Source organism: Zingiber officinale, chromosome 4B (genome assembly GCF_018446385.1).
Source record: "Zingiber officinale cultivar Zhangliang chromosome 4B, Zo_v1.1, whole genome shotgun sequence".
Lineage (NCBI taxonomy): Eukaryota > Viridiplantae > Streptophyta > Magnoliopsida > Zingiberales > Zingiberaceae > Zingiber > Zingiber officinale.
In genome coordinates, this window is record NC_055993.1 from 74,888,371 (window position 1) to 74,960,459 (window position 72,089).

The window sequence follows — 72,089 nt, forward strand, 5'->3', positions numbered from 1 at the left end:
ATCCAACAAACTGTCCTAGAATACTCCCAGGCACATGTTATGAAACTTTTGTGCATAATTAGACATTTGCAAGACATGGAGTTCACTCTTTAAACTTAATAATGTCTACATATAAATTGGAAAAGTGATAAGTTGATATCCTTTTTATTTTGTTAGTAGAACTGAACTAATTACCTATATCACTTACTCATTTATTTGTCAATGGGTATGCATCAAGATTTTCTATGCATGATTTTTTTTCCATTTTTTTTTTTACAAAATGGGGACACGAGGTCAAGGATCCCTCGAAAAGGGTCCAAATTGTACAAGGACATTATGATTTTAGAAGTATAAATATTCTTGCATATAATATATGGTATATAATGTGTATAATGTTATATAATAAATGCACACAGTATTGTGTTTACATTGGACAATGCATGTGATATAATGTTTAAGGGGCATTTTAAGAAGGCCTAAAAAAATTTGAGAGTTTTTTGAAATGTCATAGCTTAGAGGGCATTATGGAAATTCTTAAAAAGTTTGGGGGCTTTTTGAAATGTTCCCGGATATAACCACAATGGTAATGCCTCTTTCATTACACTGGCACAAGCCTTCCCTCTTCTCCATCACCTTGATGTGAGCCTTCTTCCTCTCCTATCCCCTTGAAGCCAGCAACCACTGAATCTCTTTAATTTTCATGCCTCAGCAACTTAAGCAGGATGCTTCCTTGCATGGTCATCTAACTCCCCTCCCAAAGACTCCATTGACTGCTTTCCTCCTTGCGTGCCATGAGTAGCATGTGAAGCCTAGGTAAGCTTCCTCCTGAGTGTCTTCTTTCTCTTCTCTCACAGACTTGTTTGATTGCTCAGACACTTTTTGAACTTGCCTATGTTGTGTCATGTCGACACTGGTACGGGAGGTGTATTCGTAGTGTTTGTGTAACAGAGTTAGTGAGTGGAAAAAGAAAAATGGATATTAGAATTCCTAGTAAGACTGGAAGTTTCATAAAAGAATGTCAATGTGCACTCCTTATAACAGACTACATTTCTCTATGGTCTTACTCTTTGTTAAATTTGATGGTTTGGGTGGTTGCAATCAACTTAAACTCTACTCCAAAAGCCTGAGTTGGGTTGATCATCTGTCAGGTGGGTGCATTAAACTTGAGCAAATAATCATAACATTGGAAGAAACAATTTTATTTGTTATAAAGTTCTCATACAAAATTGTTAAGCAATAAATCAAAGTTATATAATAACAAAGAGGAAAAGAATGAAGAATATTTACTCTGTTTTCAAATACTTTCCCATCTTCCTTGCAGTTACATCCTCAGTTTCAGAATTTTACATAACGTTCAGTTAGCAATATTGTAGCCAATGAGTCAATGTAATTAGGAAGTTAAGTTAAACACTTTGAGCAAATTAGTTTGTTCGAATAACTTCTCTTGATGCCTTAACTGGCAATAGGAAGATAACTCCATTTATGTTTTACAAGGTTCTGAAAGTAAACCTGGCTCTGGCACTTGATTTTAGCTCTTTTCCAGATTATTTGTAGAATTTCCTGATGCCCACCTCTTTGTAAATTCTGCAGTATACATTAGTAATTTAGTGTTGTATGTTCAGGAAAAAAACCCGCCCTCATAGACTGGTGTTTTGTTTTCACTTTAGTTGTAAAAATGTCATTATGATACTTTTTGTTATCATTGTTATAGAAACCCTTTTTTGTTTATTAAACAGCATCCCATCTAAATAATATCCTTCTGAAACAATTTTGTTTTGCTTCTTGTTTAGATCAAGAACGGCTGGACTATGACACGAAAAAACTGCAGAGCTATGTGAAGGAAAAATCTCTTCTGATTTCAGAAAGAGGAGCTCTTGCTGATAGGATAAGCCCTGACATCGTTAACTCTTTGATTACATTAACAGATACCCGTAAATGAGCGAGTATTTCAACTTCTCTATGAGACATGCTTATTGTGCGTTAATCATATCTAGTAATTATCACTGCAATGAAACCCAGATGTTCTAACAGTTTTTTTGTTGGTTCTTTGACTCAAACTTTGGATTCCTAGCATTTTAGCGAGCACCTCTTTCACCTGATGGTGATGGGTGTTCCTTTTTTTGCTTCAGTTTTTCACTTGAGTTGGTGGCCTTTCACTTACTCGACGTTGATTTGATCAGCTTGCTCAGTTCTCTTGGACCCACAATAAGTGTCGACTTAGTTTGATACTAGCTTGTGTTCTTTTGTTTCAAGTAAATGCTTGATTTTCAGGCTCGAAGGTGCCTGCCTACCTTAGAGATTAGGAATTTTGTTCATGCGGATGAGCTTATTCTAATTGCACTTGAGCCTACCTTGAATCTAAAAGATTATTAATTCAAAATGGCTCACTAAAGATGTCTTTGTCAATGTACCAGCATTTGGGTGTTTATACTAAAACTTTATCATGCTTTATGGGTGTATCGAATCTTCTTATTTCTTTTATGTTAATCTTGTATTCACATGCTCTATGGTCAGCAAAAAAGATTGTCCGATATTTTACATGAGTTTTGGAATTGTAATTATTTGGTGGTGGTGGTGTTCATGCAATGCAAAGCTACATAGCACAAAACTCCAACTGCTATCTTTAAACTTGACCGTGCATCAAAGCTACTTAACAGTGCGAGGGATTTCATGTGCTCCAAAGGGAGACCATATGGTCGATTTGTTTAATAGTTGTATTTGTATCTAATAATTTTGATCAAAAATTATTATATAAAAATATAAATTTCTATCAAAATTACTATATAATCGTAGCAGTGTTGTTAAAACAATTCAATGGATTTAATCATTTTGGCACATAATTATTTTTAATTATTTGGTTATTTTAAAAGTATCGTGAAACTCTAATAATCTTGTATAATGTATGAAAATTCAAATTTAAAATTTTATTAGAAAATAATTATGTATTACTTTTGGCCAAATTTGTTAAATGATTTGAATAGTTTGACACTTTGAAAGCATAGGTCAAAAATCTATTAAAGTGCATATATAATTCATATTTAAAAATTGGATATAAAATACACATATAATATTTTTGGCTGAAAAATGTTAGATAATTAAAGATTTAAAATTTGAGTAGGAAATGATTATATGTTAGTTTTGCAAAAATTATTATATAATTTTTTTGATCAAAATTATTATATCTTTCATTTACATTTTCTTTCTGTCATAAACCATTTAATTTACTCATATTTTAATATATATTAATTTATAACTCATATACTATTTTTTAAAATTTTATAAAAATTTTTATATAATTTTATATTTTTAAATAAATGAATCTATGAGTGTGTGGGCTGTCCGAAAATGATTTGAACATCTAAAGGTGTGTTTGATTTGGATGTTTTCTATTTTTATTTTTTAAAAAATACATATTTTTTAAAAAATAGAAAATAAATTTTAGACATTCTCTATTTCTTAAAAAAAGATACTATTTATTTTTTTAATAAACAGATATGAAAAATACAAATCAAATATTATTTTTTAAAAATGTATATTTTCAAAAAATGAAAAGAAAAAAAAATTGTACAAATCAAACGTATCCTAAATTTTTTAGTGTGAAGCACATGAAGACGCAGGAGAATCATATAACATAACACATATATTATAATAAATTTTATATAATTTTATATTTTTAAATATATGAATATATGAGTGTGTGGGATGTTCGAAAATAATTTAAACATCTAATGGTATATTAACGGTTGAAAATTAAATTAATTGATTTTTTTCAATAATGATATATTTTTCAGAGGTGTAGTAGGTAACAATGAGTTGATCATGTCGCTTGATATGATTGTATCCAGGATATGACAAAAAAATTTCAGCACCTAACATAGTAACATGGGCGTATCGCGTCTAAGTTTAAAATCTAAACTGAATCAAATTATCAAAAATAATCAATATTTGTCTTTAAAAAATTAAAATTTTTAAATAATTACCGATTCATTCGATTAATTCAATTTAACTTAATTTACGTGTCTGTTTTATTGGCATGCCACCACACAGTTAATTTGCCCCTTTATGTTTTGAAAATTACAGTAGGGCCTATTTATAACATATACATTCATGGCCGCTAGCCAGTCATGGGGCTGTGTTTTGACCAGAACATAAACCGTAGCAGCTGCTGCCGTCGCTTGTTTCGCTCTCGAGCCCCCATCCGCCGCTTCCCCCTTTTAAACCCTCGTCCCTGTGGTTTACAGGGAGGCGAAACCACCCAAGTGCCCGCCGAATGGGATCACGATCAACCGGAGGGAGAGCGGCGGAGGACGAGGTGCCGAACACGGAGCTCTACGCCCGCCTCCAAGTCTCGCCGTCGGCGTCCGCTGAGGAAATCCGTAAAGCGTTCCTTTACTGGTCGGGGGTGGCTCACCCCGACAAGCACCTCGATCCCCAGGTTGGTTGATCTCTTTACGATGCTGACTCCTCGTTGGGATTCTCACTTGTTGATGGTTGCGTTGTCGATCCAAGCACAGGCCTATTCCTTTTTTCGCTTTTGTTTTCGTTTTGTATCCCCTATGATGAATCATGCCCAGGAGGTACGAGTGTGAACACGGATAAATTGGTTGGTTCTCGTCTTGTCTTTGTAGCAATATGCGATTAAGAGGAAGATTTGTGAAGGTTTGATCTAAAAAAATGAACCGAGAATGACTAACATTTCACCAATTGCTGCGTCTACCGTACTTATGGCTTCTGTCAATGACCTATTTCACTTTTCGGTACAAGCTATCAAACAAGACTAGTGTTGAAATTCGTGGTTGAAGAGGACCTGTGAATGATAAAAAAATAGTATATTTGTGGGCTGAACTTTGAACTGCGGTGCTGTAGATACCGAAAGTTGAATGTTTAAAATGGCTTACTGTTCTGAGCCTCTCGATATCTTTCTCCTGCCATGTCTGCTATCATAAGGAAATTTTTGGGCTACCCTGTAGGTCCTATGGTTTTGCTGCATAAAAGTGGTGTAAAGTGAGGATAAATTCATGCATTGTTCAATTGTTGGTAAAAAATGTTAGTTCAATGCAATCTAACTTGGATAACATTAAGGAAATAGGCTTCAATTATAAACTGAGTTGGCAGAAGTACAAGAAATTGGATAATATTAGTTGTGAGAAATTAGTAGACTATGCATAGAGCTTTTTCTTTGTAATTTTTTTGATAAAAATGTTCTCTTTTATCTGTGTGCATGTATGTTTTTATGTCAAATTATGAAACTTAGCATCACCCTCCAAGGTTTGCCCAACGCATATCCATGTAAGAAGATTAGAGATTCCATCAAACAATAGTCAAGACGATCACAAGACACTGGCAATATTATTAAGGTTATAGTATGTATATCTGATCTCTAATAGTTGGGATTCATGTTATTTTTTTTTTTTGTAATGGTTTAATAGTTTTTGTTCATAGATAAAAACATAAACATCAAGGTGGAACAATGTCTGCTACCTAGGTAGATTCTTTTCTTTCAAGAAATCAACTGTGAAACTAACTTGAAAGCTCCTCTATGTAAAATACTCTGAAGTGTCTTTTCTTTTTTTCGCCCTTACCATCACCAACCACAATATTCTACATATGAGATAAGCCATATTTTTCTCCTTTTAATCTCAAATGGAGGTGTCAATTTTTAGACTGTCATACCATCCTCCAAATTGTTCAAGCGGCTCTGTATTGGATTTATTGATTTTAAAGGTTTCTTCTAGTTGAAGGATGTTGCTACGGAAAATTTCCGTCAAATTGTTGAAGCATATGACATCTTGAACGATCCAGACAAAAGACAAATCTATGATATTTATGGTATGGAAGGCCTAAGTTCAGGCTTGGAACTTGGGCCCCACCTGAATAAAGTAGATGAACTAAAGGAAGAATTGGAAAAACTAAAGCGTCACAAGGAACATGAAAAGGCACTCGCTCACTCTGGAGCTTCAGTTATGCTTCTTGGGAGATTATCCTTACCTGATTACCTGGAGGGTGGTCGCATTATTAATCGGTAATCTTTATTATTATTGTTTTTTAATGTTTTTGTACGCTCTTCTGCATTCAATTGATCTTTTTGTTGTTTGTAGTTACATGCTTATGAATTTAAGATTTTCCTGCTATAGTTGCAGAATATCATTCATGATATGAGGAAACCTTTTAACTGCTTCTATAGTATTTAAGTTGTTGTAGATATGCATGCTTGCATGTTGTACACACGTATTTTAGAAAACAGCTTCAGTTGTAAATATACATGCTTGCATGTTGTATATGTGAATATTAGAAAACTTCCACCATCTAAACACAATGGTAATTGAATGACTTGGTCCTGCTTCTTATTGATTTTATGAATAAATTGGCTCCCTAAATATTCTCACATTTCATTTCTCATCCACCAAATCATTTCTAGTCTCTAGCTTATGAATTAGTATTATTGTTTTTTGTTTTAGCAAAACTGTCTTTGCTAGAGTCTGCAACATTTGAAATAATTCCTGCTGTACGTAATCAATGGTGTTGTCTGGCTTTTAATCTTTCCTCTGTAACTTACAGAATGGAAATGGCTAGTGACTTTCAATCACAAATATCCAAGCGAAACATTGTTTCTGTTAATGGACGATTTATTGTTTCTGGTGAAAGTGGTCAAGGTTCAGCAACTGTTGTGTTTAGGCACTATGTTTCTCCTGCTACCGAAGTCGATTTTAGGGCAACAGCTGGTCTACGGTCACTCATTGGTTTCCAAGCATCTCGGTAATCTATTTTATATTTGTTGATCTTTTAGTTTCTTATGATTCTTCTTATCTTGTTTCTAATGGTTTGTATTTGTAATATCATTATTTTTTTCAGTCAACTTTCAAATCATTCAACAGCATCTTCAGGGTTTATGGTTTCTTTAGGAGATGGATCAGTCAATCTTTCTAATACCTGGGGTCGTCAACTATCAGAAACGAGCTCAGGAAATGTATGTCTGTGATATAATACTTTTAATTTCCTCACCATTTTATGATTAGATACTTCACTCTTCTTTCGGTTGAAAAAGTTGCTGTATGATTGTGGGGTTTGGATGGGTGGTATTAGCACAGGGATCTTGATTTTAACCTTTTGTTTACTTGAAAAGAGAGGATAGAAGAGAAAATGAGAAAATGACAACTTTCATTCATTCTGTCTTCTCCAAGATAGGCAGGGTTAACCCAGTCTTTTTATTGTTTTTTCTCCCTCTATACCCTCTTCTACCCACTTTTGGAATGAACCAAAAATAGGGAAAAGAGATTCAATTTTTTTTTCCTCCCTTACTTTTTGTTTTCCCATTGAAGATAAGAAATGACTACTTTCCCTCCTTTATTTGGGCACCTTTCCTCAGGTAGGCATAACTTAGATGACAAATGATGAGCAACAAAACTAACAAAATCTGCAATGTAGAAAAATGCATAGCGAAAGCTACTTTGATTATCAAAGATAAGCCATGAATGCACTAGTGCACAAAATGCTAATCTATTTCTTTCTTTGTTAAGTTCCCTTCGTCCTTGCTATCTTGCTGAACTTATCCGCATCTATCTCCTAGAGTAGAAGTTGATGATTAATGGGTCTCATGACATAGAGAGGCCTCTCCTCTCAAGTTCTCCTATATAGTTATATTGATTCAATTGATAATCTATTGAGTCGTCTTTTCTCATTGGCTGCTGCACTTCATCATCTATGGTGTCAAATGTCTCGATAACCCTGACATCTTTGCCTCTCTTATCATCTTCAATGTTGCCAATGCCATTGGCCATCCAAACATTGATTGGTGCAAGGTCCACCGCATGGAGACCATCTGAATCAGTGATCATTCCACGAGCTCCGACATTAAGCAACGTCTTGTTGCAAGTCGAGTGTAGTTTTTGATGCAAGATCTAGAGCGGAAAGATCCCCTTGCATCCTACAACTCAACCAATCACCTTCAACAAACATAATCCCCCACAAGCATCCTCCTCTTTGTGCTAGCTTGGCCTCCTAGCCACTTACATCAGCAAGCCACCACACTTTGAGGTTCTCTCTCCCCCCACATGGCTCGATTATTAACTTTCATTCCCCTCCACTATCATTGAAAGCAAGGAGAGATCCGATGGTGAGCTCGTTCCCTCTCAAATCTCTCTTATACTCTTTCCCAATTGATTCTTGACACACCTTTTGCAGCCGTGCATACTCATTTGACCACATGTAGAACTACTTGTTAGTAGACTCACCTAAGCGCCACCAACAAGATGGAACTCCTATTGTTCTTTCCCTTCCCTTCCACAGCCCCATGAGGCTCACTTGAATATACAATTTTCTTTTGTTTTTTGGGTTAAATTACTTTAGCTACCTGCGAATGAAATGCCGCTCCGTGCCGCTCGGCATTAACGGTTTTTACCGTTATGTCGAGGAGGCGAAACCAGCACGTTACGCACGCTCGTCTCGAGCAGCATGGATGCATCGCCGCATGTCGCCGGTGCCGCTGAAGGCGTCGTGGGGCGCCTGATGTCGTCGGAGACCTCGCAACGGGACGTTTCTGGTAGAGCCGAAAGTGTCGCCGGACGCCTCCGGCGTCGTCGGAGGCGTCCGCGGGGTATCGGAGTCGTCGTAGGCGCACAGGTGTTGCTGGTCGCGGGGTGTCGAGGGTATTTAGGGTTTAAGTTTACTATACAAAATTAATATTACAATTTAAATAAATCAAACAATTCTTACTAAAGTGTGATATTTGAAAGAGGCTTTCATTAACCGTAATTAAATTATTTCAATAAAATATTAAAAATATATTTAAAATAAAAAAATTAATAAATTTTATTAAATAATATTCTGAAATTATTTTTAATGTTTTAAATTTTATTTAAAAATTCTAATTTTTTTTTAAAAAAATTCAAAATTTTTTATAAAAATTCTAATAAATCAAATTTATATTCTGATATTTTTTAAAAATTATTTTCTATATTTTCTATATTTTTTTTTACTATTTTAATGTTTAATTGATATTCTATTTTAAATACATATTATTTAAATTATTAAATAAATAAATAGTTAATTTATATAATTATTATATATAAAATAGTATTTTATATTAATTTATATAATTATGATTATTTAATCTGAATATTAGAGAATTATAAAAGTTACCTAAGCAAAATATTACAAGAACCAATGCTTCTATCTGATTCATGTCACTTCTTTTAGTATTAGTAAGGTAATATAGTATGATATATCAATTTTAATTCAAGTTATTGATAGACCAATTTTCTTTAAAAATACTATATTTAATTATTTTTTTAACAATATTAAGTTGTTTAATAATTGAGAACTTATATAAAATCAATATACAACTTATTTTTAAATTATATACAATCAATATATTTATCTAATAATTACTATATATAAATAAAAAAAATACCGAAACGTTATCGGCACGACACGATACGATATCGAAACCGTATCATTCCTGTCTAGGACCGAAATCTCGGCACGGGTCAAGATTTTAAACCTTGTTAGCTACTACAATGACCTGCATCTTATCATTTGATCCCATTGTAAAAAAAGTGCTAAATAAACAACTTTCTAATTATCTTGTTAGGTAAATTCTCTTGTGGCCTGTTAGGCCGATTCTCTCCTAATCATCGAGATATGATTTCTGAATTTGGATGAGCAATTTCTTCTTCTAGCATCACAACAACCTTTTGATTTTGTAGTTATTCTTTTCTTTCTTTTGAACTCTTTTTTTTTTTTTTTTAAATTATGACATGTGGGGACTCTTGTTCAATTTTATTGAAGCAATTGGTAGTCGTGTATGACTCGACATAACACCAATACCAGGTGGAAGAGAGAATGATTCTACTTGCAACTTGACCGTTGGAACCACTGACATAATTCAAACTAGAGACAGGAGCATGGTTCTGTCCATAATGTTGGAGCCATGTGAAAGTGAGCACAACTCTACTCATAATCTGGCCACCAAAATTTCTACAATATAAAGTCAAAACCAAGTGGAGGGAGCACACACAAGTCAACTAATAAAACCACAACGATAACAGCTACTTGCCTCTGTTTGCCATCTTATTGATAACGTACTCCATCAACAATCTCCGGAGCTTTACTGATGGAGATCAAGGGATCATTTTGGTTGAATGCTCCAATAACTACACTTTTTTTTTTCCCATTCGTGTTTAAAATAATATGTCCACATAGTTAAGTAGTTACAGGCACCAAGCTCAGTTTATCCTTAACATTTAAAGCACATAAGGAGGCTCTTGGGCCTGCTATCTCCTGTAATCAATGACATTGAAAACCAAAATTTCTGTTTGATAACTCAGGACATGAATTGATTGTTCTTTTTATTTGCACATTGAATTGTGCAATCTATTATTTTTTTTCAGATACAACTTGTTTTGGGAACAAAATCAGCCATTAGCGTTGGATGGCAAAAGAAAGAGAAAAAAGTTACAGCTGCTGGTGCAATAAAGGTGCATCATTCTTACTTTATCTCCTTTTGTTTCTTTCTCGTGAAACCTGTTACAACTTCCTACCATTATTGCACTTTTTTACTTCCATATATATATATACATGCCAATTTCCCCCCTACATAAATCAAGTACTCAGGTGTTCAGTGTATGCACTATTTTAGTTCTCTAACTTTTGCTATGAGCATTAGGATCATGAACATTTAATGATTATGTACCATTTTTGCATTCTTCACTTTGTGTGCTACATTAGCTGTTATTTTGTTCTCTGGTGACCTAATTAAACGGGAGACTCATCTGATTGAGTTGTAGATGAAGATTAGACCAAATTTGATGACCTGAGTTTTATTGGATTTGTATGGTTGATATGTAAAATTTAACTAATTTTTTTTGACAAACTAATGAACTGGCTACAAACTGTTTGACAATAATCCATATTGCAGTTGCAACCCGACCATGTAATGTAGACACGCTCAGCTATGAATTATGTTGATGACTGGCTGTCAAACCAAGGTTATCTAATCTGAGATCCTACTTAGAAATGGCGAAAGATTCATTTGATCTGGTCAGATGGTTGGGGTAGAGGATTGTAAGATAATGAATTTATATTATTTGGAGATTTAGAATTATTCATAAATTAACTTTGAATATATACTATTATCATTGTGCATTTCTTAATTTACATAATTTTAACATTATAAAGTATGATCCATGTAGCAAAAAATAGTGTAATATGACAATTGAAAGTTAGCTAACTTGCAGTATTTTCTGAATAAGTATGATGCTACTAAAGTGTTTTATTTATCTAACCTATAAACTGTGGACTTTTTCTGCTAGTTGGAAGTTAAAAAAACTTCTCATACAATCCAATTTTTTTGGATGATATAATGAATAGACTTTTTATTGCATGACAAAATTGTAAAATGCCTTTGTTAACGTAAAGCTATACTACCAAGTCATGAGTGTGCAATCAAAATCCTATCTTGGAATGATAAGGGAACACAGAATCAATTGTAGGTTTGTGAGATTGACGCGCCATCAAGATCCTTGAGATTTGGAATGTTTAGGTCAGTTTAGGCTATAGGGTTGTAAGATCCTAAGATCCGGATTGCAAACACTATTACCATATGTTCTACTGTCAATGCACTATCACTGTTGACTGTTAATCTGATGAGGAAACACTGTTCACCACCATCTGATAACCCAAATTCACAGTGGGAGCAGTAATTGCTTGGATAATGAGCCACAAACAAGAACAAGATTGGTAGTGAAGAGCAGGACACGCACCATGAAGAGATAACAGTGCACTCTGCTGTGAGCAATAGCAGCAGATTGTGGAAGATGATGTGGTTACTTATACAAGCCATCTAAGAATAGACCTCGAGATGAGCAAAGGCTGACAATGCAGTCATTGTAATTGACTCAGCAACAAAGGGATTGTAAATTATTGCAAAACAGATGATTTCTTTCCTATGGTTACTATCCACTTAATTATTGACTTGCTGTGTCTGACAAAGGAAGAACTTTGTGACAATCTAGTGATGGAACAATAGGAGTAACAACCAAGATGATCAAATCAACAAAATGAGAGAAATTTTGGTTGTCTAAGGCGTTTTCAGGTATTAACTCATCATCTTTTGCAAATATAAGAGTGATTGTAGCCATCAAAGAGAAATCACAAATTCACAATGACACTGAATATACCATGTAATATTTGTTCAATTGTAATTATAGCCACGTAATACATAAATATGATATTCAAACTCATGCAGCTGCAAGAGATGATTTCCTATATTTAGTATTTAGAAGAGTCGTAGTCATCATCACTTCATTGCCATTAAGGTGTGTTACTCTCAACCTATATGGATCTCGTCCCTCCATTGAACTAATGTCCCTTATAGATCTAATTAAGATTGTAAGTGCCATTTTGTAGTTCTTGAAACACACAACGCAAAAATCATTTAGAAAGGAAATTAGCATAAAGACAACTTCAGCTCTACTAATATCTTTCTCTTAGCTAGTTTGCCTCTGCTTCATCTTTGCAATAAGGTTTCAGTGTTGAACCAAGTTGAGAATGGCAAGAATACTTGCAGTGGTAAATACTGTTGGTTGTTAACAGTGAAATCTTTGTTAGGTCAGACATTGAAAGTTTGGCCTAGAAGATTTTTAAACTTGAATCAAATTACATTTTATATAATCTTCTTTCTCTACTATAGCTTGAACTCTAATATATTTAACTAAAATCAGTGTCTTGTTACAATTAATAGGGAAAAATTATGGTTTATTTTTGCTGGTAGTCCCCTCTATCTAATTTTATTATTTATCAATGAACACTTTTTAGACCTTGTATTTCATGATATTTACAGTTAGATTCCTAGTGTTTTGCCCACATTGGTCCCACAAACCTTATTTTGCATGTCATTGGATCACTCGTGATGGATTGCTACTAGGCCAACCTCCTAGCTCACCCTTTGCATATTGATGTACTTGATGGTGAAGACTGTTTGCCTCACTTGTGACTATCTAACCATACAAGAAATAGGATTATAAATTCATGTCCATAGGTTTAAGATAAATTTTGATATTGGCCATTTAGGCCTAATGGAGTGATCAACCTTTTTCATCTAGGCTTGAGATTGGCGTCGATAGTGGTTTTTAAAACTAAATGTTAAAACATATTATTGGTAAAACCATATATCTATCAAATAAAACATTTACACGGCAAAAATAATTTGGTAAAATTAAGAATTGTTCACAAAGATACAGAAGCTCATTTGAGGCAGCAATGTCAAAGTGAAGAAGGAAGCACAATTCAAGCAGGCTAAAACACAAGCAACACCCTCAGTAGAGATGGTTCCATCCAAAGCAATATTTATCTGCTTTTCCTCCCTTTTGTTCTTTTTGTTTTTTGGATATTTTTGTTCTTGAAATTATTTGTTTGCCTGAAGTGATCTGTCTAAATTTTCTACAGTTGGGAATAGGTCTTTCTGAGGCTTCAGCCCAATATACACGACATTTGTCGGAGAAGTCACATTGCCTTGTTGCTGGTTACCTTGGAAGGTGACTATGCTTTGATCTATCTATGGACTCTTTAAGATAAAAATATGCAAATTTGTGTGCATTTTATATAATTTGGTTTGTGTCATTTTAGATTCAGTTTATTTAGATTGATTTATTTCTGGTGCTGGCAGGGCACATACAATGCATGATATTATTTTAGATTGTATTGAACTAGGTGTATGCACACACTTGTACTTTATTCATTTTTTTTATCTTACTACTTGTTTTTGTAGTATTATCATTATTCATGGTACATATTTACACACCTTCTGTGCTCATAGACACGAGTCATAATTAACTATTATGACTTTAATTGGTTCTAGGAAAATTATTTCATTCATATAATTCATAAGATTTAATCAAATTTTAACATTGCAATAGATTTGTATTATTCTTTTCGAAATATTATTTCTTGATGCTCTAGGGTTTAGTTGAGTCAATATAGGCTTAATCTACTGAACACTGAACAGTTTCGCATGTGCATTATGCTTTGTTGATCTACTTGTTTATTTATGCATTGCACGAGAACAAAATGAAATTTAATTTATATATAAGAGAAACTGTCCTTTTTGTTTTCAAAATTTATATTGTGGAGGCGAACAAACTGTTCTTAATATGGTGCATAGCATCTCATGGATCATACTTAATATTTTGCTTGTGAGTTGGAGGTTTAATATCAAATAGAATTCAGGACCAATTTGATTGTTCTGGCTGAACTGGTAGATTTTTCCCTTGAGTCCGTAGAAATGTCACCATCCATTTTTTTTTTTGACTAATTGCTCTTTTAAACACTACTAACTCTATTGTTTTCCTTTCATATAGTAGGGAATTATAGAAATATGTAAAAGTTCTTGGATTTGAAAACTGCCTGTTTTGTAAACGTTAATTCAGTTTGACTTTTAAAACAGTACTCTTGATTTTGAAATTGGGGGTGGCAGAAGGCTATCTAACTCCAGTACTGTACGAGCTATCTACAACGTTGGAATTGAGGTGATTGTCTTTATGTATTCAAGTTATTTCTTTTCAGGTCATGTTTTTCTGCAATTGCTGTTTCTCCTGCAAAGTAGTAGAATCAATAACCATTATTGGCAGGAAGGTGACTTGAAAATGCCTAAACCATCTGTGTGGTGAAAGTTAATATAAATAGGGACTTCTAGTTTTCTTTTGTAAATAATCTCAATTAGCCCAACTTATGTTAAGCACTGATTATGTTTTGCAATCAACACTTGTCGCTCATTATATAATCCATCTACCGTTTACAAGATCTGCAACAACTAGAAAATAAGAGTAGTTATGAGGTACAGTTTATTCCAGTTCATTTTTGTCCAGAACTAGAACTAAATTTGCATAAGGGTAGATTACAAATTACCAAGAAACATTAGCTCCAGTTAGGTCCAATTAAGGGCTAGTCTAGGATTGTCTCTGGTCCAAGTGATGTTGAGATACATTGTTTGTGATATCTACCCCAAGTATTGCCAAAAGAATCCATTAACTAACAAGGCTATAGTTTTGTCTCTCCAAGGACTTTCAAAGTCACAGGCATGTGAGTAAATCTACATTAAGAAATCTCTAATGATTCTCTCCATAGCATTGAGAACTTCTTGTCTTCTCCTGAGGGTGATGCTTCACGCCCCCATGGGTTTGGCGCAGTTGGTAGTTGCATGGGTGTTTACTGCAATAGGTCTTGGGTCAATTCCCAGCTGATACAAAAATGCCTCGCTGGGTGCCTGACCTCCTATGTAAAGGGCCGCTTCACTAGGGCAAATGCCTCCTATGATCTACCCAATTCCAGAGTGTGTGAGGCCATCTTGGAGGGGCCGCTAAGGTGACGACTTCACCTTTTGCAGAGGGCGATGCTTCACAATGTAAGTGTATTTTTGGAGATTTTAGTCATCAAGCGTGCTTGATAGTTGATATTTTTTGAAACTTGATGAAACTTAGTCCCGTGTTCAAGGTGTAGGATGAACTCATTTAGCAGTAAGTGTAAAACACCAATGTATCAAGCCTGGAACTTTTCATTGTAACTGGAGTACCATTGTCTGGTCTTATTGACTTTCTGCCTAAAGAATGGAATCAACACCTGAGATGCATATATCTTTATACTTGATGCATCACATTCAACCTCAAAATCTATGAGGTTGGGTTGCCTTGGGACATGAACCTTAAACATTCTTTCCTTGCTCTTAGAAAGTTGATCTAGTCAGTTGAATTCCTTTTCTTATGAGAACCATAAGTGTAGCATAGAAAGGTTAGGTGTGGGTTGTTGCATATTTTTTAAGAAGTTATAGATCAACAGAAGAGTGCTGCAAGAAATATGGGTGGCTTTTTCTGTATTAGATAGAGCTTGGGTCTTTGTGGGGATGTGTTGATGGTACAATACCAAATAGAAAACAATGCCTTCAAATATAATGCATTCTTTCACGTAGGAAGATGATGGGTGGATTTGCAGTTGGCAGTGAGGTTGGTTTTTTTGTACCACTTGACATGGTACAAGCAAGGCTGTGACGCATGGCCTAGTGATCTCACTAGTCTTAGGTGAATCTTCAAAATAAAATTATAATATTGATTGAATGAATGGAACAATGAGAGGGAGCCTCTTCTCTACGAATTATTACAATAACTCAGTCTTCTGATACTTGGTGTAAAGTAGACAAGGCTTATGAAAAACACAAAAAGCGATAATAAAATGTTTTTTTTAGATCAGATTGTGAATCATTTTTTTTACTGGATTGTTTTTTTTTTCTAAATTAACTTTTTAATGTTTTGATTGCATCAGTAAGTTTGCTAGAAAAAGTAAAAGATAATAAAAATAATCTGGGTAGGGATATATTTAAAATTAGACAGTTTACTAATTTATTTACCTAGATCTCTAGCATGGAATCCTCACACCCTTTTCTCACAAGTAACTTTTAACTGTTTGTTTTTCTTATTGCATAACATAGCCTCTATTTGTTAAATTCAGCTAATCTATGTGTTTTCAGAGTTGAACTCTTCACTTTTAATCTTTAGAAATCCCTTAATATTTATTAATCACATAATCTAATATTTATTAATTAAATAATCTACTATTGTTGATAGTGCTATTATTTGTTTTTAAAAATAATTTATAAAATAATTTACTAATTTTAATAGATTTTAAATTATACGGGAATGCTGGATATATTTCTATACATTATATAATTAATTTTAATTTTTTAGACGCATGACAGTAACAGTAGTAATACAATATTTTAAGAAATCATATGTAAATCTTGTCATTTATTTTGAAACAATTTTCAAAATTCATAATGTTTCGTTATAGCATACAACAACAACAACAACAACCAAGCCCTTTTTCACTAGGTGGGGTCGGCTGCATGAATCCTTTTACGCCATTGAGCTCTATCTTCTATTATATCATCATCTATATTTAAATAAATTTTATCTTGTTTTATTGTTGCTAACCAAGTCTTTTTTGGTCTTCCTCTCCCTCGTTTGATATGCATGTTTATCATAGTTTCACATCGCCTAACTGGAACATTTATTGGTCGTCTAAGTACATGTCCGTACTATCTTAAACGTGTCTCTTGGAGTTTTTTCTTAATAGATGCAACTCCGACTTTTTCTCTAATGCTCTCATTTTTTATTTTGTCCATCCTCGTATGTCCACACATCCACCTTAACATCCTCATCTCTGCAACTCTCATCTTCTACTCATGTGCTTGAGTCATAGCCCAACATTCAACTCCATATAACATAGCAGATCTAACTGCGGTTTTATAGAACTTACCTTTAAATTTAAGAGGTACTTTACGGTCACATAAAACACTCGACGCTCCCCTCTATTTTACCCATCCTGCTTGTATTCTATGTAAGACATCTCTCTCAATCCCTCCATCGTTTTGTAAAAATGATCCTAAATATTTAAACCTCTCGATTTCGGGCAACTCGCCCTCTTCTATCTTAACAATTGTTTCATGACCTCTAATATTGCTAAATTTAAATTCCATATATTCTGTCTTTAATTTACTAAGCTTAAAATCTTTCCCTTCTAGTGTTTTCCTCTAAGATTCTAGTTTAGCATTTACTCCTTCACGTGTTTTATCTACCAAAATAATATCATCTGCAAATAATATGCACCACGGTACTGTGTCTTGAATGTGCGTAGTGAGTTCGCCCATAATTAGTGTAAAAAGATTGGGACTTAGAGCTGACCCTTGATGTAACCTTATCTTTAGGGGAAATGATTCAGTTACTCCGCCTGAAGTCTTTACTCTGGTCGTTACATTCTCATACATATCCTTAATTAGTTCAATATATGTTACGCTAACACCTCTCTTTCTAAAATTCTCCATATAATTTCTCTTGGGACTTTATCATAAACTTTTTCTAAGTCAATGAATACCATGTGTAGATCTTGTTTTTGCTCCCGATATTTTTCAATTAATTGTAAGATGTATAACTTCTATTGTCGACCTTCCAGGCATGAACCCAAATTGATTTTCTGTCACTGTAGTCTCTTTCCTTAATCTTTTTTCTATTACTTTTTCCCAAAGTTTCATAGTATGACTCATTAGTTTAATACCCCTATAGTTTGCATAATTTTGTACGTCTCCCTTATTCTTATATAAGGGAATTAGAGTACTTATCCTCCATTGATCAAACATTTTTTTTCGTTTTCAATATCATGTTAAATAATTTTGTAAGTCATTCAATACCTTGTTTCTCTAAACACTTCCATACCTCTATCGGAATATCATCTGGTCCAACGACTTTTCCATTGTGCATCTCATTTAAAGTTTGTTTTATTTCTGAAGTTTGAATTCTACGATAAAAATTAAAATTTCTATGCTCATTTGACCTATTTAAATTACCTAAGTTAAGTTGGTCACCTAAACCTTCATTAAAAAGTTGATGAAAATACCTCTTCCACCGCTCTTTTATTTCTCCATCGTTTACTAATACCCTATTACATTCATCTTTAATACATTTTATTTGGCTAAAATATCTTGTTTTCCTTTCTCTCACTATAGCTATTCTATAAATGTCTCTTTCCCCTTCTTTTGTATTCACTTTTTGAAATAATCATTCAAAAGTTTCATTTTTTGCTTCACTCACTACTTTCTTAGCTTCTTTCTTGGCTATTGTATATTTTTTTAAGTTTTCCTCGTTCTTACAAATATATAATTCCTTATAAGCTATTCGTTTTTCCTTCACTTTCTTTTGTATTTTCTCATTCCATCATCAAAAAAAAATGTGGAACCGCCACATTAGCGGCCCCCCTAGAGTCGGTCCTACGGATATGGAGGGAGGTAAATGCAGGTACACAGCTGAAAGCGCATAGCCGGGACGCTAACCCCAGGCAATGACACCCCGAGGATTGAACCCTGGACCTTTCGGCCACGAAACTATGCGCCCCCAGCTGTGCTACACCCTGGGGACTTCTCATTTCACCATCAAGATTCTTTACTTAGTGGTGCATGTCCCTTTGACTCACTAAGTACACTCTTAGCTATTATTTTCAACTTTGATACCATCTTATCCCATGTTGTATTAGAGTCATCGTATATTTCACCTAATGTTTGTACTTCTACCTTATCTCATGTTTCGTTATAGCATAATTCATATTAAATAATAATTACATATATATATAAAATTGTATTTGAGACTGTTAGAATTGAGATCATGCATGCATATCATCATCATCAATTTGTGTTTTCTCAATTATTTGGGGTCAGCGGCATACATCTTATTTGGCTGTAGAGGTTTATGATTGGGGCTCTATTTTTATTATATCATACATAAACATTGACTCTCCCTTTTCAAACTTTTCCATCTTAAAAAGTTATTTTCCCGATACAATTCTCGCTAACTCAATAAGATTGATATTATTTTTTTTTGGCCTGTGCAATTTCAATACTGATCAATAAGGGAAGCATGATTACAATGCTGTTATCAATAAGGGAGTCAAATTAATTTTATTACATAAATTACACTTTTCTTTAGTCTATCTCTCTTGCATCTTCCCTTCTAATTGATTGAATCTATTGATCGCTTTTGAACATGAACATGTTCATATATCTTTTATTTTTCACCATTTTATTAGCTATTATATTGAAGCTACACTTATCTTTTGGTAGTACTGTTTTCAATGTTATTCAATCCACTAATCTACATGTTCATCTTAGCATTATCATTTTTTCTATATTATTTTTTTTGTGGCTTACAACCCAATACTATGTCCATAACATGTGTGAACTAGTACTGGTCCATAAGGGTTGAAACCATAGACACTGTTTCATAAGAAGAAAAAATGTAGAAGACTATAGATTTTGATACCGGAAGTGTGTGTCTATGCGACTGTCCAATGATTTTGGTTCATTTTTCTGTCCAATAAAAATACCTGTTTAGACCATCTCTTTTGATTTACTTAGAAGCTCATCAAACATAATTTATACAGATTATTCCTGTTCTCTATCTTTATTGCTAACTTTACCGAATAATGATTGCGCTGCAGGGAGTTAGTTGGAGGTTTGAGTTACACAGGAGGAGGAATGAAAAGATTGTGATCCCAGTAAGTTTAGCCTTATCTTTGTTAACTCCACAACTTTCCGTACATAATAATTTTGTGTTCCCTTGAAGCCATTCTTAGACCTAATGAAATATGGTCTATTATAAATACACTTCTCGCCAACTTAGCAACAAAAAATGCTATTAATACAGATACACCATAATGCTAAGTATGTAAACATTGTGGGGCATAACCTTTTCATCTTTGGGTAAGATTGCTTCAATTTGATTTTTATCATCTTGGTAGTCATATTTAGTGGTCTCTTCATCAGTTGGATATGAAGAATTGGATATCAAGAATCTCCACATTGACCTCATGGAATAAGTATACATGAAATAACCCTTGGGTTTGTTGTTAGGTCTGCTATGCAAATTAAATAATTTGTGTGATCGAAAGTGCTCCTTTACCATATAGTTTTGTGAATTCCCTTCTTTCCTTCTGTTCAAGATGATAAGAAGTTCTTCAGATCACTCATTTTTTTGTCTTGCCTTTATTTGTGAAGCAATGTTTTTTGTTGTATATGGTAATGATTAGATGAATCTGGCTCATTAGTTTCTTGATGCTCTATAATATAATCATTGGAGGGTACCATTGAAAATTCTATGATACCTAGAGAATGATCTAGGGAAAGATTTCTATATCGTGGTGGTCTCCTTTAGATTGTAGTGTATAATGATCTGACTGGGCAACTTCTCCCAGTCGATTGTGGTGTATAATCATCCAACTGGCCAATTTCTCCCATAGCCAGACAGTCCACATCAGGCTATTGAGAGATAATCTAATTTCCTAGATGAGCAATAAGCATACTTTAGTAACCAGATGTGTGCAGAGGTATGACATTATGACCATATCTACAAGTGTGCCTATCTAGATGAAACAACTGGTTATGGGGTTTTGATGCTCACGAGGAGCAGATCAAACTGCGCTAAGTCGTCATGCACATAACTTGTAAATAACATTCTATGAGAGGAAAAAACTTGCAAAAATGAATTATTCAGAGAGGTGTAATTCAATGCAGTTTGCATGTCATTTTGTGACCTTCAATGATCAACTAGAAAATTTGCTAACTAAATCATAAGTCCTAGGATAGGATTCAGTGTATATATATATATAACAATCCAAGTTTTCATATAGGAAGGTTAGGGAGGTCAGGGACTTGTAAATACTAGAGATCTACTTATAGTTACTTATAATGCATGATGTAGAATTTAATTTTAGACTAATTAATCATAGTTTGATGATTACTTGTAAGGAAAGAAACCCCTAACTATTTCCCTATTATTTGTAACTAATCTAAATTGTATTCCCCCCATTTGTGTCTCTTGTTCTTATACATACAATCTTGCTTGCTTTTGTTATTCATAAGAAGAATATTTGCCTCTTTGGTGTAGTCTGCTGCTTGAAAATTCACACATTTGGCTGATATTAAAGACATTATTACAATTATCTTGTAATGTGTATTGAGGGAAGAAGACTGGTTTGCAGAAAAAAAGTGTAATAAAAATATAAAGCAAGCTTTTTAAAGAGATCAAACTTTTTTTTATATATCTTTAGATCAAGGTTCAAAATCTCAATCCATACCAAAGTTTCGATCATTGATTGAAACGATACTATTCTGGTAGTATTGTGTTGATGTTTCGATGCAGGGTGCCAATAATGGATTAGAGTTGAAGCATAGGAAGGAAATCTTGTCTATGACAAGCATGGTTATAAATCTTATACCATGTCGGGCGAAATGGCTGTTGAAACATATCATTCCGCTAAATTGTTGAAATTCGACACCACTCAACACATACAATGTCTCCTATATTTGTTTCATCTCCTTCCTCCTTTAATTTCCAATTTATCATCAATACCAATGATCGGAGAGTTGGCACGATACTGAAATGATATTTTTCTAGTCAAATACCAAAACTATAGCATGACTTGAAATTTTGAACCTTAGTCAATTGTTTTGGTTGGCACGGTACAAGATTTTAAACCATACTTTATACATATATCCACACTTATTTGGATTGCCTAGATGGGCATCCAAATGCGCGCGATATTAATTGCCTAATACCCATTTGCCCAGACTTATGATTAATTCAAGTGGTAAGCGTGTGAGCGTGCGCACACACACAAAGTATTAATTGCCTAATACCCATTTGCCCAGACTTATGACTAATTCAAGTGGTAAGTGCGTGAGAATTTTATTTCTTGTTTTTTATGAGCATTGTTCTTTTTTTTGCAAATTTGATCTGTAGTATGGTGTTATATTTGTTTGATGTGACTCTTTTAGTAAACTGTGCCAAGCATCAAATTTAAGGTTTTTTATTTAATAGTATTAATAATGAGCTTTTTGTTTATAGTCCCCATGCCTCATTAATTTTAAAAATTAATCACTATTTTTATTTATGCAGGTTTTACTTACTCGCGAGTTAAATCTCTTAGTGACAACTGGAGCATTGCTGATTCCTTCATCAATTTATTTTCTTCTCAAGGTTCTCTGTTGTCTCATGTTTTCTCATTGCTTGCATTCTGCAATTTAGATTTTTTTTAAAAGATGAAATATTAATGTCCTCTTGGTAGAAAAGGTTGATAGAACAACATGTTTATGTTTTTGACTTTGTGCATTTTAGTTGTTGATGCATCTTTTAATCAACGAATTGCTTGAAGACATGGTTGTTTCTTGTTAGTGTCATGCTGATGCTATGCTCAATATCCAGTTCTATTAGTTGTCATGCTGAAGTACCATGTTATATACCATGCTTGACCACTTACTGCTATTGAACTATCATAAATTTCACACTATTTGGAAACTGATCCTTTCTCAGTATTCTCGGTGGTCATAAGAACTGAAAATCCAAAAGAGAGTTTATGGAGCAACAGTTGAACAGTTTAGTGTCCTGTTGTGGTATTATTAGCAAGTTGTGAGGTTTTGACCACTTAACTGATCTACCATCAAAGGTTAAACTTAATGTTGTGCAGGTGAAATGCAGCTAAAACCATGACAACATGGGTGCTAATCAATAAACAAGATCCTAAGTTTTATAAAATCTAGTAACCTAGACCTAATAAACTTATGATTGTAGAAATGAGTTTAGTTTTGCTTGGTTTTGGCTCTAGTGCGATCCAAATCAAACCTACATTGAGTCAATTTTTCATGTAACTCTAATTATGTATTTTAAAGATCTATTTATACCTTAATTGAAGCTAGTTAAGTCCAATTCTAACTCTAATTCTACCCAATGAGATGCAAAGTTCTATTGGCTTGGTTCGACATACGTCCAGTATTGGACGCAAAACCAAGATTATATGTTAAAATATTACCAAAATCAGCACTAAAGCTACAGCTCTAGTCCTTGTTTTGGTGTTATTGTGGTTTACCATCTTATGAAGTTACCAGCAAATTGACATGCTTAGGATGCCAGAAGTTAATTTTGTGTCAGATTTTTAGAAATTGTTAAATCATATGAAATTTATATATAAAATATTTCTGTTTGGTAGGAATCCCTTCTTGAAATTCTTTAAAAGTTTGGTTTTTCTTGATCTAAAGATATGTATTTTGGCAACTTTTAGCAAACATCTAAATTGTTTTGATTTTTTGTATTTGAGTTTTAAGATTCTATTTGTCAATCACTGTTCTTTTACTTTTTTATAGCTCTAATAGGGATTGCTTGCTTGAATGCCAAGTTTATCTGGCTGAGAAAATTTGATTATAGTATGCACTATAGTTGGTTTGGAAGTCCAAATGGATTGCTTACATGATCCATTAGTGTGCTCAGCCAATAAATTGAAGTATATAATGGTTATATTAAATTTCTTAAGGAAATCTTGAGAATTTTCTTTCTAGTTTGGTATCATTGCCTTCTCCTAAGATTTCTTAGGAAGCACAGGAATGATTGCCTACATTTTCTTGTATAATCAATATGTGAGATTGCCTAGGTTGTCAATCTTCTTTCTCTAATTCTTCGATGCTGTACCATAAATCCGAAACCCAACCCTTCTTCCCTAACCAATTTTGAAAATATGAAGAATCTACCAATGTCTAATTGCAGTACATGGACAAGTAGAAATCTCTCTCTCTCTTTTTTTTTTTTAAATACAGATCAACTTCTAGAAAGTCAAATCCATTGCCGAACTTGCTGAACAAATATAAGGAATTAGTACTTGTTTAACTGCCTTGGAGTTTGGAAACCGTCATCCTGCAGAGAAATTTGACTGCTTTGGAGTAAGAAATTTACTGCAAAATGAGGAGTCATCTGGTGTTGTGTCCATAAAGGGTTGTGGTTGATATATAACTTTTTCCATGCTCTAATTAATCGCCAATGCAGGAAAGAAGTGCTTGTTAGTGATAATGCCCTATAGACAATTGGATTGTAAGGAAATCACTGTATCTGGTCTCATTATTTCATGTAAGTTCATAAAGGGTTGTGGTTGATGTATAACTTTTTCCATGCTCTAATTAATCGCCAATGCAAGAAAGAAGTGCTTGTAGTGATAATGCCCTATAGACAATTGGATTGTAAGGAAATCATTGAATATGGTCTCATTATTTCATGTAATTTGTAGATTGTGATAAAAAGTTCTAATAGTAGTATTGCTTAAGTGATGGAAGATGATCCTAAGGTATTAGAGTGATATGATTGAATATCCCTAGTCATAATAATTTGAAGATAGTGTTGGTGCAATCGTCCTCCGATCAAGGTTGACTAGTTTTACTAAGCTCGAGTTGACTCGAACTTGAATTTCGATGTTTGACAATATGTGAAAGAGAAATCAGGTCAAAGGAGGACCAGATACTTGACTGAGAAAGTTCTAACTAGAGGTTAGGCAAGATAATGAGAAGTCTTAACTGGATGTCAGGGAAAGCAACGAGAAGTCCTAGCGGGGCTAGGTGGTGGAAGACTTAGTTGGGAACTAGGTAATGAAAGTCCTAGCGGGGCTAGACGATTGAATACCTAGTTGGGAACTAGGCAATGGAAGTCCTAGCAGGGCTAGATAATGGAAAAGTCCAAATGGGTCAAAGGCTGATCGGACACTTGGTGATTGAAAGTCCAATGGGGAGTTGACATGAGATGGAAAGTCCAAGCGGGTCACAGGTTGACTAGTCACTTGGTGAAGAAGTCTTGGCTGGTCAAGGTTGTTCGGATGTTAGACAACGAGAAGTTTCATCGAGTCATGGATGACCGAATGTTGGGCAAAGGAGTCCTAAATTCAGATTTCGGATGTTAGGGTTGCGAATCGATTAGGGTAATCGATTGAGAGCTTTTCACGAAACACTTCAGAATCGATTGGGATTGAGGCAATCAATTAGCAAAGGTTTTCGCGAAGGAGAGAAGGGTGTTGAATTGATTTCAATTTGACATGGGCCAATCGATTAGGGTAATTTATTGAAGGTTTTCACGAGAGCACAAGAAGTGCTGGAATCGACAATCGATTCAAGCAAGTCATTGTCGATTGTATTTTGTATTTGCGTTCTTGTTTTCTTGTTGTATTCTTGTGCTCAAGTTTGTACGAGATTTCTTTGCCTCTGGAAAGTTTTCGAGAAGGAGACATTCATAGTGGAGCTGTGAGTGTGAGGAGTGGACCCTTGGATTAGTCACCTTAAAGATGTGGATACTAAGGAAAATCAAAGGTGTTAGTGATTGAGAGTCTTGCTTCAAGTTTTCCACTGCTATTCAAGTTCAAAGAATCGAAGTGAGTTATTGACAACCCTTGGCTCATATCGGTCCCAACATATAGGAGATCAACATTAGTATTATGGAAAGAGTAATACATACTATGTTTATTCTATATAATAGCAATATGTAATCTTGTTTTCATAGGCATTTCAATGTCTTAACAATCATGTAGGTGGTGTGTTGGGAAAAATCCACTAGATGTAACTCACCGTGAGAACTCAATTTGGTAGGTTATCTAGTGTCTATAGGGTTTCTCATGCATGACGGGTGGAATTTGTTTTTAGACACAAAATTATACTTTAATGCTTGTAAATTGGACCCTTGAATTGTATATGTATTTTTTATTTTATATATTGCTAGCTTTATGGAGATGCATGAGTAGTCAACATATGACTTATAACTCTTGGTAAAAGAAGAGCCAATATCATTGGCCGATTTAGTCGGATTCACTTTGAAAATCTATGCATAGTGGAAGTGAATTAAAAAAGGTTCGCAAGTTGACTTTCTTTGTGTGGATCACAGTCATATGAATAACTTTTGGACGTGTCCTAGTAGGATGGATACTAATCCAAATCATAGTAGGACGTTGTGAGATAATAAGAGCTTAAATTGCACAACTATTGTTGCCGAAAGATGTTTGGAACTCAACACTTCTAGAATATTGAAGTCTTTATGCCTTATCAAAGACCAAATAAGACTTGTGTACCTAAATTGATAAATAAGTTTTGGACATTACCAATATTTCTCGGAGCCTATGGGGTTTACATGCACAATGTTTGAGCTTTCGGCATGTAATGCTTGTACTATTTAGAGAACCAAGATAACTAAGAGCTAATTATCCTAATTGATTAATTGAAAAAATTATATTGGAGTAAATTAAGAGTTCCTTTATTGAATTAAACAAAGGAGTTTAATTGTAAAGTTAAAAGTTAATTTGTGCAATTAAGAATGAGAGGATCAATTTGAGATTTTTTTAAGTGGTAATTAAATTTCAATTTTGATAATAGTAAATTTTAAAAGTTTGATTGAAATTCAAAACAGATTCTACAAGAGTTATAGAAATCATTTTGAAGGGAAAATAATTTTAGAAATTACTTTTTAAGGTTTATAAATAACGATTTCCGGTTTTAAAAGTATTTCACGATCAATTAGCAGACTTTTAATACAACAACCAAGCTTTATCCTACTATATGAAGTTGATAATTAATAGACTTTTAATACTAAATAAAATTAAGTTCAAAAATTTTAGGAATTAAAGTTAATTAGGCAACGGTTATGATTAAACAACCTAAACACGGTGGTGGAGAAAGCAAAAAAAAGAAGTGCTATTAGCTTCCACTGCATCAAGATACTTCTTCCATTGTGACAACCTAACCGTGCCAACTTACCTAACACCACAAACTTTTCAATTTGTGATGGTAAAGAAATTTGCCTAAAAAGAAATTATTGTGATGATCCTCAAGTTGCTGTAGGAAACATCCAAATTTTGATGGAAAAATTGATACTATAATATGGATTGGTTTTCTGCCATTAAAGAATGTTTTAACTTGTGTTGTCTCATGCTTTTTTTGTCGGTTTAATTTGGTACTTTATGCTTGATGCTTTGTGAGTTTAATTTAAAAGTTGAATATTGTAAGAATTTCAATGGTCAGTAGTTTGTACCTCCCAATATTTGGTGGAATAGCATAGAGGGTCCAGGTTGGAATTAGGGAGACTTTGCACTTTGCAAGTGGTCTAAGCAAAATTTTGAGGGGTACATGCCTTCAAGATTGTTTGGACGAATTCTTAATAGGTTGTTAATCTTAACTAAGAGAATATGACTACCAAAGTATACAGAAAAGTTTGATTTGTCTAAGATTTGATGCTAAGTTCATATGATGTCCTTTTCTTTGCTTTGAATTTGTAGAAATTAATTTTACTAATTAAGGGCCTCTTTTCTTTATCTCACACCTAGTTATTTTTTCAAAGGTTCTTGAGCTCATTCATCTGTGTTTGTGGCAAAATAACTTGATGATTTTCTCTTGATTTTGTGCTAAAATCTTCACAACATATTCAATGATTTTGATCTGGTATCTCTATAAATTATGCAGAAATTTGTTCTGAAACCTTACTATCGCAGACGGGAGCAGAAGAAGGCAATTAAAGAAAAGGAGGAATCCTTAGATCAGGTTAGATGATCAACATATGCTGAACTGGCTTATTGGTTACCTTTCTCAGTTCTAGCTCAAAAGTTTCATCAAGTACTTTGACCTAGAGAAGAATATACCTAACCACAGTGAAACTTAGAGATACTCATTATGCTTAACTTCCATGCATTTATTATCATAGAAATTAATGCTATCGTATCCACATTCAACAAACACCTTAGTATATTTGGCCACTTGTTGCTGTGCTCTTCAGCTTCATACATGGGAAATGAACTCAAGCAGTTACTTTCATGGAACGGACTAAAAGAATAAAAAAGAATAATATTTGATATTTCTAAGAAGATTTACACAAAAGAAGTCCTAGAAATTGAAGCGTTTGGCATTTGACATATCATTTATTTGATATTTAGCCTTGTTGAACCTAAAATTGTAGTGGTTTGATATCTTATCAGTCTGTTAACAGAAAGTGGTCTATGGAACTGCTAGTTTACTGAATATTTACTGATATATTATCAATTTGTTAACAAAACTTAGTCTAATTAAACTGCTATTTTCAGTGAACCGAATTATAATACCTTCAGAAACTGAACATTGTTTGCTTGAATCTCCTTTGTAATAATTTCTATTATTTCTAGGCTTTGTAACAACCATAGTTGTCAAAAGCGCAAAGCGCAAAAAAGCGCTCAAGGGTCTTGGGGCTTAAAGCGCAAAGCGCAAGGCGAAGTGCGGACTTTACGGAAAAAAACGTAATAAACAAAAGGGCTATTATATCTATTAAAAACTTTCAAAATGTCTTTGAAAATCCAAATAACCATAAACAAAATATTCTTTGATGAAGTTGTAGATTACTGAAAATTAAAAGTCGTTGAAAATATGATACATGAAATATCAAATATCAAAATAATCATCTTATTCATCTTCATTGTCCAAATCTATGTCATCGGTTCCATCGCTTGATTTGTATCCATCAGTATCTTCTTCTTCAGTCTCATCATCAAGATTAATTTCTTCTTCATTTACAAGACTAGTTTGAGATGAAGATTGCTTTTTTTTTACTAATGCAGATGATGATGTCCTTTTTGAAGAAGACACATTTCGAGATTGAAAGCCATATGCACTTTCACCAACCCCAGATGCTTGTGCTACATCACTCCAACGCAAATCTTCACCTTCAAAGACAAAATCATTATCATTGTCTTTATCACTGTCATCCAATTTTCCCAACAACCATTCATTACTATCATCTATCTCTAACAAAGTAATAGAATCAATCTTATCTCACATGTCATATCTTCTCCTCAAAGCTCTATTGTACTTGATATATACCAAATCATTCAATCGTTGTTGAGACAACCTATTTCTTTTCTTAGAATGTATCTACAAAAAAAAAAAATTAAAATGTAAAAGGTTAAGTTCATAATAAAATTTTTAATATGTATTAAAAAAATCCAACTTACATGTTCAAAAACACTCCAATTACGTTCACAGCCTGAAGAAGAACATGTGAGGTTTAAAATCTTCATTGCAAATGTTTTTAATTCAGGCGTTGATGCACCATAAGAAGACCACCAATCAGCTTGAAAAACAAAAACATATAAATTATAAGATTAACTTTATTACCATTCAATATTGATATTGCATAGTATATTATTTATAAATTTACCTGGTGATTTTAAAGTTCTTTTTCGGATAGCCATTGGCAAACCAAAAAGTCCTGCTTTCTTGTATTTTTCCAATTGATTCGTGATCTTATCTTGTAAATCCTCACCTCTCACCAATCTAGATATGCACTTGTACAACCCCTCCATCACTTCTGTATCATTTTCTATGTCAGGGTTTGAGTAAAAACACTCTGGATTCAAGAAATATCCGGCTGCATGCAAAGGTCGATGGAGTTGAATGTTCCATCTTTTGTCAATGAATACAAAAATGCTACGATATTTCTCTTCATTATTGTTAAATGACGCAGTGATAGCTTCTTTGGCCTGTCCATTGACTCATAAATATAACCCATAGGAGACCTTTTTTTACCATCTACTAGCCGTAATACTTTCACCAATGGGCCACCAACCTTTAATGCAAAAATCATATTTTTCCAAAAAGAAGGCATTAATATCATTTCTGCTACACGTTTCCTACAACCTCCTTAGAAAATCGACTATTTGCCCACTTTTCAGATGTAAACATCTTTCTCAGATTTGCTTGTTGTACATGAAACCGCTTTAAAGTCAAAAAAAGCGATTGCGAAACGTGTCTTTGCGGTTCTTACCATGTCTCTCTATCCAGTAAACTCTCTTATCATGCTCAATACCTGTGGTCTGTTGTAAATATAACCATTAACCATCAACGCTCGTTCATGCAATTTTCTGAGATGAGGAATTTTGAATATATCCTCGAGCAACAAATCTAAACAATGAGCTGCACAGGGAGTCCAGTACAAGTGTGGAAATCGGGTGTCCAAAAGACGACCTGAAAAAACAAATAAATTTAGTAAAAACAAATTAAAAATATAATTCAATTATAATTGAAAGTAACAAAAATTTAAAATATTACTTGCACTGGCATTGTAGCTTGCATTATCTGTTACAATCTGAACCACATTTTTTTTCTCCAATGCGATACACAAATTTAGAAAGTAACTCAAACATCTTGTCTGCTGTGTGAGAATAGCCTGAATCATCAACTGATTCGACAAATACACTTCCTTTGGGACCATTCACCAAAAAAATTTATAAGAGTCCTACCCTTTTTATCAGTCCATCCATCTGCCATGATTGTGCACCCAAACTTAGCATGATCTTCTTCATGGGATTTAAGAAGCGAGTTCGTATTTGCCAACTCCTTTAAATACTTAACCCTCACTTCATGATATGATGGAGGTTTATCTCCGATCCAAATTGTCCAATAGCTTCAATACAAGGCTCAAAAGAATCATATTTAACAACATTGAAGGGAATTTCAGCATCATACATCCATCTTGCAAATTTCTCAACTTCTTTTTATTTTCATCAAATTATCCTTTATTTTTTACACGTCTTTGTTTGACAATTTCATCGACATCTTTCATAAAATAAAGGTTAATAGGTCTAATTTGTTTACACTTTTTACCTTGGACCGTAGGATGGTTGCTTGAATCGGATATTGGTCGTTTCTCTTTCACTTTAGTTTGATGATCATCTTCTTCATGTTCTTCCAAATCTTCCAAATTAGCAACATCATCAGAATGAGGAATTTCATCCATTTGATTCTTCAAATTACTCTTTTTTTGCATGAACTCTTTAATTTCTTCTTTAACATGCTCGGGACATTTCGGACAAGCTTTTACATTTCTATTGCCCCCAACTAAATGTAGCTTGTGTCGATAAATTCCACCATTTATTATTTTATCACAGAAAATACAACGGACAACATTTGGATTTTTAGGATCCGAACATGTTGCATAATTCCAAGCAAAATATCCTTTCTTGATGGAGTTGTTGTATTTGACATGGAAGATTCAATACTGTTGAAAATGAAATCAATAATAATCAATCAATAAATAAAATAAAAAATAGGAAAAAAATTAATTATAGAATATAAATCTGATTTATATAAATTTAAAAAAATTATTAGATTTTTAAATTTTAAATTTATTTTTTATATATTTAAAATTCTAAATCTAATTAATACAATTTATCAAATTTCTTTATTTTAAATATATTTTTTATGTATTTAAATTTTAAATCTGATTTACTGATTTATTTGAATTAATAATTTTTTTTATTTTAAATAAATTTTGTATATATTTAAATCTGATTTATATAAATTAATTAGATTTTTATATTTAAATATATTTTAATATATTTAAATCTAATTAGTAAAATCTATCAGATTTTTATATTTTAATTTTTATATATATTTTTTTATGTATTTAAATTTTAAAACTGATTTACTGATTTATTTCAATTAATATTCTTTTTTAAATTTTAAATATATTTTTTATATATTTAAATCTGATTTATATAAATTAATTAGTTTTTTTATATTTTAAATATATTTTTTATAAATTTTAAATCTGATTTATATTAATTAATAAACTTTATTAGATTTTTATATTTTAAATATATTTTTGATAATTTTTAAATCTGATTTATATTAAGTAATAAAAATTATTAGATTTTTTAAATATAAATATAATTTTATTTATTTTATTGGGATAATTTAATTAGGCTTTATAAAACCTATTCGAAATATCCCATTTAAGTGAGGAATTTTTTAATTTAATTAAATGCTTAAAAAAAAGCTACTATAGGGCTCACGTGCGATCGCGATGTCGCGGCGGCACCGGAAAGCGTCACAGGACGTTGCAGGCGCCGCCGGAGGCGTCCGGTGACGCCGGTAGTGTCGTCGGAGGAGTCCGGCGATGCTTCCGGCGTCGCCGGAGGCATTGCGGGGCGCTGCCGCTGGTGTCGCTGGAATCTTCCCGTGACGCGTCCCACGGTGCTGGAAGCTTCGCCGGATGCCTCCGGTGGCGCCGGAAGTGTCGCCGAACGTCGGAGAAGCGTCTCGTGACTGTGCGACAACAGGATTTCCTCGAAGACGTTAGAAAATAGAAGAGACGAAACACTTACTTGGAAGAGGCGATCGCGATGTGAGGAAGACGAAGAGGCAGCGGCGATTTGAAGCAGATGAACATTAATGAGGTTTAGGGCTTTAAACTTATAAAAAAAACAAAAAAAATTCGAAAAAGGAAAGTAGCGAAAGTTTTGCTTATGCGCGAAGCGCAGCGAAGCTCACGCTTCTTGGAAGGCTTGCGCTTCTGACTTTGCAGAAGCGTGACGCCTGCGCCTTGCTGCGCCTCGCGCTTAAGCGAGCGAAGCGACCACTTTTTACAACTATGGTAACAACCTAACATCCATTGAAGAATCAGTTTACTATTTTCAATACATTTAGAAGAATGATAAATTGATGAAGATATTAAACACTGCAAGAAGTTATCTGCGGTGGCTCCTTTTTCTCATCTATAAAAGGGTTACTTTACCCTAGAAATGTTATATGACAAACATTTGGCAAAACAAAAGGTAGTAATTAGGTATTGCCAATACCTCTGAGGTAACACAATTATTTTTGATGAGCAAGAAAGAGTAGACAATAGGTAGTGGCTAGGGATTGCCTACTAAAAGGAAAAAAGGAAAATGAATTGTATGAGCGTTCTTATAAAAAATTTACAATTATTCTAACAGGGTGTCTAAGATGAAAGATGGTAGTTCTAAGAATGTATTAGCACGTTATGCAAATAAGTTGTTGCTCAACTTAAGACAGATTGATTTTAACACATTTTGGTTTACGTTATTCTTTATTCTCTTCCTAAAAGAATAATCTTTTTAATACATTATATTACATAAAGATAAGTAATCATTCAATAATTTTTTTTTGAATGTGTCTAGAAGAAGAATAGTTAATTAAATGAAAATATATAAAGTGGTCATATACACACCATACGTAACTGAAAGGATAATAAAGGTTATTTTAATCTACATTTGAGCTTGGTAAGAATATCTTATTTATATCATGATTTTTTTAAAAAAATTAATAACATTACATGGGAAATTTGGATACCTATAAAATAAAATAAACGTATCCTGATATCTATAAAAGCAATACATGCCCCTAGGGTGTAGCGCAGATTGTGGGTGCATGACATTTTTGGTATAATGGCTAGGGATCGATTCCCCAGAACTGATGACCTGCATGATTTATCCCACTATGCGCCTCCCGCCTGTGTACCTGTATTTATCTCTCTCCATATCCGTAGGACAGCATTAGGAGGGCCGTTAAAGTAGCGGATCTATCTTTTTATAAAAGCAATACATGGTTTAAAGTGTTATAAGACTAAAAAACACATTGATAGAGATGTTACTTGAGAGCAATAAGAAGATAATTGACAAAAGTATTTATTTTAATCCTCATGGCTAGTTGCTCTCTAGTCAAGAAATTAATACTTTTTTGATAATCAAATGAAGTTTATGTAAATGTCCTTCGTTTAGACTAGACAGTAGCATATGCAAGAAATTAATATTTTTTTGCTCTCTAGTTCTTCAGTGTAAATGTCCTTCGTTTGATCCTCATGGCTAATACATTGGCCCATATCAATTTCATAATTTAGACTAGACAGAACCATACATGCTCAAGATTGAATGATCTTTGTTCACCAATAAAAAATTTTGGGCAGACTTCAAGTTCTTTGGTAAGCCAGTTAGGTCTGACATGGAAATGGCCTTCGTTTGACCTTTATTATAGTATCCTGGACCAATTTCTTGTCGATGAACCTCTAATGTAGCTGCTGTTTTTGGATTTGTCAAGCTATACGGTCAAATCTTTGATTTGCTTAGCTGTGTGCTACTTTTTTTTTCTGCTAGTGGTGAAGAAATGCTATTGATTATTCTTGATGAATAACGTCTCATAAGTTTTGCTTGGGAGCCTTTTATTACTGCATTGACTTCTTTTGGTGGCTTATTCTGTTTGCATGACTTAAATAGATGAATGTTCTCACCTTCTCCAATGGTATTCTTTAGAACTATGTAATATTTATAATCTGTAAGTCAGACTGAGATAAATGAGGCAGCACACGTCTCTCCTTATTTTATTATCTAATTCTGTTGCCATGCAATTGGCACCAAATATCAGCATAAATGAACAATGGAAGATGTAAATGCAAATTGATTTTCATTGTTCTTGCCATGTGCAGTTTACACATTCCAAGTGTCCTAGCTTTTGCATATTCACCTGCTTATAAGCATCTATTTGCATGAATTGTGTTATCTATGAATTTAAATCCTCTCTCTGTTGAAATCAATGTAACATAGAATGTTTTTTGACCTCAAACTTTACGACCAATGATTCCCCTCAATGGAAGACACTTTAGTTTCTTCAAAACACAATACTTCTGTCTTATTATGTGATTGTAAATACTATCTGAATGATGATTGATTTTGCTTCTTTGGCTTGTGAAGCCTGCAGCTTGTTAATTTTGTCTTGATGTGCTTCCATTGTGCTTCCCTTCTTCACCTGGCTTCTGAACTAAGATTCAGGCTCTAATAACATGTTAATATGTGCTTTGTACTTCTAAGAGAGCTTAATCTAGGAGCCAATATCTATACTATATGAAGAAGAGAAAACAGTAGAAACAGCAATTTGAACTACCTTCGGATGCAATGGTCTTCTAATTTTGCCAATCATACATTGAGATCTGGTATGAATTGTGCTCTTCCTTATTCTTGACTCACAAGCCTTGGTTAAAATGTTCAAGATTGTTAGTTTTCCAAACACTTGCAGTTAAACTGTAAATCTGGTTTTTCACTAAGAATGCTTTTAAAAATAACTGTGAAAGGATTTTGTGGTTACTTTTTTTTTCCCTTCTGATGCTTGTATTATAATTTTCTTGCCACTATAGGAATTAGTACCTATAAGAAGATTAATCACTGGATCCTTTTCTTTAACTTTATGTAGGAAATTTTGATTTACAAATCATCATTTTGCACCATGTAGTCTTTTACAGTTACATTGTCTGTTAATTGAATTGTGTAATCATATGTTTTCCATTATCAGATTTCTGTAATTTTGACTTTTCAGAAGAATAAATAAGATGGCCACTTCTTGAGACATATTTTCATGTAACATTTTATGAAGCAAAGTATCTTACTCAAAATGTTTCTGCTAACATGAAGATTAGAAAAGCAAGAGATGCAGCTAAAAATGCTCAGAAGTTGCTAGAAAATGCTTCCAACAGGAAGAAAACTAAAGAACTGGAGAAGGATGGGCTAGTTATCACTAAGGCAATGTATGGAAAAATTGACACTACCAACGAAAATGATTATCTTGAGGCAATTGATGATGCGGCATCTCTAGTTCTAGATGTTACATTACCGCTCAACTTCCTGGTGACCAACTCACAGCTTAAGGTTGGTTATGGATATTTTTGTTGGATTTATTTTCTCATGCATTTCACCTTTCTGGATACATTTATTCATCGGTACATACCTAGGTCGTGTTTAAGTTACTGAAGAAAAAGCCAGAAATACAGGTGATTATAATGTAGGTGAAAACAAATCTAAGCTAGGTTCCACTATAGAACAGAAGTAATAAATTTTAAATATTCAATATTCAGCAGAAAAGGATTAAAAAGAGAGTATGCCTGTTAGAGTTCTTCGGAATAAACCCTCTTAAACTTGCATTGAAGTGGCAGATAGTGTAGCTTTGTTTAGTGGAGACATTGTTTTTTATATCCCAGATCAAATGTAAGCTTAGCACTAGAATATTGAGCTATCTGCAAAGTGGCTGATGTTGGCAATGATGTAGTTCTAAGCTTGTGCTTCCACAGTTAGATTTTTTGGTGGTACTGATATTAAGTATTTTGATCAATCTATATCCATAATACACAATAATATATCTCGACCATATACTATATTTTGCATAATATATAACAATCTAAACAAATATCGAACAATGTAGAACTGTTTATTCATATAATATTCATATCTTGTAACACGTGATTCGCCAGTATTTCTGTTGAAATTAACTCCCCTCACCAAAAATTTAGTCTAAAATTATTTCACAAACACAAGTAGTTTGGTTCGCATGAACAATAGTTTTTATTTTTTATTTTACATATCTGGCTCACACATATTGCCTAATCCCAAATATTAAATCCGATATTAGATGTATGGTCTGCATTTGTTATCTGCAATACAGCCCATACTCTTGGAACTTGTTAGGACTAGATCCTGAAGTCACTATTGGTGTTAAGAGTTATTGGGTCATTGGATGTTGAGTTGTCATGTCATTAAACTGGCGAGATGTTAGTTTTTATCCACTGAGGCCATCTTTTTTTTCACCCTCTTATTATCAGATAATTCTTTGTCTAATACTTTGAATATTCTTATTTGGTTTGGAATCGTGTTTCAGTTTCATCTTTTCTTTTTAGAACCTTTTTTGACCATTGAATCTGTGAGATATGGACTCAGAATTCAAATGTTTCTTTTTAAACCCTGCTGCAGCTTCATAAAGGAATCAAGAAGTCTGGCTTAATGGGATTTTGTGATCCATGCCCGGGGGAGCCTAAACAATTATTAGTGGAATACACATACAAGGGAGACAAATACAAGGTATTAGTTTACATTCTTGTTTCCTTTTAGTCGTGATACACACTTTTGGCCTAACCCTGCTGTTCCAATTGGATAGGTACTGGTTGGTGACTACGACTTGCTGCAGATCCCACAATACAGACACAAAGTTTGAGACCTCTTTTTTGATTTGATAACCAAAAACATCAATCAATTTTGACTGTATGTAGCAGTCCATCTGCTTTGGTCTTAGCTTTCTTTTCCTGCTCCTAGGATAATTCTTCAACAATTGAAACTGTGGAAACAATAAGGCCAAGTTACCCAACTGCTCAATGTATCTTGCTAAAAATATGGCATAATTTACTAACATATTGGAGATCTTGCATCTCTGCGTGATATCGAGATTGGCATTGGCGTGCCTAGCTGGTGGTTTTCGTGGATAAAAATCAATGCTTTTGCAGTTGGACCAACTCGACCCTATACTACAGAAGGCAATCTTTTAGAAGAAGTGGAATCCAAAGGCAGCTGATAGCAATGGCTTCTCAGCAGATTTTCACAGGCCTGGACTACCCATTCCTTTTTGGTTTTTGGACGTCACTTTACTCTGTTTCTTTTTTTTTTTTTTGCCCCCCTAGAGGTAGGTGCTTTTCTTTATAGTTCATCTATTAGATAAATTAAAAGCACAGTTTGTGGACACTCAGGAATTAATTTTTTAGATATTCATCATGTTTGAAATTTGAACTTTGATTCTCATTGGATGCGGGGAGTCACTTTATCCTGATATAGTCAAAAAGAACTCGTGTCCTTGCATGGTCCAATTTTTAGATAGCTACGTGTTGAGCTTGGATCATTGCTGGGGCCTCTCCAACCTAAACCCAGCATTCACCAGCACTGTTCTAATCCTATTCACCATCACTGTTCTAATCCTATCTTTGTACTGAATTTGAATATTACAATAAAAAGAATGAGGAAAAGCTGGTAAAGAAAGCATTGTTTTTGTTTTCCTTAAAAAACAGACTGAAGAAAGTAGAATGATGAATAAAAAAGAAAGGAAAAAAAAGAGAAAAAGGCAGTGGTACAATATGAAGAGAAAGATGAAGAAAAACTCAAGAAAAGAAACGAAGAGGGAACAGAGCATTAGAGGAAGAGGAAGAGGAAGAAAAACTGAAAAAGAAGGGAAGAGAGGAGCGCAGCAGGGGCAGTGGCAGGGGCAGACCTATTCCTTTCACCTTCTTTAAACCATAAAGGAACAAAAATTTTGCTGTCAAAAAGTGTCATGCTTAGCTGTTGCAGCTGAGATAGGATGGATTTCACCTCATTGCCCTTTTGACGTGAAAATGACATCCTCTGCAAGTCTGCTTCACACCCACAAAAACAAAAAATATACTGAGCACCAAAAGAGAGATTGTAGCAAAGATGATTACTTTCATCTGAGGTGCCTTTCACTGTCTGTCCTAGATTATATAAAAAGATTGTAAAAAGAACACCAAAAGAGAGGGAGAGGGAGAGGGAGAGGGAGATGTCACATGTTACAGCAATTGAGCAAAGGACAGATTTAAAATTATGGGATTTCCAAAATTAACTTTGGAATTTCTTGTGTATTTGTTTTCTATTTTACCTCTCATTAATTATTATGATATTGGAATTCAAAAGAACAATGCCATTGCGGGCTCCATTTCAAAAAATCAGTATTATTATAGTGTTGATTTTTAAAAATAGCCAATTACAGTGGTGTTGGATTTTTGAATGTAACATTTTAATAATTGACGGGAGTTATAAAATGAGATATAAGTATGTATTTTGGGAAATTTAAAATTTACATGTTCTTGTTTTATAAATTTTATAATTTTAAACGTGCCTTTTATAAATGGTTTTACAAGTTGCCGGAGCCATAAAATCATAAATAAAGCCTCATACATCATTCAATCAATGTGCTTAATTGATTCTTTAATAGTCTTTAGGTTATAGTACAGTGGTAAAGATGTTCAATATTCTTTAGATATTCATATTCATAGTTCGATTCCTAATTTTAATATATTTATAAGTATTTTTTTTTTCTAAATATGATTTATAATTAAGGGATGTTGAACTTCTAAATTATTTATTGTAAGTGCTTTCTGATTTAATTCATTGAAAATTTATATAAGATCCAATTAATTATCAGACTTGATATTATTCAATCGGATTAATTATTTTTTTTGAATGGATTGTTCAGTAAAAATATTAAAAGGATAAAAGTTGGACGGCAATGGTATCTAAGATAAATGCATATTTAGTGTAAAAAAGAATACCACATTGGACATGTTTTTTTTGAAAGTGTGTTGACGGTATTTATGTAATACTTTCAACTCTATTTTCTCTACATATTATTCAAATATATTTCTGTGCATCTTTTCATGATGTGTGCAGGTCTGCCCCCATAAAAAAAAATATATCTTTTGTCCTCTCTAAGTAAAAAAAGATCATTATTGCCCTCCACGGGCGGGTACAAACAAACAACTTTCCATTCATGTACGTTGACCCTTTTTTTCATAGTTATTTAATTTTTTCGAACTGATTAATTGGGAAGCTTATCAATTTGATTTTATACAAATTTTAGTCATCAGGATAAATTGATAATTGAAAAAGTAATAACATAGACTGATCAATATTTTTAAATTTATCGTTTAAAAAAAATCTTTCTAATATTTAAATTTTAAATATCTGATTAATTATTTAAAGGACTATATTAATATATTTTTAATTAGCATAAGATATTTAATTTATAACGATTAATCCTAAAATTAATCGGTCGGATCCTATTAAAAATTTTCATCGATCATTAATATAAATTAAGAATCAATCTCAATGGACGGTCTATCACTACATCATTATTAGATCAACAACCTAGAGAAATTTATTTGTTAATTTATTAAAATTAGGGCTTAATATTGAGATATATGGAAACTAAAAAAAGACGCCCTGTCACTGATAAGTATTAAATTCTAGCTTCCAATGAAGGATGATTGAAATGGTTACTATCTATCTATTGTTATCTTATGGTAAGTTTTTTGTTTTTTTGAAAATGCACTTATCTTACTATGAACATTGACGACAAAAAAACAACAACAACAAACAAACATGGCTCGTGGCTCATGGCTCATGGCTCATGTCGCATTGTAAGTAGTTAATGTTAGCTATATATGTATTGTTTATATAATTAGCTAAGACTCTGATTTTATAGGGTTGATTGTGCATTATGCACACTAGACCAATAAAATCTTGATGAGAAAAATGCATATTTTATGTAGGTCATTTAGTTGTGAAGAACAACTTAGTTGGATATATAGAAATTTGTGTTGGAAGATTATTGGTGTAATTATTTTTGGATCACGGTTGCCCAATTTAACTAATTAGCTCCAGTGGATTTGAGTTTGAATTTCGATGTTTAGAAAATATATTTAGATAATATATGAGAAGAGGTCAAGTAAGTCAAGTCTAGATACTTGACTAGGAAAGTTCTAACTTAAGGGTTAGGTAAGGGTAAAATCTAAGTCGATCAAGTAGGACCATATGTTAGCAAAGAAAAGTTCTAACTGTGGTTAGGCAAAGGAAAGTTCAAGTGGGTCAAGGAGGACCGTAAGTTAGCAAGTGGAAAGTCCAAGTGAGTTAGAAAGAACTGTATGTACTAGGTAAAGGAAAAACCAAGTGGGTCAAGTAGGATCACATATTGGTAAAGGAAAGTCCTAACTGCGGTTAGGTAAAGGAAAGTCTAAGTGGGTCAAGGAGGACTACATGTTAGCAAAGGAAAGTCCTAACTGCGGTTAGGCAAAGAAAAGTCCAAGTAGGTTAAGGAGGATCGCATGTTGGCAAAGGAAATTCCTAACTGCGGTAAGCAAAGGAAAATCTAAGTGCATTAAGGAGGACCACACTTGATGATTGGAAGTCCAACGAAAAGTTGGCATGAGAGGAAGTCCTAACAAGTTATAGTTGACTGGATATTAAGCAAGAGAACCTTAGACTTGAGTCAAGCAAGTTAAAATTAGGCAATCGATTGGGCAGAGTATAATCGATTGGGATAATTGATTAAGGCCGCTCCAATCGATTAGGATGGATTCCTAATCGATTGGGAGCTTCACGAATAGAAATTGTAAAAACAACGGTTGAATTGATTGACCCTATCAATTCAGCCATTGCTAATCAATTGGGTCAATCGATTATGCAGTGTTTTATCGCGAGAAAGAAGAATCGATTAAGAAGTCTTAATCAATTGGGCTATTCGATGAAGGTCTTTTTTATTAGAACCTTTATGCCCAGCTAGAGGGGGGGGGGGGGGGGGGGTGAATAACTGATCACCTACTTCGATCGCTTCCTACAACTTGTTAGTACGCAGCGGAAATACAAACAACACTAACAAGAAGAAAGCTAATCTACAATATAATGAACAAGAAGAAAACATACAAACCTAACACGTTTATATAACATGATTCAGAGATAACTTACTCCTACTCCATGACTTATCCGTAAAGTGGATAATCCCGATCCGTCGGTGGATGACTTTCTAAAAAAATTCTATTAGCTCTAACCTCCTTTTCGGTGGGAAAACCTCACCACAAGCTTAATCTAAAAACCCTTAGATCACAAGAAGAGCTTGGAGCACTTAGGAGACTTCTAATAGACTTTAACCAAGTCTATTTTATCAACCATGGCTGGCTACTCTGAGCTCTATTAAATAGAGCTTGGGAGAAAACACAAGCTGTGTTTACCGTCACCAATTGACTGGTAAGTATACCAGTCGACCGCCCTTTGTAAAAATTTGACCGTTACATCCAAACGGCTTGATACCAGTCGACTGGTGAGTTTACCAGTTGACTGCTCCACGTTGGATGAGCGAATAGAAGTATTCTATTCGCTCCCAGTTGACTGCGTAGTGTACCAGTCGACTGCGCAGTGTACCAGTCGACTGCTACAATAACTACTACAGTACCTGTTGACTACTATAGTACCAGTTGATTGCTTTTCACAACCGTTAGGCACATAAATATTTTGTGCCCTGGCCCAGTCGACTGGTCCAGTTACCAGTCGATTGGTAAAACTCTAAACCTAGAATTTTACCCTGAGTACAATCTTTCATGCACTCGTCCTTGCCCATATAACCTCGACTTTGCCTTCTAGTCTCCTCCATCACCCTTGCGTCCCTCGGATGCTTTCCCATCTTTCACGCTTTGCCTTCAAGAGCTTCCTTTGAACTTGTCCTTTGTTATCGGGTCTTTCATTACCAAGAGACTCCTTACCTCCCGGACTTTATCCTTTTCCAAGAACTCCACGCTTCGGAACTTCAACCTTGCTAAGTTACACTTGGACTTATGTTACCAAGACTACATACTTGGACTTACACCACCAAGATTCCACTTGGACTTTGCCTTTGCCAAGAACACATTTAGGCTTTCCTTGTTGTACCTGCATCCTAAATTCTCACAAGCACATATCAAATACAATAATAATCCTAACTTAAACCTTTACCCAAATATCAAAACCTAGGGTTACACAGATTGCTCCAACAATCTTCATTTTTTTGATGTTTGACAACCCATTTAAGTTAGAAAAATAGTATAGCAATACATACGCAAATAAATATGTAAATCAACTCATGCATAAATCATGGAACCTAATCCTAAACTTCCCCTTCACCTAAGCTCCCCCTTGAGCTTGAATTTCTTGCAAAGGTATTTAGGTTTCCTACTTAAACCTAAACTTCTCCCCATTTACCATACATTAAAAAAGAGCTCCAACAATATCTCAATTATTGGACTCTTTAACCACTAATGACCACAATTATCATATATTAATCCCCCATAAAATTACATACATGTATATTCTCCATTTGGTCATTTTCTATTGCTGAAAAATAGTTTCAGCTTGTATCAGTCGACTGCCATAGGCCCCAATCGACTAATTGCATCGAAATAACTTCAAAGAACTATTTTGTCTTTGATAAATAGTATTATCAGTCGACTGGTATACAATTTCGGTCCCAAACAATATTTCTGACGTAACTTAAAAAATGTACCAGAAATTCCTGACATAAAATCCAAAACTATTTAAATGGTTCAATTGAACCTTGACCTAAATTCTTAGTTTTGACTTTCTCTTGATGTATTTGCCCATACTAAACCACAATGCATCCCTTGCATTAGTTTATATAACATTTGTACATCTAAAGCTAATTTTCATGCAATATGAATACCATTACATATTTTCATGTATTAATCACATCTTAATTGTACCAATTACTTAGATTTAAGACTCAAGTTCATCTCTAAATCACTTTGACACATTTGATGATCCATCTTGAGTCCCAAGTATGGTCCGCTTGAGATCCATTTATCATATGCCCCAAGACTCTTTGAGCTCTCCTTAGAGGCCTTAGCCACCTCCCTACTGTTGGCGCTGGGAATTCTGTTCTATTTAAATTTCCTGTGCAAAAATTGTACAAGTACAAAACTATTCCTAGCAACCTGCATGTTTGATCAGATATGTGATTGATCAATCAAGCAAGTTCTTGAATGATCAAAGCACACCTTGATCGAAGTACAAGATCGTTGGCCTCTTGTGTTGGTATTCAAAATCGATATCCAAAATCGACATGAAGAAAACAAAACCAATTATGCAGCGGAATTAAAGAACTAGTTGTACCTTTCTTCGTAGCTAAAGACCTCTTGATCTTCTGTCGTATTCCTCTCCTCTTCTTGGATGTCGTGTGGGCGATGATCTACCAAGACAACACCACCCTCTTTTCTTCTCTTACAAAACCACCGACCACAAAAGAGTCGCTAGGATGAGGCACCTTCTAATCTTCTTCCTTCTCTTCTTCTTCCTCTTCTTCCTCTTCTTGCTTTTCTTGCTCTTCTTCCCTTTCTTCAAGTCGTCGCTCACAAGTGGATGGGAAGGGGCACCGACCACCAAGTGAGAAGGGGCCACCGGCCACCAAGGGAGAAGGGGGGAATAAGGGTGCCGACCCTAAGCAAGGAGAAGGAGAGGGAAAGGGGGGAGGAGAATAGGTTTGTGTCGCTAACCCTAGGAGGAGGAGAGGGGGCGGCAACCACAAGGAGAGAAGGAATTATGGAGAATAAGAAAGTTAGGTTTTAGGGGCCACATCCTACTCCTTTTTATAGACTTGCCATCGGTTACCAAGAAAGAAAAAATTAACAAAATTTTATTTAGAAAAAATCTAAACAAAATTTGTTAAAACAAACCAAGTTAAATTACACTAAACCAAGTTAAGTTAAACCAAATCAAGTTAAGTTAAACCAAACCAAGTTAAGTTAAACCAAATCCGGTTATGGATGGGTGGATGCGAGACTTTATATATAGAGGCTACAACAGGGACCGAGAGGAGGAATTGGTTTTGGTCTCCTGATGAACTTGAGCTTCCTGTGTTCGACTTGAACACCCAACTCAAGTTCATCAATAATAACACATACCATTAAAGGGTTATTATTGAACTACCGCACCAATCCCATATTATAATATGAGCTCCTACTTATCATGAATGCGTTAATCTCCCTGTGTTTAAGATATCGTATGCCCGTTAATTAAATGAGTTACTGATAACTCATTTAATTAACATCTGACTCCAAGAGTAGTACCACTCAACTTTATTATAATGTCGGACTAAATCCACCTGCAGGGTTTACATGACAATCCTTATGAGCTCCTCAAGGGGGCATCATCAACCTAAATAAATATGACATAGTTCCCTTTTTATAATCAACAACACACTATATAAATGGTACTATATCCCAACTTATCGGGCCTATTGATTTAACGAATAAATCTCACCCATTGATAAGTTAAATAAATAAATACTAAGTATATGTATTTGTTATTATATCAGGATTAAGAGTATGCACATCCATAATAATAGAGGTTCTATTCTTTTATATAGTCAGTATAAATCGAACAACCTCAAATGGTTCTGCTCAATACACACATAGTGTATTAGTGTAATTATATAGTCAAGACAAACTAATACCAAATTACACTACAACCATTCCAATGGTTTGTCCCTATCCATCTTGGTTGTGAGCTACTATTTATAATTTATAAGGAACCGATAACATGATCTTCTGTGTAGCACTACACACCATGTTATCTACAATATAAATTAAATGGACAAATGCATCGACATATATATAATATAAAATGCAGATATTTGACTAAAGTGATTCTCATTTCAAAATATTTCAAAACAGATGTTCATACAAAAGCTAGGCTTATAGTATACATCCCAACAATCTCCCACTTAAACCAAAAGACTATGTTGCCATAAATGCTGTCATACATCTGATTCCCATCCCTTCAACATGCCTATCAAAAGCTCCCACCGGAAGGGCCCTTAGTGAAAGGATCTGCCAGGTTATCTGCTGATGTAATCTTGACGACAACAACCTCTCCTCGTTTTACGATATCTCGTATCAGGTGGTACTTGCGCTCAATATGTTTACTTGCCTTATGAGCTTGTGGTTCCTTCGAGTTTGCTACTGCATCATTGTTGTCACAATAAATTGTGATAACTTTAGGAAAATAAGGAATCACATCTAAGTCCATCAAGAAGTTTCTGAATCATACAACTTTTTTGGTTGCCTCAGAGGCTGACACATACTCAGCTTCCATGGTGGAGTCCGAAACACATTTATGCTTAACACTCCTCCATGTTATGGGTCTACCTCTCAAAGTAAATACATACCCTGAGGTTGACTTACTATTGCCCTTATCTGGTTGGAAGTCAGAATTCGTGTAACCCACAGGGAGCAAATCATCTGCCTGGTAAACCAACATATAATTTCTAGTCCTTTTCAGGTACTTTAATATATGCTTTACGATAGTCTAATGTACCTATCCTGGGTTACTTTGATATCTGCTAATCAAGCCCACGACAAAACAGATATCAAGTTTCGTACATAGCATCACATACATTAGGCTTCCTACAACCGAAGCATAAGGAACTGGTTTAATCTCCTCTATCTCCTTTGATGTTTTAGGACACATCTCTTTAGATAAAGGTACTCCATGCCGAAAAGGTAGAAAACCTTTCTTGGAGTTTTGCATGTTAAAACTAGCTAGGATAGTATTGATGTATGAAGGTTGGGATAAGCACAACATCCTTTTCTTGCGATCCTTTATTACTTTGATCCCAATAATATGTCCACATTCTCCCAAGTCCTTCATATCAAATTGCTTGGACAACCATACCCTTACGTCTTACAACACTTTGACATTGTTGCCAATGAGCAAAATGTCATCTACGTATAGTACAAGAAATACCATCACGTTTTCATCACTTTTCTTGTATATACAAGACTCATCCGGACACTGAATGAATCCATAAGACTGGATCACTTCATCAAATCGGATGTTCCAAGATCTCGAAGCTTGCTTCAGTCCATAAATGGACCTATTGAGCTTACATACAAGATGCTCTTTGCCCTTCGCAATGAATCCCTCTGGTTGCTTTATATGGATGTTTTCTTCAAGACTTCCGTTAAGAAAAACTATCTTGACATCCATTTGCCAAACCTCATAATTTATATGAGCAGCAATAGATAAAAGAATCCGAATAGACTTAAGCATGACTACTTGTAAAAAAGTTTCCTCATAATCGATTCTCTCTTTCTGAGTATACCCTTTCACAACAAGCCTTGCTTTAAAGGTTTCCACCTTCTCGTTTGTTCCTCTTTTCCTTTTATAGACCCATTTACGTCCAATGACTTTTACACCATTTGGTGGTTCTACAAGCTCCCAGACCTGATTAGAATACATAGATTCTATTTCAGAGTTCATTGCACTTTGCCAAGATGCTGCATCTTTATCTTGGAGTGCTTCATCATATGTCTAGGGATCAGCTTCATGTTCACCAGGGATCAAGTCCAAAGACTCTCCCAAAAACAAGAATCTATCAGGTTGCCTAACAACCCTCCCACTATGACGAGGCACTACCTGTAATTGTGCATCATTTGTGACACGTGTTGCAGTTACTTGTGGTATCTCATCTTGTACCGTTGGTACTAAAGTAGAAGCGCCCTCTCTTATTTCCTCAAGAATAATTTTACTCATAGGCTTGTGATCCATTACATAGTCCTCTTTTAAAAATCGGGCATTAGTGCTAATAATGACCTTATGATCTTTAGGACTATAAAACAAACCACCTTTCGTTCCTTTAGGATATCCCACGAACAAGCGAATTTCTGTACGTGATTCCAACTTATTAGTGTCTCCCTTCAGCACATGTGTTGGACTATCCCAAATCCGAATGTGTTTCAAACTAGACTTATGCCCATTCTATAATTCTGTGGGAGTAGAGGGTACTGACTTAGAAGGTACCAAGTTCAAAATGTACGTCGCCGTTTCCATAGCATATCCCCAAAATAAATTTGGTAATTCTGAATAACTTATCATTGATCTAACCATTTCCATAAGAGTCATATTCCTTCATTCCGCCACACTATTCTATTGGGGTGTACCAGGTGCAGACAATTGGGAATGAATCCCGGCCTTTGATAAGTAATTCCTAAACTCTCCTAAGAGGTACTCTCCACCACGATTAGGCCGTAGTGTCTTAATACTTTTACCCTGACATTTCTCCACATCAGCCTTGTATTCTTTGAACTTATCAAAACACTCAGATTTACAGCGCATCAACTAAATGTATCCATATCTCGAATAGTGGTATATAAAAGAGATAAAATATTCGAAACCACCTCTCGCTTGGATAGTCATAGGTCCACAAAAATCAGAATGAACCAATTCCAAAACTTCTTTGGCTCTATACCCCTTTGCCTTAAAAGGCCTTTTGGTCATTTTTCCTTCCAAGCAAGATTCGCAGGTTGGAAAGTTTTCCACTACCAATGAATGTAAAGGTCCATCGGCTATTAACCTTTGAATCCTACTCAAGTTAATATGACCTAAATTTAGATGCCAAAGATATGTTTGGTTCATTTTTGAAGGTTGCTTTCTCTTATTAGAATTAGAAGATGTGTTATTAATTTCCATTTGTTGCATCATGAGAGTTATTGGATTAAGAGTATACAAATTGTCAACCAACACACCAGAACATATAACCACCCTATTTTTCTTGATAACCACTTTGTCATCAAAAGAAACAGAATATCCATGCATAAATAATTTAGAAACTGAAACCAAGTTCTTTCTAAAATATGGTACGTAAAGACAATTTCTCAGAATCAAATTTTTATTCCTATCAAAAGATAAATAAACATCTCCCACTGCAACAACCACCACTCTCGTAGCATTGCCCATGTAGAGGGTGATTTCCCCTTCATGTAGTCGTCGGGTTTACTGGAACTCCTGCAATGAATTGCAGACATGATCAGTAGCTCCCATATCTACACACTAGGTACCGGTAGATAACACCGCTAAACATGTTTCAATAACAAATGAATAAGATACAACTTTATTGTTCTCTTGCTTGGCAGCTCGATTCTGGTGTTCGAAGAGTTTCTTGAGATTGAGCATCATGTCATAGGCAGTGGGTAGGGCCTGATGCTGATGTTGCAGCACATTTGACATAGAAGTCAAAATGTAACACTACGCCATCTCATCTGCCTTGACCCATTTCCTATGTCTCTCTATCTCCTCTTCACTAGAATCCTTATCAGGCACGCTAGGACAGACCTTGAGAAGTACGAACTTGTATTCTTCAACAGTTAAGACAATGCCCAAGTTGCGTTTCCAATCAATATAATTTGGATCAGTAAGTTTATTTTCTTTTAAAATAACAACAAGAGGATTGAAAGCCATTTTGAAATCCTGAGAATCAAAAAATAAAATACTTGGTCAAAACTTTATAATTTAAAATAATATTGATTCCTTAAACAATATAATTTAAATCCACCAACACCTCAAAACACCGTGAATTTCATATGTCACGATAGTGTGGACGTATACTAATTCAAACATTTGTAAGAGGAGGTTTTACCCATTAATTTTATTATCTTGTCAACCTAACTTTATGACAAATAAAATTAATAGTTGGTTCATATTCGGTCACACAAATAATAGCAGTGACTCCGATGGGGAGAATACTATTAAATACGCCTAATTGTATATCATTACTTGATACTTAGTTCATTAATTAGGATTGTACCCCTTTAGATGGTGAAGATCACACATACCTAAATAATTTCCTATAATCATCCATAAAGGAAGTTTGATCTAGTGATCCGAAAACAAACTCATCCGATATGGAGGAAGGCACTTAAAGCCAATGCGCAAGTTTGAATGCATTACTTACAAACCAGTAATGGAGACCGTGAAATTTATTTAAATAATTCCTCTCCCACATAGTTATTTAAATTGAGGAATTTTAATTATGCACACACATCACAACACACATATCACAACACACACATCACAACACATAAAACAACATATAAATGCAACAAATGTGAAAAATAAAATTTCCAACTATTATGACCTCATCCAACGCTGTCCTACAATATGCCGCCAATGGATCGCTGCCCTCCAATATGCCGCCGATGGATCAAATCGTCGCGTCTATCTCGCTTCCTTCTCCGCCGCGCATCTGGTCCTCAAAGTAGCACCACACATAGCAAGGATATAAGCTGCAACAAAAATAAAATTTTACATTTATCGATTCTATATTCTACAAAGAAATTTACATGTAATCTAGATCGAACAGAATGTAAAACAACGATAATAATAATACGGCAACCGACCATATTTAATTATTACAATCATGCACACACAACCACCTCGACATGCCCAAGGGTTTAAATTACACAAAAGCACACAAAAAGACATAATAGTTGGATTTAGGATGCCTGCAACCACATAGTTAATCTATCTAACACATCCGACTATTATCCGGCCTAAACTTATGTATGAGCAGTGCATAATTTAACCGAAACCCAATCACACAGAACTAGAAAACTTGCTCTGATACCACTTGTTTCCCCTGGAAATTCCATTCTGTTTAAATTTCTCATACAAAAATTGTACAAGTACAGAACTATTCTTAGCAACCTGCACGTTCGATCAAACATGTGTTTGATCAATCAAGCAAGTTCTTGAATGATCAAAGTGTTGGAGTGTATACTGAAAGCCTAAGCTTTGTAAACATTCATTATGTATAAAAAATCACATTTGGTCAAAATTGTCTACATTTGTTTGTAGTTGTTCATTTAATTTATATTGTAGATAACATAGTATGTGGTGTCACATGCAAAAGATGATGTTATCAGTACCTTATAAATTATAAACAGTAGCTCACGACCAAAATGGAAAGGAACAAACCATTAGAAGGTCGTAGTGTAATTAGGTATTAGTTTATCTTGACTATATAATTACACTAGTACACTCAGAGTGTATTGAGTAGGACCATTTGAGGTCGTTTCTTTTATACTGACTTTATAAAGGAACAAAGACCTCGGTTATTATGGAAGTGTGTGCTCTTAATCCTAATATAATAACAAGCATATATATTTGATATTTATTTCTTTAATTTATCAATGAGTGAGATTTAGTTCGATGAATCAATAAGCCCGATAAGTTGGGAAATGGTATCACTTATAGTGTGTGTTGTTGATTATAGAAGGAAACTGTGTCCTAGAGATACTAGGTTGATAATGTTCTCAAGAGGAGCTCATAAGGATTGTCATATTAAACCCTGCAGGTGGACCTAGTCCGACATGACAATAAGGTTGAGTGGTACTACTCTTGGATTTAGATATTAATTAAATGAGTTGTCAGTAACTCACTTAATTAGTGGACATTCGATATCTTAAACACAGGGAGACTAACACACTCATAATAAGAAGGAGCCCAAAAATGTAATTTGGGATTGGTGCGGTAGTTCAATAATAGTTCTCTAGTGGAATGAATTATTATTGACAAAATTAAGTTGTGTGTTTGGGGCGAACACGGGATGCTTAATTTTATCGGGAGACCAAAACCAATTCCTCCTCTCGGTCCCTATCGTAGACTCTTATTTATAGAGTACTATACCCACCTATACCCACCTTCTATACCCACCCAAAGGGGGTCGGCCAAGCTAGCTTGGGAACCAAGCTAGGGCCGGCCTAGGTATAAATTGGGGTGGCCGACCCTAGCTTGAACCCAAGCTAGTGGGGGCCGGCCAAATTAAATTAAAAAAAAAATTTAATTTTAATTTTTATTTTGTGGAAGAAATAATTTATTAAAGAGAATTACAATTAAAATATCTCTCTTGTAAAAGATCTATAAAAGATTAAAGAAAGAGATTAGATCTCTTTCCTTATTTGTAGATTGGTGAGATATTTTATTTTCTCTTTAAAATTATCCACATGTTGATAAAATTAAAATTATAGAAATTTCTTTTTATCAACCATGAAGAGATTTTTAAAGAGAAATTTTAATTTTTAAAATTTTCGGAAACAAATTAGGAAGTTTTAATTGTTGATTAAAACTTGTCTAATTTATCTCTTTTAATGTGGCCGACCATTAGAGATTAATTGGGGAAATTTTATTTTATTTTTCTCAATTAAATCATGTTAAGGGAATTAAGAAAATTTTATTGTAATTAAATTTCCTAATTTGCCTAGGCCAAGGAATATAAAAGAAGGGGTGAGGGTGCCTTCATGAGACACAACCTCTATTATTTCTCTCCCTCTTTTCCTTGGTGTTGTGGCCGGCCATCATCTCTTCTCCTCTTCCTCTTTGTGGTGGCTGAAACTCTCTATTGCTTGGAGCTCTTGTGGAGGCCGGATACTACTTGGAGAAGAAGAAGAAGAAGGAGAGAAAGCTTGCATCTCTTGGAGCTTGGTTGGTGTTTTTCTTCTTCCTTGGTGAAGCTTTCTTGTTTTGGCCGAACCTAGTTAGGAGGAGAAGAAGGTGCTTGGTGGTTTCTCATCTCGGAAGATCGTTGCCCACACAACGTCCGAGGTTAGAAGAGGAATACGGTAGAAGATCAAGAGGTTTTTCTACAAGGTATAACTAGTAATATTTCTTTCCGCATCATACTAGTTATTTTTGGAAATAATACAAAATACAAGAGGCTTACGATTCTAGAATTTCGAATATGTTTTTAGATGTTGTGTTCTTTTGTTTTTTCTTTTCCTTGTGATTTGATTGTTCTTTTCGGTTAACCTAAAGTTATTTTAGGAAATTAAATATTAGCTTTCTATAAAAGGTTTTGTCTAGTCGGTGGTGGTTGCTCCCATATCCAAGAAGGCCATGTGCATCGCCATGTCAGTACTGGGAACCAATTATGGAAATTAATATTTAATGGAATTAATAACTTAAGGTGACTTGGGTCGAACGTGTTAAGTTCCACAGGAGATCCAAGTCAAAACCTAAAAGAATAAATAGATTAAGTTTTGGATCAAACGTGTTAATTAAGTTCCGCAGGCGATCCAAAATTTAATTTAAAAGAACACATGGTAGCTAGGAAAAGGTTCGGACCTTTGTACAAAATTTTTGTACAGTGGAACCTCTAGGTTTTCCGAGTAGCAACCAACAATTGGTATCAGAGCTAGGGTTTTGCCTCTGTGTATTTGGTATTAGGTTAATTATGCACATGTCATACATAATTTAGGCAGGTTAATAGTAGGATGTGCTAACTTTGTGGATGCAGGATCCAACTATTATGGCTTTTAGTTATTATGTGTGTGATTGGACCCTTGGACATGTCAAGGGCATTTATATATGTGTGCATGATTGTATTTAAATACAGCAGGAGCTGTATTTAGTTTTATTAGGATTTTATTTTTGATCTAGATACATGTACATTCCTTTTATGGAATATAGGATCAAAATGTAAAATTCTATTTATGTCGCGGATCGAATCTTGCAACGCGTGGAACCTTCTAAGGACCAGAGGCGCAGCGGAACTAGGAGCAAGATGGATGCGACAGCTAGACCCGGTGGCGGTAGCCAAATATGGCAGCAGCTTGGGATGACAACACACGGAGGACAACTAGAGACAAAAGCCATAATAGTTGAAAATTAGATTTTCTATTTATTGCTTTTATATTGTGCTGTGTGTGCATGTTAGTTTACAAGTTTAGTAGGCTAGCATAGTTAAAATTCCTCATTTATAAATAACTAAGTGGAAGAGGGATTTTTAAGTAAATCCCATGGTCTCCATTACTGGTTTGTAGGTGATGCAAACAAGCTTGCGCGTTGGCTCTGAGTGCATTCCTCCATAACGGATGAGCTTGTTTACGGATCACTAGAACAGACTTCCATTTTTGGATGACTATAGGAAGTTAATTAAGAGCGTGTGATCTTCCCCAACGGAAGGGGCATAATCTTATTGATAGGACCTTCGGATGCGGCTAGAGAGGGGGGGTGTGAATAGCCGACCCCAATTATGCGTTTCTTTCTACAAATCAAGTTAGCGCAGCGGAAAAATAACAACAGAAACGTAAATGGAGAAATCAAACCTCAAGCACAGCGATGTAACGATGTTCGGAGATGATACTTCTACTCCTCGGCGTGTCCGTAAGGTGGACGAAGCCTATCAATCCGTCGGTGGATGAACCCGGATAACCGGCTAATATGAACTCCTTCTGGGTGGAGAAACCTTACCACAAAGTCTTTGCAACAGCAAAACAGAGGAGTACAACAATAGAGGAAACAAACAAGAACAATAGAAATAGTAAACACACTTGCTTGCCTTCTCGTCAGAGTCCGTTGATGAAGCAGCAGCTTCACGGCTCCAGCAGCTAGAAAACCAGCACGAAGCTCACGCGAAGCTTCAGCAAACCGAGAGCTCAGCAAAGCTCAAATCGCAGTTAGGAGGAAGAAGAAACTCAGCAAGAAGAAGAAGAACTAGCAGCACTGTAGAGGCCCTCCAACTTCTTTTATATCCTGAACCTGCGAAGAAAGAAGACACAGAGATCTAGCCGTTGTGTCGCAACGGCTAGGGCCTGGACCGATCAGGCACACTCCTGATCGGTCCAGGAGTGTTTTGATCGGTCTTGGGACCGATCAGGCCTTAGGCTGATCGGTCCCCAGACCGATCAGCCAACTCTCACAGAGAGTTGGCCTCGTCTCTGATCGGTCTGTGGACCGATCAGGACTCAGGTGGATCGGTCCACAGACCGATCCTCCCTCTTTCTTCTCCCGATCTTCTTCGCTTCTGATCGTTTCCTGATCGGTCTGGTGACCGATCAGATTGCTTACAGTGAGCCACTGTTTGGTTACTGATCGGCCACCAGACCGATCAGAAAACCCATAGTATCACTGGATCGGTCTGCTGACCGATCCAGGTTTAGAGCTCCCAGCCCTAAACCCTACCTAGTCCGGAGAACGAGCTACCGAGCCCTCTCCGACTTCGTCCGGTCCAGAGAACGAGCTACCGAGCCCTCTCTGACCTAGTCCGAAGAACGAGCTACCGAGCCCTCTCCGATTCCATCCGGTCCAGAGAACGAGCTACCGAGCCTTCTCTGACCTAGTCCGGAGAACGAGCTACCGAGCCCTCTCCGACTCCATCTGGTCCAGAGAACGAGCTACCGAGCCCTCTCTGACCTAGTTCGGAGAACGAGCTACCAAACCCTCTCCAACTTCCCATGCCAAGTTTCCATACTTGGACTTTTCCCGTGCCAAGCTCCCTGCTTGGACTTTTCCGTGCCAAGTCTCCATACTTGGACTTTTCTCGTGCCAAGTCTCCATACTTGGACTTTTCACCAGATGTCTGGTCAACTTTGACCTATCTGGATTTCCCTTGCATGGCTTCACTCACCAGGACTTTCCAACTGCCTTGCTTCACTCACCAGGACTTTCCAACTGCCTGGCTTCACTCACCAGGACTTTCCCTTGCCTGACTTCACTCACCAGGACTTTCACCTGGCTTCACTTACCAGGATTTCCCGAATCAGGTCGACTCACCTCGGGTCAACCAGGTCAACCTCGACCAAAGATTGCACCCACAATCTCCCAAATTTGTATTCTGTCAAACATCAGAATACAACTTTTCTATTCTCGTCAAACATTAGAATAAGACTTTTCTATTCTCGTCAAACATCAAAATAGAACTTTTCTATTCTTGTCAAACATCAAAATACAACTCGAGTCAGGTCAACTCGAGTCAGGTCAACCTTGACCTAAGGTTGCACCAACAATCTCCCCCTTTTTGATGTTTGACAAAAACCATAATCAAGTTAGGTTAACCCGATAACCTAACTTAGGTTTTCCAATGTTCTTCCTTGAACATTCTCCCCAAACTCTAATGTTCTTCCTTGAACATTCTTTGGACATTCTCCCATTCTCCCCCTTTTTGACACACATCAAAAAGAGTGAATCAAGGTCAAGAGTTTCTTCCTAATGAAAGTCCCATACCTTTCATTGAAACCCTTAAATTCCCCCTTGATACTAGAGTCAACAATCAACTTAGTGATAATCCCATATCACTCAAGTCTTTAGAGTAAAAACTCCCCCTAAAAGTCAACTCCCCCTTGACTAATAGGTAAAACTCCCCCTAAAGGTTAACTCCCCCTTGACCATTGCACCAACAATGTCTTGGAGAGTTTCAAACCTTTAGAAATCCAAAACACAAACTGTGTTTTAACTTTCAGCCGAAATTTCAGACAACACAGTCAAAAATCAGCATTTTGGCAGGCCCAGCCTTTACTGGATCGGTCACCAGACCGATCCACACTTCCCTGGATCGGTCCAGTGACCGATCCAGCATCCCCTGGACCGATCAGGGAACCTCCTGATCGGTCACACATGTCTGATTTCTGATTTCTGAATTTCTGAAATTCTTCCTCCCTACAAAATTACAGAAAATTCCAAAAATTATAAAATTTTGAGGATACATTCCTCATAACATATACTATCATGGAAAAATAGTTTTCTATGAAAATAACTTCCATTTTCAAATCTTGATACAAAGTTTAAAAACTTTGAAATAGTTCAAGTTTACCTCAACTTTGTATCAACTTGCTCAATGATGAATGCTATCACTAGAAAAGCTTCATCAAGGTTTTTCAAATCAATTTTGAAATGATTTTAAACCATTTAATTTAGGACCACAATCTTAGGGCTAAATGTACATGACTTGTACACAAGCTTTCCCTATGATCCTCAATTTCGAATTAGGCTCATCTAGGTACAAGAACTATGCACCTTGATCCTAACTCATCATCTTAATATCTCACACACATCTAAGGTGTATCAAACACATCTAAGTCAATTTTGATGTGAGATATGGTTTTAGGTCATCTTAAGCTAAGTTCTCATGCATTTTCTAAACAACAATTTGATTTCCATATCAAATTGTGTTTTTGTCCTTAAATCAAATTAATTGATTATAAATGCAAAAGATGATGACATGGCATAAAGTAATATAATAAGTGAAAACATGTGCCAATGTCATGATGTCATGTCATAAAGTAATGAAACTTAAATAAAGCATGACATATAGCTAACCTAAGTATTATCATGACATTTCAAATGATAATAAATTGAATATGATGTCATGACATATGGCAAACAATACATGGCAAATAATATATAAAGGTATAGAAAATACCTAATTCTAGCCTTAGTTGCCATTTTTGATAATTTTGATAATTTTTTCCATAAATTCCATATTCCTAAGTGTAATAGACCTAAAATCATATACTAAAGATTTTTAGATCACTATGTGCCAATTAGATTGACCCTAGAGAATTCCTCGAATATGGTTGGCACATGCTAATCATCTTAGGAATAACTTTCCATTTCATTTTCAAGGCTTGATTACACCTTGAAAATTCCTAAAGTGCCACCTTTTGCCATGATTAGGTTAACTACCTATTCAAGTAAGGTTGGCACACCCTAAACCATCTAGCGTGATGGAATCACGCTCCTAGAAACCCAATACCTATTTGAGCTCATTGGGTTCACTAAATATTCACTAGGGATGACTTCCCTAGCAACCCTCCTAATGACCCTCCTAGGTTTTAAAGCCTTGGTCATTTGGGACTCATCAAGATCAACTCTAGGGGTGACTCCCCTTGTGACCTTGGTGATGGTCTTTCTAGCCCTAGGTCTTGTTCCATAATCGAATGGAACATTATGATAAGTGGGCTTTGATTTTTGACCCTTAGACCCTAGAGTTGACTTCTCCAAATTCTTAAGGGTCTTTTCTAAGGTGTCAAGTCTTGACCTCAAGACTTGATTTTCCTTTTCTAATACCTCAAGTTTTAATTTGTCATTTTTCTTTGAGGTATTCCTAGGCATATGTCTAGTTGTTTTGGGATTTCTACCTAGGTTCTCCTTAGCCTTAGATGAGGTAATTCTAGGGTTAGCATTTCTAGAATTGTCCTTACCTAGGCTAACATGTTTGGCACCTAAGCACGTGTATCGGTTACTATAGTTATCATGCTTATTGTTATTGACAATAGCAATAAGGCTACTAGCATGCATCCTACTATAATTGCAAGAATGTGCCTTAGAGATTACCTTAGGGTTTGCCTTAGCTCCCCCTATAGACGTGCTCGATCTCTTGTCCTTGTGAGGTTGCCTCCCCCTCGGACATTGACTTCTATAATGCCCCCTTCGCTTGCATTGGAAGCACACCACGTGCTCCTTGCTCTTGCGTTTCGGGACTCCGGCTTCCTTGACCTTTGGTGCCGGTGGAGTCTTCCTAATCCTCTTTGGATATTTACTCTTGTAATGCCCATATTCCCTACACTCAAAGCACATTATATGCAATTTACTTGAAATTAAATCGCTTGAGTTACCTAGGGTTGAGGATGGATGTAAGCTCTCTTCTTCATCCCTTCCGGAGGTAGAAGCTTCTTCTTGCACCAATCTCGAAGAAGAACTCTTCTCCTCTTCTTCCTTAGATGTTGAGTAGCCCTCAACTTCTAATTCCTTACCTCCATGAAGTGAGCTACTTGACTCACTTGACTCCTCTTCATGACTTGAATTGGAGCTTCCCTCATGGAACTTGACCAAGTTGTTCCACAATTCCTTGGCATTGTTGTAACCACCTATCTCACACAAGATATCGTTAGGTAATGAGAATTCAAAAATTTTCATTACCTCGTCGTTGATTACGGATTGGTGGATTTGTTCCTTCGTCCACCTCTTCTTTTCAAGAATTTCTCCTTCTTCATCCCTTGGAGGACAAAACCTACTTGTACACAATTCCAATTAACTAAGTTAGTCATAAGAAAGTACTTCATTCTTACCTTCCAAAACGGGAAGTCGTCGCGATCATAGAAGGGTGGAATCGTGACGTCTTCTCCAAGTTGATCCATTCTCTAGCTCGTGCTCCCCCGGGTGTTAATCCGACGAAGAGCGACCTTGCTCTGATACCACTTGATAGGACCTTCGGATGTGGCTAGAGAGGGGGGGTGTGAATAGCCGACCCCAATTATGCGTTTCTTTCTACAACTCAAGTTAGCGCAGCGGAAAAATAACAACAGAAGCGTAAATGGAGAAATCAAACCTCAAGCACAGCGATGTAACGAGGTTCGGAGATGATACTCCTACTCCTCGGCGTGTCCGTAAGGTGGACGAAGCCTATCAATCCGTCGGTGGATGAAACCCCGGATAATCGGCTAATATGAACTCCTTCTGGGTGGAGAAACCTCACCACAAAGTCTTTGCAACAGCAAAACAGAGGAGTACAACAATAGAGGAAACAAACAAGAACAATAGAAATAGTAAACACACTTGCTTGCCTTCTCGTCAGAGTCCGTTGATGAAGCAGCAGCTTCACGGCTCCAGCAGCTAGAAAACCAGCACGAAGCTCACGCGAAGCTTCAGCAAACCGAGAGCTCAGCAAAGCTCAAATCGCAGTTAGGAGGAAGAAGAAACTCAGCAAGAAGAAGAAGAACTAGCAGCACTGTAGAGGCCCTCCAACTTCTTTTATATCCTGAACCTGCGAAGAAAGAAGACACAGAGATCTAGCCGTTGTGTCGCAACGGCTAGGGCCTGGACCGATCAGGCACACTCCTGATCGGTCCAGGAGTGTTTTGATCGGTCTTGGGACCGATCAGCCAACTCTCACAGAGAGTTGGCCTCGTCTCTGATCGGTCTGTGGACCGATCAGGACTCAGGTGGATCGGTCCACAGACCGATCCTCCCTCTTTCTTCTCTCGATCTTCTTCGCTTCTGATCGATTCCTGATCGATCTGGTGACCGATCAGATTACTTACAGTGAGCCACTGTTTGGTTACTGATCGGTCACCAGACCGATCAGAAAACCCATAGTATCACTGGATCGGTCTGCTGACCGATCCAGGTTTAGAGCTCCCAGCCCTAAACCCTACCTAGTCCGGAGAACGAGCTACCGAGCCCTCTCCGACTTCGTCCGGTCCAGAGAACGAGCTACCGAGCCCTCTCTGACCTAGTCCGGAGAACGAGCTACCGAGCCCTCTCCGACTCCATCCGGTCCAGAGAACGAGCTACCGAGCCTTCTCTGACCTAGTCCGGAGAACGAGCTACCGAGCCCTCTCCGACTCCATCCGGTCCAGAGAACGAGCTACCGAGCCCTCTCTGACCTAGTCCGGAGAACGAGCTACCGAGCCCTCTCTGACTTCCCATGCCAAGTTTCCATACTTGGACTTTTCCCGTGCCAAGCTCCCTGCTTGGACTTTTCCGTGCCAAGTCTCCATACTTGGACTTTTCTCGTGCCAAGTCTCCATACTTGGACTTTTCACCAGATGTTTGGTCAACCTTGACCTATCTGGATTTCCCTTGCCTGGCTTCACTCACCAGGACTTTCCAACTGCTTGGCTTCACTCACCAGGACTTTCCAACCGCCTGGCTTCACTCACCAGGACTTTCCCTTGCCTGGCTTCACTCACCAGGACTTTCACCTGGCTTCACTTACCAGGATTTCCCGAATCAGGTCGACTCACCTCGGGTCAACCAGGTCAACCTCGACCAAAGATTGCACCCACAATCTCCCAAGTTTGTATTTTGTCAAACATCAGAATACAACTTTTCTATTCTCGTCAAACATCAGAATAGGACTTTTCTATTCTCGTCAAACATCAAAATAGAACTTTTCTATTCTCGTCAAACATCAAAATACAACTCGAGTCAGGTCAACTCGAGTCAGGTCAACCATGTCAACCTTGACCTAAGGTTGCACCAACACTTATTAATGGACTTAGTGTCAAGTAGTGGTATACACTTAGACACATCTAATAGTATCCTCCCCATCGGAGTCACTGCTATTATTTGTGTGACCAAATGATACCAACTATTAATTTTATTTGTCAAAAAGTTAGGTTGACAAGGTAATAAAATTAATGGGTTAAAACCCTCCTTTTACAAATGTTGAATTAGTATACGTCCACACTAACGTGACATAGAAAATTCACGGTGTTTTGAGGTGTTGGTTAATTTAAAATAGTATTGTTTGAGGAATCAATATTATTCTAAATTTAGAGTTCTGACCAAAAGTTATTTGTGATTCTTAGGATGACTTTCAACCCACTGTCCATCATACTTCAACAGAATAGACTTACTGGACCTAATTACATAGATTGGAAAAGGAACCTGGACATTGTCCTTACTGCTGAAAGCTATAAATTTGTACTAACTGAGCAGTGCCCTGAAGCATCTACTGGTGAATCTATCCAAGAGGAAATTGAATATCATAGGAAATGGGTAAAAGTAGATGAGATGGCGCGGTGTTACATTTTGGCTTCAATGTCAAATGTATTACAACATCAGCATCAAGATTTACCAACAGCCTATGATATTATGAACAATCTCAAGGAACTCTTTGGTTATCAGGATAGGGCTTCTAGGCAAGAAGCCATGAGAAAGATAATGACAGCCACCATGCAAGAGGGTACTCCTGTGAGGGATCATATCCTAAAGATGATGACTTATCTGAACGAGATACAGATCCTTAGAGGAGAAATTGATGGGGAAACCCAGATCGATATGATCCTCCAAACGCTACCTAGAAGTTTTGAGCAGTTCCGCCTGAACTATAATATGAATAAGAGGATTTATTCATTAGCGGAACTACTGACAGAACTTCAAGCAGCAGAAGGATTATTTCGTCACAATGCTCAAATTCACTATGCTGAAAATGGTTCTACTTCTAAACCGAGAGGAAAGAAGAAGAAGAAACAAGCTGGTTCAGCAAAGAAAGTGAATAAATCTCAGAGTACTGGATTTAAAGCTGGAATGAAGAAGCCCAAGGGCAAGTGCTTCATCTGCAAGCAGGCAGGACATTGGAAGGCGGACTGTCCTCGTAGGAACCAAAACAAAGGTATATCTCATGCTCTAGTTGTTGAAACATGTTTAGCGGTGTTATCTACCAGCACCTGGTGTGTAGATACGGGAGCCACTGATCATGTCTGCAATTCCTTGCAGGGGTTCCAGGAAACCCGACGACTATCTGAAGGAGAAATTACCGTCTACATGGGCAATGCTACTAAGGTGGCAGCTGTTGCAGTGGGAGACGTCTACTTATCTTTTAGTAGAAATAGAAATTTGGTTTTAAGAAATTGTCTTTATGTACCCAGTTTTAGAAAGAATTTAATTTCAGTTTCTAAACTGTTTTTAGATGGATATTCTGTTTCTTTCAGTAACGATGTAGTTATTAAAAGAAATAATGTGATTATCTGTTCTGGTGCATTGGTTGGCAATTTGTATACTTTAAATCCAATTTCTTCCACAAAGCAAAACATGGAAATTTATAACTCATCTTCTAATTCTAATAAGAGAAAAGAACCTTCGGAAATGAACCAAGCATATCTTTGGCATCTAAGGCTTGGTCATATTAACTTAAGTAGGATTCAGAGGCTTATAGCCGATGGACTTTTGGGTTCATTTGAGTTGAAAAATTTTCCAACTTGGAATCCTCGCTTGAAGGTAAAATGACCAAGAGGTCGCTTCAAGGCCAAGGGTATAGAGCCAAAGAAGTGTTAGAGTTGGTTCACTCGGATTTGTGTGGTCCTATGTCCGTCTGGGCAAGAGGAGGTTTTGAATATTTTGTCTCTTTCATGACGATTATTCAAGATATGGATACATTTACCTAATGCTCAAGTCCGAGTGCTTTGATAAGTTCAAAGAGTACAAGGCTGATGTGGAGAAACGACTAGGTAAAAGTATCAAGACACTACGGTCAGATCGTGGTGGCGAATACCTCTTAGGAGAGTTTAGGAATTACTTATCAGAGGCTGGGATTCAATCCCAACTGTCCGCACCTTATACACCTCAACAGAATGGTGTGGCAGAACGAAGGAATAGGACTCTTATGGAAATGGTTAGATCGATGATGAGTTATTCAGAATTACCAAATTCATTTTGGGGATATGCTCTGGAAACAACAGTGTATGTTCTGAACTTAGTACCTTCTAAATCAGTTTCTTCTACTCCCATAGAATTGTGGAATGGGCGAAAACCCAGTCTAAGACATATTCAGATTTGGGGTAGTCCAGCACATGTGCTGAAAACAGATGCTGATAAGTTAGAATCTCGTACAGAAGTTCGAGTGTTTGTGGGATATCCCAAAGGAACGAAAGGAGGTTTATTTTATAGTCCTAAAGACCAGAAGGTCATTGTTAGCACCAATGCCCAGTTTTTAGAAGAAGACTATATAATGGATCACAAGCCCAGTAGTAAAGTTGTTTTAGAAGAACTAAGAGAGGACACGTCTATTTTAGTACCAACAGTACAAGATGAAGTACCACAAGAAACTGCAACACGTGTCACACAAGATACACAACCACAGACAGTGTCTCGTCGTAGTGGGAGGGTTGTAAGGCAGCCTGAGAGATTCATGTTTTTGGGAGAGTCTTCGGACTTGATCCCGGGTAAACATGAACCTGATCCCCGGACATATGACGAAGCACTCCAAGATATAGATGCAGCATCTTGGCAAAAGGCGATGAATTCTGAAATAGAGTCTATGTACTCTAATAATGTCTGGGAGCTTGTAGAACCACCTGATGGTGTAAAAGCCATTGGATGCAAGTGGATCTACAAAAGGAAAAGAGGGACTACGGGAAGGTAGAAACCTTCAAAGCTAGGCTTGTTGCAAAAGGGTACACTCAGAAAGAGGGAATCGATTATGAGGAAACCTTTTCACCGGTAGCCATGCTTAAGTCCATCCGGATACTCTTTTCCATTGCTGCTCATATGGATTATGAGATTTGGCAAATGGATGTCAAGACAGCTTTCCTTAATAGAAGTCTTGAAGAGAACATCCATATGAAGCAACCAGAAGGGTTCATTGAAAAAGGCAAAGAGCATCTAGTGTGTAAGCTCAATCGGTCCATTTATGGACTGAAGCAAGCTTCAAGATCTTGGAACATCCGGTTTAATGAAGTAATCCAGTCATATGGATTTATTCAAAGTCCGGATGAGTCTTGTGTATATAAGAAGTGTAACGGAAACGTGGTGGTATTTCTTGTACTATACGTAGATGATATTTTGTTAATTGGCAACAATGTCAAGGTATTGTCAGACGTAAAGGTATGGTTGTCCAAACAATTTGATATGAAGGACTTAGGAGAGTGTGCACACATACTTGGGATCAAAGTGATAAGGGATCGCAAGAAAAGAATGTTGTGTCTGTCCCAAGTTTCATATATAGATACAATCCTTGCTCGTTTTAGCATGCAAGATTCCAAGAAAGGTTTCTTACCTTTCAGGCATGGAATAGCTCTATCTAAAGAGATGTCTCCTAAGACTTCAAAGGAGATAGAAGACATGAAAGCAGTTCCTTATGCCTCGGCTGTAGGAAGCCTTATGTATGCAATGCTATGTACGAGACCTGATATTTGTTTTGCCGTGGGCATGGTCAGCAGATATCAGAGTAACCCTGGACAAGGACATTGGACTGCGGTAAAGCATATATTAAAGTACCTGAGAAGGACTAGAGATTATATGCTAGTTTACCAAGCAGACGATTTACTCCCTGTGGGTTACACGGATTCAGATTTCCAATCAGATAGGGACAACAGTAAGTCTACATCAGGCTATGTGTATACTTTAGGAGGTGGAGCCATTTCATGGAGGAATGTTAAGCAGAAATGTATTTCAGACTCAACCATGGAAGCAGAGTATGTAGCAGTCTCTGAGGCAGCTAAAGAAGCAGTATGACTCAGGAACTTTCTAATGGACTTAGATGTGATTCCTGGTTTGCCCAAAATCATCGCAATTTATTGTGATAATTGCGGTGCAGTTGCAAACTCGAAGGAACCACGAGCTCATAAGGCAAGTAAACATATAGAGCGCAAGTACCACCTGATACGAGATATCGTGAAGCGAGGAGAAGTTGTCATCGCCAAGATTGCATCAGCGGATAACCTGGCAGATCCTTTCACTAAGGCCCTTCTGGCGAAAGCTTTTGATCGGCATGTGGAGGGAATGAGAATCAGATGTATGGTAGAAGATATAGCAGCTTAGTCATTAGTATAAGTGGGAGATTGTTGGAGTGTATACTGAAAGCCTAAGCTTTGTAAACATTCATTATGTATAAAGAATCACATTTGGTCAAAATTGTCTACATTTGTTTGTAGTTGTTCATTTAATTTATATTGTAGATAACATAGTATGTGGTGTCACATGCAGAAGATGATGTTATCAGTACCTTATAAATTATAAACAGTAGCTCACGACCAAAATGGAAAGGAACAAACCATTAGAAGGTCGTAGTGTAATTAGGTATTAGTTTATCTTGACTATATAATTACACTAGTACACTCAGAGTGTATTGAGTAGGACCATTTGAGGTCGTTTCTTTTATATTGACTTTATAAAGGAACAAAGACCTCGGTTATTATGGAAGTGTGTGCTCTTAATCCTAATATAATAACAAGCATATATATTTGATATTTATTTCTTTAATTTATCAATGAGTGAGATTTAGTTCGATGAATCAATAAGCCCGATAAGTTGAGAAATGGTATCACTTATAGTGTGTGTTGTTGATTATAGAAGGAAACTGTGTCCTAGAGATACTAGGTTGATAATGTCCTCAAGAGGAGCTCATAAGGATTGTCATGTTAAACCCTGCAGGTGGACCTAGTCCGACATGACAATAAGGTTGAGTGGTACTACTCTTGGATTTAGATATTAATTAAATGAGTTGTCAGTAACTCACTTAATTAGTGGACATTCGATATCTTAAACACAGGGAGACTAACACACTCATAATAAGGAGCCCAAAAATGTAATTTGGGATTGGTGCGGTAGTTCAATAATAGTTCTCTAGTGGAATGAATTATTATTGATAAAATTAAGTTGTGTGTTTGGGGCGAACACGGGATGCTTAATTTTATCGGGAGACCAAAACCAATTCCTCCTCTCGGTCCCTATCGTAGCCTCTTATTTATAGAGTACTATACCCACCTATACCCACCTTCTATACCCACCCAAAGGGGGCCGACCTAGCTAGCTTGGGAACCAAGCTAGGGCCGGCCTAGGTATAATTTGGGGTGGCCGACCCTAGCTTGAACCCAAGCTAGTGGGGGCCGGCCAAATTAAATTAAAAAAAAATTTAATTTTAATTTTTATTATGTGGAAGAAATAATTTATTAAAGAGAATTACAATTAAAATATCTCTCTTGTAAAAGATCTATAAAAGATTAAAGAAAGAGATTAGATCTCTTTCCTTATTTGTAGATTGGTGAGATATTTTATTTTCTCTTTAAAATTATCCACATGTTGATAAAATTAAAATTATAGAAATTTCTTTTTATCAACCATGAAGAGATTTTTAAAGAGAAATTTTAATTTTTAAAATTTTCGGAAACAAATTAGGAAGTTTTAATTGTTGATTAAAACTTGTCTAATTTATCTCTTTTAATGTGGCCGACCATTAGAGATTAATTGGGGAAATTTTATTTTATTTTTCTCAATTAAATCATGTTAAGGGAATTAAGGAAATTTTATTGTAATTAAATTTCCTAATTTGCCTAGGCCAAGGAATATAAAAGAAGGGGTGAGGGTGCCTTCATGAGACACAACCTCTATTATTTCTCTCCCTCTTTTCCTTGGTGTTGTGGCCGGCCATCATCTCTTCTCCTCTTCCTCTTTGTGGTGGCCGAAACTCTCTATTGCTTGGAGCTCTTGTGGAGGCCGGATACTACTTGGAGAAGAAGAAGAAGAAGGAGAGAAAGCTTGCATCTCTTGGAGCTTGGTTGATGTTTTTCTTCTTCCTTGGTGAAGCTTTCTTGTTTTGGCCGAACCTAGTTAGGAGGAGAAGAAGGTGCTTGGTGGTTTCTCATCTCGGAAGATCGTTGCCCACACAACGTCCGAGGTTAGAAGAGGAATACGGTAGAAGATCAAGAGGTTTTTCTACAAGGTATAACTAGTAATATTTCTTTCCGCATCATACTAGTTATTTTTGGAAATAATACAAAATACAAGAGGCTTACGATTCTAGAATTTCGAATATGTTTTTCGATGTTGTGTTCTTTTGTTTTTTCTTTTCCTTGTGATTTGATTGTTCTTTTCGGTTAACCTAAAGTTATTTTAGGAAATTAAATATTAGCTTTCTATAAAAGGTTTTGTCTAGTCGATGGTGGTTGCTCCCATATCCAAGAAGGCCATGTGCATCGCCACGTCAGTACTGGGAACCAATTATGGAAATTAATATTTAATGGAATTAATAACTTAAGGTGGCTTGGGTCGAACGTGTTAAGTTCCACAGGAGATCCAAGTCAAAACCTAAAAGAATAAATAGATTAAGTTTTGGATCAAACGTGTTAAGTTCCGCAGGCGATCCAAAATTTAATTTAAAAGAACACATGGTAGCTAGGAAAAGGTTCGGACCTTTGTACAAAATTTTTGTACAGTGGAACCTCTAGGTTTTCCGAGTAGCAACCAACACAAAGCACACCTTGATCGAAGTACAAGATCGCTGGCCTCTTGTGTTGGTATTCAAAATCGATATCCAAAATCGACACGAAGAAAACAAAACCAATTATGCAGCGGAATTAAAGAACTAGTTGTACTTTTCTTCATAGCTAAAGACCTTTTGATCTTCTTCCGTATTTCTCTCCTCTTCTTGGACGTCGTGTGGGTGACGATCTACCAAGACAACACAACCCTCTTTTCTTCTCTTACAAAACCACCGTCCACAAAAGAGTCACTAGGATGAGGCACCTTCTAATCTTCTTCCTTCTCTTCTTCTTCCTCTTCTTTCTCTTCTTCATCTTCTTGCTTTTCTTGCTCTTCTTCCCTTTCTTCAAGCCACCGACCATAAGTGGATGGGAAGGGGCGCCGACCACCAAGTGAGAAGGGGCCGCCGACCACCAAGGGAGAAGGGGGGAATAAGGGCGTCGACCCTAAGCAAGGAGAAGGAGAGGGAAAGGGGGGAGGAGAATAGGTTTGTGCCGCTGTCCCTAGGAGGAGGAGAGGGGGCGACAACCACAGGGAGAGAAGGGATTATGGAGAATAAGAAAGTTAGGTTTTAGCGACCACATCCTACTCCTTTTTATAGACTTGCCGTCGGTTACAAGGAAAGAAAAAATTAACAAAATTTTGTTTAGAAAAAATCTAAACAAATTTTGTTAAAACAAACCAAGTTAAATTAAACTAAACCAAGTTAAGTTAAACCAAACCAAGTTAAGTTAAACCAAATCAAGTTAAGTTAAACCAAACCAAGTTAAACCAAATCCGGTTATGGATGGGTGGATGCGAGACTTTATATATAGAGGCTACAACAGGAACCGAGAGGAAGAATTAGTTTTGGCCTCTTGATGGACTTGAGCTTCCTGTGTTCGACCCGAACACCCAACTCAAGTTCATCAATAATAACCCATACCACTAAAGGGTCATTATTGAACTACCACACTAATCCCATATTACAATATGAGCTTCTACTTATCATGAGTGCATTAATCTCCCTGTGTTTAAGATATCGTATGTCCGTTATTTAAATGAGTTGTTAATTAAATGAGTTACTGACAACTCATTTAATTAACATCTGACTCCAAGAGTAGTACCACTCAACTTTATTATCATGTCAGACTAAGTCCACCTACAGGGTTTACATGACAATCCTTATGAGCTCCTCAAGGGGACATCATCAACCTAAATAAATAGGACACAGTTTCCTTTTATAATCAACAACACACTATATAAATGGTACTATATCCTAACTTATCGGGCCTATTGATTTAACGAATAAATCTCACCCATTGATAAGTTAAATAAATAAATACTAAGTATATGTGTTTGTTATTATATCGGGATTAAGAGTATGCACATCCATAATAATAGAGGTTCTATTCTTTTATATAGTCAGTATAAATCGAACAACCTCAAATGGTTCTGCTCAATACACACATAGTGTACTAGTGTAATTATATAGTCAAGATAAATTAATTCCAAATTACACTACAACCTTTCCAATGGTTTGTTCTTATCCATCTTGGTTGTGAGCTACTATTTATAATTTATAAGGAACCGATAACATGATCTTCTGTGTGACACTACACACCATGTTATCTACAATATAAATTAAATGGACAAATGCATCGACATATATATAAATATAAAATGCAGATATTTGACCAAAGTGATTCTCATTTCAAAATATTTCAAAATAGATGTTCATACAAAAGCTAGGCTTATAGTATACATCCCAACACCTACATCCACTATGGCTAGGCCACTTTGGTGCACCTCGGGTGACACTTTGCCTATGAACCTGACTTTCTTAACCTTAGACACCTTGCCTTTGATTAATTTATTCTTATCCTTAACCTTGGACACATCATCATTGCCATAATTATATGCAACCCTAGTATATTTCTTCTCATTGGCTTTGGGTGACACTCCTTTATCCTTGGTCACTCCTCCCTTACTAATGTCATATGCCACCCTAGCACTTGACCTCCTTTCGGTCTTGAAGGGATCTAGTTGTAGGATCAAGACGTGCTAGAGGGTGGGGGGAGGGTGAATATCACTCATGGCTATTTCACTTTTAGAAAACACAGAATTGACGTAGCGGAAATAAAGAAATAGAAACAATGCAATCACTAACACTCCAAGGATTTACTTGGTTCAGAGCCTGTGATGACTCGTACTCCAAGACCTATGATTGTTTACCACTTTCGTTGGGCAACCACTATAGTATTGAATTTTTTTTTACAAGTATTGATTACAAAGATGAAGCGTACAAGTATTACATAAAACAAAACTAGTTACCGACGACTTGGAGAAATTGATCTTCTGGCTTGATCGTCGTCGAAGTAATGTTTAGACATTTTCGGAGTGTGCATAAGAGCTCAAGTTGTTATGAAAGAATGTTATTTTTAAGTGATGATCAAGGCCTCCTTTTATAGCCAAGCTAGACCTGATCCAGATCTACTGATCTCGGGATAAGGTTTGACTCAACGTTGATCGGTCGACCGATCCCCTTGATCGATCGACCAAATCTTTTGAACCTGCCCAGCTTCCTATCCAGATTCTGCTGCTTCAGATAAAGCCTTCGTTCGGTCATCCATCATGTTGTTTGGTTGACCAATCCCATTGTCCTCGCTGGCTTATTTGGTCCGATCAACCTGGTCTGAAGTTTACCTATTGTTTGGTCAACTAAACCCGAGGTTCGGTCGACTGATCCCTTGGTCAAAATTTCACTTTGAGTTGGAATCTAATCTGTTTTCTTGGGGGTTCGGTTGACTGATCTCGACGTTCGATCGATCAAACAAGCCAAAATTCTAATCTACAAAGTGTTAGGATTTATGCAAAATAGAGTTAAAATAAAACACAAATAATATGGAAAGATAAGTTTTGACAGCCTTCAGATTGTCCGGTCCTGACTTTGAGTTTCGTTGAAACTCTAGGTCAGACCGACGCCTATTGTTCCCTTTTCAGGGAACGCGTCCTCACCTACTCCTCTCAGGAGAGTTTACTTTTTGCCAGATTGGTCCTCTACACTGTCCAAGCTTTTGCTTAGCATTCGAGACTCCAGGACTTCATGTTGAACATCTGCTCTATGACTTGTCCAGACTTCCACCTGATGTCCGTGTCCCCTAGGATTTTCACCTAGAGTTGAGGACTTTAGGATTTCACCCAAAGTCCTCGACCTGTCAAAACTTCGCCCAGTCCCATTGTTAGAGTGTATACTAAAAGCCTAGCTTTTGTATAAACATTTATTTAGAAATAATAATCACATTGGTCAAATGTCTACATTTATAAGCTAAGTGTAATTGTTAAATTAATTTATATTGTAGATAACATGGTGTATGGTGTCACACACAGAAGATCATGTTATCAATTCCTTATAAATTATAAATAGTAGCTCACGACTAAGATGGAAAGGAACAAACCATTGGAATAGTCATAGTGTAGTTTGATATTAGTTTATCTTAACTATAAAATTACACTAGTACACTCTGAGTGTATTGAGCAGGACCATTTAAGGTAAGTTTTTTTTTATACTGACTACATAAAAGAATAAGACCTTTGTTATTATAGAAGTGTGTGCTCTTAATCCTGATATAATAACAAGCACATATATCTAGTATTTATTTATTTGACTTATCAAAGGGTATGATTTAGTTCGATAAATCAATAGTCCTGATAAGTTAGGAAATGATATTATTTATAGTGTGTGTTGTTGATTATAGAAGGAAACTGTGTCCTAGTAATCTAGGTTGATGATGTCCCCAAGAGGAGCTCATAAGGATTGTCATGTAAACCCTGCAGGTGGACTTAGTTTGACATGACGATAAGGTTGTATGGTACTACTTTTGGAGCTAGATATTAATTAAGTGAGTTATCAGTAACTCATTTAATTAGTGGACATTCTATATCTTAAACACAGGGAGACTAACACACTCATGATAAGAAGGAGCCCAAAATGTAATTTGGGATTGGTGAGGTAGTTCAATAATAATTCTTTAGTGGTATGAATTATTATTGATGAAATTAAGTTGGGTGTTTGGGGCGAACACGAGAAGCTTAATTTCATCGGGAGACCAAAACCAATTCCTCCTCTCGTTTCCTATCATAGCCTCTTATTTATAAAGTATTATACCCACCCATACCCATCTTCTTACCCACCGTATGTGGCCGGCCAAGCTAAGCTTGGAGCCCAAGCAACCAAGACATGGCTTGGATGGGATGAAGTGTGGCTGGCCCTAGCTTGAGTCCAAGCTTAGGTGGCCGGCCACAATAAAATTAGAAGGATTTTATTTTTTAAAATTATTCTTATGTGGATTCCATAGTTTTAAAAGATAGTTTAAAATTTAAATATTTCCTTTTATAACTTTCTACAAAAGATTAAGTGAAAGGTTTGAAATCTTTCGTTATTTGTAGTTGAAAGGAAGATTTTAATTTTTGATAAAATTTTCCTTTTTTAACCATCCTCATGATTTAAAAGAGAGTTTTAAAATTAAATATTTCCTTTTATAGTTTCTACTAAAGATTAAGAAAAGATTTGATATCTTTCCTTATTTGTAGATTGAGAGGAAGATTTTAATTTAAAAGATAACTTTCCTTTTTGGAAATCATCCACATGTTTTAATAGAGAGATTTTAATTTATAAAATTTCCTTTTATAACCAACCATGAAGGGAAAATTAATAGAGAAATTTTTATTTTAAAAATTTTCGGAAACAAATTAGGAAGTTTTAATTTTGTGTTTAAAACTTTCCTTGCTTGGATGATAGAGAGGTGGCCAGCCACATTGAGTTTGAAAGGGAATTTTTTATTATTAAACTTTCCTTTCATTGGCTAAGAGAATAAGGAAGTTTTTTATAAAACTTTCCTTATTTGCCAAGAGCAAGGAATATAAAAGAGAGGGTAGAGGTGCCTCACCTCATAACTTATATTCTAGTTTTCCTCTCTTCTATTTCTTTGGTTGGTGGCCGACCCTTCTCATCCTCTTCCTCTCTTCTATTTCTTTGGTTGGTGGCCGGCGGCATCAACTCTCAAGGAGCTTATTGGTGGTTGGATTTTGCTTGGAGAAGGAGAGAAATGAGGTTTTGTTTCTAGCATCCCTTGGAGCTTGGTGGTGTGGCCGAACCTCATCTATTCTTGGAATTCTTGTGGTGGCCGAAACTCACAAGAAGAAGAAGGAAACTTGGGTGGTTCTCATCTCGGTAGATCGTCGCCCACACAACGTCCAAGATAAGAAGAGGAATATGGTAGAAGATCAAGAGGTTGTTGCTTACAAAGAAAGGTATA

At 35.9% G+C, this 72,089-nt stretch overlaps 2 protein-coding genes across 3 annotated transcripts in view; both read left to right on the plus strand.

Moving 5' to 3' along the window:
* LOC121977617 overlaps positions 1-2,059 on the plus strand; it is a 6,711-nt gene extending 4,652 nt beyond the window's left edge. Inside the window, exon 4 of the mRNA XM_042530088.1 lies at positions 1,770-2,059. Coding sequence (XP_042386022.1) covers positions 1,770-1,918 — 149 coding nt within the window. The 3' untranslated portion in view covers positions 1,919-2,059. The remainder of the gene's footprint in view (positions 1-1,769) is intronic.
* Positions 2,060-4,104: 2,045 nt separating this feature from the next.
* On the plus strand, positions 4,105-37,375 carry LOC121975162 (chaperone protein dnaJ 13-like). 2 transcript variants are annotated; one of them, XM_042526612.1, is made up of 13 exons: positions 4,105-4,414; positions 5,715-6,001; positions 6,538-6,735; positions 6,832-6,946; positions 10,368-10,454; positions 13,423-13,511; positions 14,420-14,501; positions 20,008-20,064; positions 22,464-22,544; positions 27,818-27,895; positions 35,581-35,814; positions 36,910-37,017; positions 37,094-37,375. In XM_042526612.1, the coding sequence occupies exons 1-13, from the start codon at positions 4,250-4,252 to the stop codon at positions 37,148-37,150; spliced, it is 1,638 nt and encodes a 545-aa protein (XP_042382546.1). In that variant the 5' UTR covers positions 4,105-4,249; the 3' UTR covers positions 37,151-37,375. The 2 variants fall into 2 exon arrangements, with proteins under 2 accessions (XP_042382546.1, XP_042382548.1); XM_042526614.1 differs by lacking the exons at positions 36,910-37,017; positions 37,094-37,375 and having other exon boundaries at positions 35,486-35,689.
* The last annotated feature ends 34,714 nt before the right edge of the window (positions 37,376-72,089 follow it).

What these genes read in the sequence shown, in the direction of transcription:
- LOC121975162 (XM_042526612.1), top strand. Translation starts at nt 4,250, where the DNA reads ATGGGATCACGATCAACCGGAGGGAGAGCGGCGGAGGACGAGGTGCCG. An exon ending in ACAAGCACCTCGATCCCCAG is followed by an intron (nt 4,415 to 5,714) that starts GTTGGTTGATCT and finishes GGTTTCTTCTAG; the next exon opens with TTGAAGGATGTTGCTACGGA. An exon ending in ATTGGTTTCCAAGCATCTCG is followed by an intron (nt 6,736 to 6,831) that starts GTAATCTATTTT and finishes TATTTTTTTCAG; the next exon opens with TCAACTTTCAAATCATTCAA.